We start from the raw sequence: 71,302 nt of genomic DNA, 5'->3' as shown, positions 1-71,302 counted from the left end.
TAAAGAGTGGTTGGTTGGTTGGTTGGTTTCTTTTATTGAGAAATACTGTAACACGCTTTTATGCTGATAGAAAAAACAAATAGATAATTCATGGGACTACTGTTTTTCTCTACTCTCTGTAGGACAGTTGTTAACACCTGCTTTAAAGATTTTCAAGGCTAAAATTACTTCATCATCCTTGAGGTCAAGCACTTTAAGGATACCACCAAGCATGTGCTGAGGCAGATCTAAAATCCCTTTCATTTAAAAATAAAAGTCTGGCCTTTTTTGCCCACAGGTGCCCTTCTGTATAGGTCACTTAATTTTTGTAATATTGCCATTGAATATCAATTCCTAATTTCCATCCTCATCCTTCCCCACTGCTGATGTGGATCCCAAAGCACATGGAGTTGTCCTGTGGATGATATAAAACACCAGCAATTCTGTCTCTTATTTGCAAATTATCTCCCTTCAAGTTCCTAGAAAAAGCTAGGCCAGTAGCAATGATATTCAGAGAAAACTGATCAACAAATTAGTTTTCATCTACTCCTCCAGCAAAAGCAAAACCTGGAGCTGACTCTGGCTCAGATCATCAGCTCCTTACACAAAATTCAGGCTTAAATTGAAGAAAGGAGGGAAAACCACTAAGCCATCCATGTATGACCTAAATCAAACCCTTATGATTATGTACTGGAGGTGACAGATTTAAGAGATTAGATCTGAGATAGAGTGCCTGAAGAAATATGGATGGAGGTTTGTAACATTATACAAGAAGTGGTGACCAAAAACATCCCCAAAAAAAAGAAATGCAAGAAGGCAAAGTGGTTGTCTTAGGAGGTCTCTTGAGAGTCCCTTGGACTGCAAGGAGATCCAACCTGTCCATTCTGAAGGAGATCAGCCCTGGAATTTCTTTGGAAGGAATGATGCTAAAGCTGAAACTCCAGTACTTTGGCCACCTCATGCGAAGAGTTGACTCATTGGAAAAGACTCTGATGCTGGGAGGGATTGGGGGCAGGAGGAGAAGGGGACGACAGAGGATGAGATGGCTGGATGCCATCACTGACTCGATGGACGTGAGTCTGAGTGAACTCCGGGAGTTAGTGATGGACAGGGAGGCCTGGCGTGCTGCAATTCATGGGGTCGCAAAGAGTCGGACATGACTGAGCAACTGAACTGAGCTGAGGAGGTCTTACAAATAGCTGAGGAAAGAAGAAAAACGAAAGGCAAAGGAGAAATGGAAAGATATACCCAACTGAATGCAGAGTTCCAAAGAATAGCAAGGAGAGAAAAGAAGCGTTCTTAAGCAAACAAGGCAAAGAAATAGAGGAGAAAAATAGAATGGGAAAGACAAGCGATCTCTTCAAGACAATTGGAGACACCAAGGGAATACTTCATGCAAAGATGAGCACAATAAATGTAAAAAGTGTCAAGGACCTAATAGAAGCAGAAGAGGTTAAGAAGAGGTGGCAAGAATATCCAGAATAATTGTACAGAAAAGGTCTTAATGACCCAGATAACCACAATGGTGTGGTCACCAAACTAGAGCTAGACATCCTGAAGTGTAAAGTCAGGTGGGCCTCAGGAAGCATTACTGCAAACAAAGCTAGTGAAGGTGATGGAATTCCAGTTGAGCTATTTCAAATCCTAAAGGTTGATGCTGTTCAAGTGCTGCACTCAATATGCCAGCAAATTTGGAAAACTCAGCAGTGGCCACAAGACTGGAAAAGGTCAGTTTTCATTCCAATCCCAAAGGAAGGCAATGACAAAGAATGTTCAAACCACCACACAATTTCAGTCATTTCACATGCTAGCAAGGTAATGCTCAAAATCCTTCAAGCTAGGCTTCAATAGTACATGAACCAAGAACTTCCAGATGTACAAGCTGGACTTAGAGAAGACAGAGGAACCAGAGATTAAATTGCCAACATCCATTGGATCATAGAAAAAGCAAGGGAATTCCAGAAAAGCATCTATTTATTCTTCATTGACTATGCTAAAGCCTTTGACTGTGTGGATCACAACAATCTGTGGAAAATTCTTCAAGAGATGGGAATACCAGACCACCTGACCTGCCTCCTGAGAAATCTGTATGCAGGACAAGAAGAAAGAATTAGAACTGGAGATAGAACAATGGACTGCTTCAAAATTGGGTAAGGAGTGCATTGAGGCTGTATATCGTCACCCTGCTTATTTATCTTTTATGCAGAGTATATCATGGGAAATGCCACACTCTGGAAGACTTAAAAGCTGGAATCAAGATTGCTGGGTGAAATGTCAACAACCTCAGGTGTGCAGGTGATACCACTCTAATGGCAGAAAATGAAGAACCTTTGATGAAGGTAAAAGAGGAGAGTGACAAAGCTGGTTTAAAATTCAACATTCAAAACACTAAGATCAAGGCATCTGGTCCCATCACTTCATGGCAAGTAGATGGGGAAAAAGTGGAAAGAGTGACAGACTTTATTTTCTTGGGCTCCAAAATTGCTGTGATCGGTGACTGTAGCCACAAAATTAAAAGACCCTTGCTCCTTGGGAAAAAAGCTATGACCAACCTAGACAGCACATCGAAAAGCAGAGATATCACTTGGCCAAAAAAGGTCCATCTAGTCAAAACTATGGTTTTTCCAGTAGTCTTGTACAGATGTGGGAGCTGGACCATAAAGAAGGCTGAGTGCTGAAGAACTGATGTTTTCGAACTGTGGAGTTGAAGAAGGCTCTTAAGAATCGCTTGGACAGCAAGGAGATCAACCCTAAATATTCATTGGAAGGACTGATGCTGAAGCTGAAACTCCAATATCCTGCTGACCTCATGCAAAGAGCCGACTCATTGGAAAAGACCTTGATACTGGAAAAGATTGAGGGCAAGAGGAGAAGGGGTGACAGAGGATGAGATGGTTGGAAGGCATCACCTACTCAATGGATATGGGTTTGAGCAAACTCTGGGAGATAGTGAAGGATAGGGAAGCCTGGCATGCTACAATCCTTGGAGTCTCAAAGAGTTGAACACAACTGTTACCAATAACAACAACTCCAAAATCTCTAAATTCACTTTTTACATCAGATTGGATATCTAAGAGAGAAATAGTAAATGTCATCCATTTATGACTTCCTGACTCCTTCTACTGAGTTACATTTCTATGTTATTCTCTCATCTTCTCCTAAGAAACAACCATATTTAGCACTTACATGCATGTCATGAGAGTTTCAAGTGATTTTTATTCTTTTCTGTGAGTAAAAGTCTTTTTTCCTGATAAGAGAATCAGTTTCTCTCTGACATATAATGGGCTTGGAAGTAGTCATTCCTGTCCTCCCAAGAAAAGAAGCTCAACAAATTGAAAATCAACAACCCTTCTTAGATTTGTGGGAAAGTTGAAGTCACAAGGCAAGTAGCCACACTGAAAATCAGAGAAATGGGTGAACACAGAGAAAGTTTCCTGGAAGCAGGAGCCCATGCTAGAGCCAGTGTGGGTACAAACCTTTGCTAGAGGCTATGTGTGCACTAGACATAAGTTAAAAATCCCAGAGGCCCGGTCTTAGTGGACCCTAACTTTCATAAGCTTTACCTTCAGAAGGCCCATCAGGTCCTCAAAGTAAAGACTAGAATAGAGAAAATATCTCTTATGTTTCTGGCAAGGGGAGAGGACAAAGAGGTTTTTTTTAAAAAGTCCATAGCGTTCTGTTTTTGTTTTTATTTATTTATTTATTTTTGCTCATGCTTCCTTTCTGACCTTAATGGTTTTTTAGTATAAATTTATTTATCTTAATTGGATGCTAATTACTTTACAATATTGTATTGGTTTTGCCATACATTGACATGAATCCACCACGGATATACACATGTTCCCCATCCTGACCTTTCCTTCCACCTCCCTCCCCATCCTATCCCTCTGGGTCATCCCAGTGCACGAGCCCCGAGCACCCTGTATCATGCATCAAACCTGGACTGGCGATTCATTTCACATATGATAATATACATGCTTCAATGCCATTCTCCCAAATCATCCCACCATTGCCCTCTCCCACAGAGTCCAAAAGACTGTTCTATACATCTGTGTCTCTTTTGCTGACTCGCATACAGGGTTATTGTTACCATCTTTCTAAATTCCATATATATGCATTAGTATACTGTATTGGTGTTTTCTTTCTGACTTACTTCACTCTGTATAATAGGCTCCAGTTTCATCCACCTCATTAGAACTGATTCAAATGTATTCTTTTTAGTGGCTGAGTAATACTCCATTGTGTATAGGTTACCACAGCTTTCTTATCCATTCGTCTGCTGATGGACATCTAGGTTGCTTTCATGTCCTGGCTATTATAAACAGTGCTGCGATGAACATTGGGGTACATGTGTCTTTCAATTCTGATTTCCTTGATGTGTATGCCAAGCAGTGGGATTGCTGGTTCATATGGCAGTTCCATTTCCAGTTTTTTAAGGAATCTCCACACTGTTCTCCATAGTGGCTGTACTAGTTTGCATTCCAACAAACAGTGTAAGAGGGTTCCTTTTTCTTCACACCCTCTCCAGCATTTATTGCTTGTAGACTTTTGGATAGCAGCCATTCTAACTGGCATGAAATGGTACCTCATTGTGGTTTTGATTTGCATTTTTCTGATAATGAATGATGTTGAGCATCTTTTCATATGTTTGTTAACCATCTGTAAGTCCTCTTTGGAAAAATGTCTGTTTAGTTCTTTGGCCCATTTTTTGATTGGGTCATTTATTTTTCTGGAATTGAGCTGCAGGAGTTGCTTGTATATTTTTGAGATTAATTCTTTGCCAGTTGCTTCATTTGCTATTATTTTCTCCCATTCTGAAGGCTGTCTTTTCTCCTTGCTTATAGTTTCCTTTGTTGTGCAGAAGCTTTTAATTTTAACTAGGTCCCATTTGCTTATTTTTGCTTTTATTTCCAATATCCTGGGAGGTGGGTCATAGAGGATCCTGCTGTGATTTATGTCGGAGAGTGTTTTGCCTATGTTCTCCTCTAGGAGTTTTATAGTTTCTGGTCTTATGTTTAGATCTTTAATCCATTTCGAGTTTTTTTTTTTGTGTGTGTGTATGGTGTTAGAAAGTGTTCTCAGTTCAGTTCGGTCGCTCAGTCGTGTCCACTCAGTCTTTGCAACCCCATGAATCGCAGCCCACCAGGCCTCCCTGTCCATCACCAACTCCCGGAGTTCACTCAGACTCACGTCCATCGAGTCCATGATGCCATCCAGCCATCTCATCCTCTGTCATCCCCTTCTCTTCCTGCCCCCAATGCCTCCCAGCATCAGAGTCTTTTCCAGTGAGTCAACTCTTCGCATGAGGTGGCCAAAGTACCAGAGTTTCAGCTTCAGCATCATTTCCTCCAAAGAAATCCCAAGGTTGATCTCCTTCAGAATGGACTGGTTGGATCTCCTTGCAGTCCACAGTACTCTCAAGAGTCTTCTCCAACACCACAGTTCAAAAGCATCAATTCTTCAGTGCTTAGCTTTCTTTACAGTCCAATTCTCACATCCACACATGACCACTGGAAAAACCATAGCCTTGACTAGACAGACTTTGTTGGAAAAGTAATGTCTCTGCTTTTCAATATGCTATCTAGTTTGGTCATAACTTTTCTTCCAAGGAGTAAGTGTCTTTTAATTTCATGGCTGAAGTCACCATCTGCATTGATTTTAGAGCCCCAAAAAATAAAGTCTGACACTGTTGCCACTGTTTCCCCATCTATTTCCCATGAAGTAATGGGACCAGATGCCATGATCTTAGTTTTCTGAATGTTGAGCTTTAAGCCAACTTTTTCACTCTCCACTTTCACTTCATCAAGAGGCCTTTTAGCTCCTCTTCACATTCTGCCTCTTCACTTTTCTGCATATCTGTTCTAGTTTCATTCTTTTACAAGAGATTGATCAGTTTTCCCAACACCACTTGTTAAAGAGATTGTCTTTTTTCCATTGTATATTCTTGCCTCCTTTGTCAAAGATAAGGTGTCCATAGGTGCGTGGGTTTATCTCTAGGCTTTCTATTTTGTTCCATTGATCTATATTTCTATCTTTGTGCCAGTACCATACTGTCTTGATGACTGTGGCTTTGTAGTAGAGCCTGAAGTCAGGCAGGTTGATTCCTCCAGTTTCCTTCTTCTTTCTCAAGAAGAAAGAAGAGTGGCTTGCTTTGGCTATTCAAGGTTTTTTGTATTTCCATAAAAATTGTGAAATTATTTGTTCTAACTTTGTGGAAAATACTGTTGGTAGCTTGATAGTGATTGAATTGAATCTATAGATTGCTTTCGGTAGTATACTCATTTTCACTATATTGATTCTTCGAACACATGAACATGGTATATTTCTCCATCTATTAGTGTCCTCTTTGATTTCTTTCACCAGTGTTTTATAGTTTTCTATATATAGGTCTTTTGTTTCTTTAGGTAGATATATTCCTAAGTATTTTATTCTTTTCATTGCAATGGTGAGTGAAATTGTTTCCTTAATTTCTCTTTCTATTTTCTCATTATTAGTGTATAGGAATGCAAGGGGTTTCTGTTTGTTGATTTTATATCCTGCAACTTTACTATATTCATTGATTAACTCTAGTAATTTTCTGATGGGGTCTTTAGGGTTTTCTATGTAGAGGATCATGTCATCTGCAAGCAGTGAGTTTTACTTCTTCTTTTCCAATATGGATTCCTTTTATTTCTTTTTCTGCTCCGAGTGCTGTGGCCAAAACTTCCAAAACAATGTTGAATAGTAGTGGTGAGAGTGGGCACCCTTGTCTTGTTCCTGACTTTAGGGGAAATGCTTTCAATTTTTTTACCATTGAGGATAATGTTTGCTGTGGGTTTGTCATATATAGCTTTTATTATGTTGAGGTATGTTCCTTCTATTCCTGCCTTCTGGACGTTTTTTATCATAAATGGATGTTGGATTTTGTCAAAGGCTTTCTCTGCATCTATTGAGATGATCATATGGCTTGTATTTTTCAATTTGTTGATGTGGTGAATTACATTGATTCATTTGTGAATATTGAAGAACCCTTGCATCCCTGGGATAAAGCCCACTTGGTCATGGTGTATGATCTTTTTAATGCATTGTTGGATTCTGATTGCTAGAATTTTGTTAAGGATTTTTGCATCTATGTTCATCAGTGATTTTGGCCTGTAGTTTTCTTTTTTGTGGCATCTTTGTCAGGTTTTGGTATTAGGGTGGTGGTGGCCTCATAGAATGGGTTTGGAAGTTTACCTTCCTCTGCAATTTTCTGGAAGAGTTTGAGTAAGATAGATGTTAGCTCTTCTCTCAATTTTTGGTAGAATTCAGCTGTGAAGCCATCTGGTCCTGGGCTTTTGTTTGCTGGAAGATTTCTGATTACAGGTTCAATTTCTGTGCTTCTGATGGGTCTGTTAAGATTTTCTATTTCTTCATGGTTCAGTTTTGGAAAGTTGTACTTTTCTAAGAATTTGTCCATTTCTTCCAAGTTGTCCATTTTTTTGGCATATAATTGCTGATAGTAGTCTCTTATGATCCTTTTTATTTCTGTGTTGTTAGTTGTGATTTCTCCATTTTCATTTCTAATTTTGTTGGTTTGATTCTTCTCCCTTTGTTTCTTGAAGAGTCTGGCTAATGGTTTGTCTATTTTATTTATCTTCTCAAAGAACCAGCTTTTGGCTTTGTTGATTTTTGCTATGGTCATTTTGTTTCTTTTGCATTTATTTCTGCCCTAATTTTTAAGATTTCTTTCCTTCTACTATCTCTGGGGTTCTTCATTTCTTCCTTTTCTAGTTGCTTTAGGTGTAGAGTTAGGTTATTTATTTGACTTTTTTCTTGTTTCTTGAAGTATGCCTGTATTGCTATGAACATACCCCTTAGCACTGTTTTTGCAGTGTCCCACAGGTTTTAGGTTGTTGTGTTTTCATTTTCATTCATTTCTATGCATATTTTGATTTCTATTTTGATTTCTTCTGTGATTTGTTGGTTATTCAGCAGCGTGTTGTTCAGCCTCCATATGTTGGAATTCTTAATAGTTTTTCTCCTGTAATTGAGATCTAATCTTACTGCATTGTGGTCAGAAAAGATGCTTGGAATGATTTCAATATTTTTGAATTTACCAAGGCTAGATTTATGGCCCAGGATGTGATCTATCCTGGAGAAGGTTCTGTGTGTGCTTGAGAAAAAGGTGAAATTCATTGTTTTCGGGTGAAATGTCCCATAGATATCAATTAGGTCTAGCTGGTCCACTGTGCCATTTAAAGTTTGTGTTTCCTTGTTATTTTTCTATTTAGTTGATCTATCCATAGGTGTGAGTGGGGTATTAAAGTCTCGCACTATTATTGTGTTATTGTTAATTTCCCCTTTCATACTTGTTAGCATTTGTCTTACATATTGTGGTATTCCTATGTTGGGTGCATATACAATTGTTATATCTTCTTTTTGGATTGATCCTTTGATCATTATGTAGTGTCCTTCTTTGTCTCTTTTCACAGCCTTTGTTTTAAACTCTATTTTATCTGATATGAGTATTGCTAATCCTGCTTTCTTTTGGTCTCTATTTGCGTGGAATATCTTTTTCCAGCCCTTCAGTTTCAGTCTGTATGTGTCCCTTGTTTTGAGGTGTGTTTCTTGTAGACAACATATATGGGGGTCTTGTTTTTGTATCTATTCAGCCAGTCTTTGTCTTTTGGTTGGGGCATTCAACCCATTTATGTTTAAGGTAATTACTGATAAGTATGATCCCGTTGCCATTTACTTTATTGTCTTGGGTTTGAGTTTATACACGCTTTTTGTGTTTCCTGTCTAGAGAAGATCCTTTAGCATTCGTTGGAGAGCTGGTTTGGTGGTGCTGAATTTTCTCAGCTTTTGCTTGTCTATAAAGCTTTTGATTTCTCTTTCATATTTGAATGAGATCCTTGCTGGGTACAGTAATCTGGGGTGTAGGTTATTTTCTTTCATCACTTTAAGTATGTCCTGCCATTCCCTCCTGGCCTGAAGAGTTTCTAGTGAAAGATCAGCTGTTATCCTTGTGGGAATCCCCTTGTGAGTTATTTGTTGTTTTTCCCTTGATGCTTTTATATTTGTTCTTTGTGTTTGATCTATGTTAATTTGATTAATATGTGTCTTGGGGTGTTTCACCTCGAATTTATCCTGTTTTGGACTCTCTGGGTTTCTTGTACTTGAGTGGTTATTTCCTTCCCCAATTTAGGGAAGTTTTCAACTATTATCTCCTCAAGTATTTTCTCATGGTCTTTCTTTTTGTCTTCTTCTTCTGGGACTCCTATGATTCGAATGTTGGGGCATTTAACATTGTCCCAGAGGTCTCTGAGATTGTCCTCATTTCTTTTAATCGGTTTTTCTTTTTTCCTCTCTGTTTCTACCATTCTATCTTCTACCTCACTTATCCTATCCTCTGCCTCTGTTATCCTACTGTTGGTTCCCTCCAGAGTGTTTTTGATCTCATTTATTGCATTATTCATTATATATTGACTCTTTTTTTTTCCTCCTAGGTCCTCATTAAACCTTTCTTGCATCTTCTCAATCCTTGTCTCCAGGCTATTTATCTGTAACTCCATTTTGTTTTCAAGATTTGGGGTCATTTTCACTATCATTATTTGGAAATCTTTGTCAGGTAGATTTCCTATCTCTTCTTCTTTTGTTTGGTTTGGTGGGCATTTATCTTATTCCTTTACCTGCTGGGTATTTCTCTGCCTTTTCATCTTGTTTATATTACTGTGTTTGGGGTGACCTTTCCATATTCTGGCAGTTTATGGAGTTCTCATTATTGTGGAGTTTCCTCGCTGTTGGACGGGTGGCTTGCCAAGGTTTCCTGGTTAGGGAAGCTTGTGTCAGTGTTCTGGTGGGTGGTGCTAAATTTCTTCTCTCTGGAGTGCAATGAAGTGTCCAGTAATGATTTGTGAGATGTCAATGGGTTTGGTGTGACTTTGGGCAGCCTGTATACTGAAGCTCAGGGCTTTGTTCCTGTGTTTCTGGAGAAGTTGCATGGTATGCCTTGCTCTGAATCTTGTTGGCCCTTGTGTGGTGCTTGGTTTCAGTGTAGGTATGGACGTGTTTAATGAGCTCCTATCGATTAATGTTCCCTGGAGTCAGGAGTTCTCTGGTGTTCTCAGGATTTGGACTGAAGCCTCCTGCCTCTGGTTTTCAGTCTTATTATTACAGTAGCCTCAAGACTTCTCCATCTATACAGCACCAATGGTAAAACATATAGGTTAAAGATGAAAAGTTTCTCCACAGTGAGGGACACCCAGAGAGGTTCACAGCATTACATGGGGAAAAGAAGAAGGAGGAGGGAGATATAGGTGACCAGGAGGAGAAGAGGGGGAATCAAAAGGGGAGAGAGCAAGCTATCCAGTAATCACTTCCCTATGTGCTTTCCACAGTCTGGATCCCTCAGAGATTTTCATGTAGTTATACAAAGAAGAGAAGAGGGAGAAAGGAGACAGAGGTGAGTAGGAGGAGAAAAGGGGGGAATCAAAAGGAGAGAGACAGATCCAGCCAGTAATCAGTTCCCTAAGTTCTCCACAGTCCAGAACACACAAAGAAATTCACAGAGTTGGGTAGAAAAGAGAAGGGGGAGGGAGGAGATAGAGGCGACCTGGTGGAGAAAAAGGAGAGTCCAAAGGGGGAGACAGCAGTCAAGCCAGTAATCTCATTCCCAAGTAAAAATGGGTACTAAAGATTGGGTTCTTAAAGACAAAATTTATAACAAATACCAAAAAGCAAAGATTAAAAATCTAGAGTAAATGTAGGATTCTCAAAAATACAATATTAAAGAAAAAACAAAGTTACAAAATTATAAAACATATATATATGATGTTTGCTTTAAAAAAAAAATAGGGTTTGGGTGTTTTGTTTTGTTTTGTTTTGTTTTCAAAGTAAAAAAGCCTCTTAATGAAGGTGAAAGAGGAGAGTGAAAAAGTTGACTTAAAGGTCAACATTCAGAATTCGAAGATTATGGCATCTGGTCCCATCACTTCATGAGAAATAGATGGGGGAACAGTGGAAACAGTGTCAGACTTTATTTTGGGGGGCTCCGAAATCACTGCAGATGGTGATTGCAGCCATGAAATTAAAAGACGCTTACTCCTTGGAAGGAAAGTTATGACCAACCTAGATGGCATATTAAAAAGCAGAGACATTACTTTGCCAACAAAGGTCCATCTAGTCAAGGCTATGGTTTTTCCAGTGGTCATGTATGGATGTGAGAGTTGGACTGTGAAGAAAGCTGAGCGCCAAAGAATTGATGCTTTTGAACTGTGGTGTTGGAGAAGGCTCTTGAGAGTCCCTTGGACTGCAAGGAGATCCAACCAGTCCATTCTTAAGGAGATCAGCCCTGGGATTTCTTTGGAAGGAATGATGGTAAAGCTGGAAATCCAGTACTTTAGCCACCTCATGCCAAGAGTTGACTCATTGAAAAAGACTGATGCTGGGAGGGATTGGGGGCAGGAGGAAAAGGGGACGACAGAGGATGAGATGGCTGGATGGCATCACTGACTCAATGGACATGAGTTTGAGTGAACTCTGGGAGTTGGTAATGGACAGGGAAGCCTGGCATGCTGCAATGCATGGGGTCACAAAGAGTCGGTCATGACTGAGCAACTGAACTGAACTGAATGGTTAGGTTATAAAAATGAAAATTAAAGGAGTAATAGAGGAGTTTTAAAATTAATTTTTTTAAGTTTTAAAAATGATAATAGTAAAAATGTGTCTAGAACGTTCTCTGGTGTTGTTGTGGACAGTGTGGAGTCAATTCATTTTCAGATAGTTCCTTGACCCAGCTTATACTTCTCAAGATCTATAGGCCCCTTCCTATGTAGTTGGTGCTAACTACAGGGTTTTAATCTACTGCACCTGTTACTTCCAAGGCGATTCCCTCTGTTTGTTTTAGCTTCTTTTGTTTGCTGGTCTCTTCAGTGTCTAATTTCCACCCTGACACAAGGGGGCGATGGTGGACACTTTTTTAGGCTCACTTGTTCAATCGTGCTGTGGGGAGGGAGGAACACTGCAAACAACACTGGCGTGTGCTCGCAGTGTCTTGGCCACACTGGGTTTACCCCCACTCACTGCATGTGTGCTTTCCCTGTCTACACTGCTTAGGCTCTAGGTTGCTATGCCGGGAACTATCTGAGGCTGGCCCTGGGCTGCATGCACCTCCCAGGTCTAAGCCACTCAGGTTCAGGCACTTGGGTAGTCCTCAGGGGCGCAGACTTGGTTGGACCTGCGTTTGTGCCCTGCCCAGGTCCGAGCAGCTCAGGTGATCAGGTGTTTGGCGAGCACAGTTGCTGCAACTTATCGCCTCCCCTATCCCTGCTGGTCGGTTTTCTGGGTGTACAACGGGCACGCCTTCTCAGGTGTGCCACGTGTCTCTTCTGGGGAGCTGATCTCTGGCTGCGACCCTCCCGGCAGATATCAACTATCAGGAATCCCAAGAAGTCTTGGCTAGCAACAAAGTCTGCTTGCAGTTTGGTAAAGGATGCCTCTCTGGGGCCGCGATTGCCCCTTTCCGGCTCTGGCCATCCTCCCCTGCCTGTCTCCAGTGGGGGATGGGCCGGTCTGCAGCCTGCTAGCTCTGCTCAGTCCTTTGTTCTGTGAGCGGGCCTGGTGGTGTCTTAGGTTAGGGCTTTTCGCTGGATAGCTATCCCACAGTCTGGGTTACTATCTCAAGTTAGTTCCCTCAGATTGCCCTCGGGACATTCAGGCCCCGTCCTTACTCTAAGCACTGCAGCCCACACCTCCCTGCCCAGCCCCCACTTGCTAGTGGCGGATGCGGGCATCTATGCTGCTTCTCCAATGGGAGTTACCCTTGGGCAGGTAATCTGTGGGTCTTAATTACTTATTTTTCCTCCCATTTACGTTTCCCTCTGAGGTTCCAAGGCTCGCCACAGACTCACCAGTGAGAGTGTTTCCTGGTGTAAACTTCTCTCTTTTTTAAGACTACCTTCCCGCGACAGATCTCCATCCCTAACTCTTTTGTCTTTTTTATCTTTTATATCTTTTCCTACCTCCTTTCGAAGACAATGGCCTCTTTTCTGGGTGCCTGATGTCCTCTGCCAGCATTCAGAAGTTGTTTTGTGGAATTTACTCAACGTTCAAATGTTCTTTTGATGAATTTTTGGGGGAGAAAGTGGCCTCCCTGTCCTATTCCTCCGCCATCTTAGGACCAACCCCTGTTTTTGTTTTTAAACAAAATCCCGCTCTCAAGGAAAATAGTTTCCCTTGAGAAGCTATCAGAGCCCAACTGATGTGAGGGAAGGGCAATACTCAGCTCCAGTCCCCGCTTTTTATCTCCCTTAAGGGTGTAGGGGTAGGAAGCGGAGAAACACCTGAGAAGGTCAGACAGAGCCCAAGAATACAGGCTTATTAATGACCGAGACCTAAGCAGAGAATTAGAGGATGCTTCTTCTCACCGTCATATCTTTACACCATATCATTCAGGTTCCTAACAACAAGGAGTCAACAGAAAAGCATATGGAAGGTAGCTGAGTGTGTGTGTTAGTTGCTCACTCATGTCTGACTCTTTGTGACCCCATGGATTGGGGCTGACCAGGCTCCTCCTGTTCATGGGATTCTCCAGACAAGAACACTGGAGTGAGTTGCCATTCCCTTCTCCAGGGGATCTTCCAGACCCAAGGATCAAACCTGGGTCTCCCACATTGCAGGCCTACTGTTGACCATCTGAGCCACTAGGGAAGCCTAACTGTGCTAAATTATTAACAGTTATCAGCCCCAATTGTTCATGCTTCTGTGGTATTTTATGCCCACGCCATTGCTATGGCCTCGAGGTCAGCAGGGTGTACGTTTCTCTGCCCCTTGACTTTGGGCTTGGCCATGTGACTTGCTTTGGCCAACAGGATATTAGTAAATAAGTGAAGACTTGAAATGTGCTCTCCTACAGTTGGTCCTGCCCTCCTGTGTTACCCCCACGAGAAGAGTTTCCTTCTAATAGCTGCTGCTTCTTTAATAGCTGCTGCTTCTTCAATCTGTTTGTTGTTGCTTAGTTGCTAAGTTGTGTCTGACTCTTTGTGACCCCCATGAATTGTAGCCTACCAGGCTCCTCTGGCCATAGGATTTCCCAGGCAAGAATACTAAAGTGGGTTGCCATTTCCTTCTGCAGGGGATTTTTCCAACCCTGGGATCGAACCCATGTCTTCTGCAATGGCAAGTGAATTCTTTACACTGAGCCACCAGGGAAGCCCCTTTGATTTGGAACCCAAAGCAAACACATGTGAGCACACCTGAGCCTAGGCCACAAGCTGGAAACACATGCAGCTAACCTACTGCCAGAAACACATGCAGCCAGCCTCCTGACAGAAACAAACACATGCGGTCAGCCCCCTGCCAGAAACACAAGCGGCCAGCCTCCTGCCAGAAACACATGCGGCCAACCTTTAGCACAGCTAAAGCCCAGCTGAGATCATCTAAACAACAATTGACAGGCAGGCCCATGAGCATAAAAATAAATGCTTGAGCTTTTTTGTGTTTTGCTTTGTGTTTTTGGCTATACTACATGTGGGATCTTAGCTCCCCCACCAGGGATATAACCTGCACTCCCTGAAGCGGAAGTGGGCAATGGCACTCCACTCCAGTACTCTTGCCTGGAAAATCCCATGGACGGAGGAGCCTGGTGGGCTGCAGTCCATGGGGTTGCTAAGAGTCAGACACGACTGAGCGACTTCACTTTCACTTTTCACTTTCAGGCATTGGAGAAGGAAATGGCAACCCTCTCAGGTGTTCTTGCCTGGAGAATCCCAGGGACGGGGGAGCCTGGTGGGCTGCCGTCTATGGGGTCACACAGAGTCGGACACGACTGAAGTGACTTAGCAGCAGTAGCAGCAGCAAACAACCAGGGAAGTTCCAATAAATGCTTATTTTTCTAAGACACTGAGTTTTGGAGTATATATAATACAGCAAAAGTTAATAAAGAAGCTCATAGCTAGGGGTGGGTTACTGCTACAACAGAAATGTAAAAACTTTTGGGACTGGGAAGCAAGTGGACCAGAAACTGTTATAAGCTGGAAGATGATGACATGTGTAGTGGTAACATACTTGATAAAACTTTCACTATTTATTCAATATTGAAAAACTTTCAATATTTGATAAAACTATCTACTTGAAAGGCAAATAATGTAACTAATGAAAGGAGGACAAAGTTTTAAGGTGGACTGTTTAGCTGTGAACTAGCTGCTACTAGCTACGTTTTAAAGCCCTAGAGAAAAGACAGCTCTGAAATGAGCTGAGGAAAAAACCTGGTCAGATTTTGAGCAGAGATTAAAAGGAATATAGAGGTCACAGAAATTGCAGAGTAGGGAAAAGAAATTCAGTTCAGTTCAGTTCAGTCACTCAGTCGTGTCCGACTCTTTGTGACCCCATGAACCGCAGCACGCCTGGCCTCCCTGTCCATCACCATCTCCCGGAGTTCACTCAAACTCATGTCCATTGAGTCAGTGATGCCATCCAGCCATCTCATCCTCTGTCGTCCCCTTCTCCTCCTGCCCCCAGTCCCTCCCAGCATCAGAGTCTTTTCCAATGAGTCAACTCTTTGCATCAGGTGGCCAAAGTACTGGAGTTTTAGCTTCAACATCATTCCTTCCAAAGAACACCCAGGACTGATCTCCTTTAGAATGGACTGGTTGCATCTCCTTGCAGTCCAAGGGACTCTCAAGTCTTCTCCAACACCACAGTTCAAAAGCATCAATTCTTTGGCACTCAGCTTTCTTCACAGTCCAACTCTCACATCCATATATGACCACTGGAAAAACCATAGCCTCAACTAGACACACCTTTGTTGGCAAAGTAATGTCTCTGCTTTTGACTATGCCATCTAGGTTGGTCATAACTTTCCTTCCAAGGAGTAAGCGTCTTTTAATTTCATGGGAATAGAAATTATTTCTCATCAAATCATGAGTGGATATTAAAATAGGACCTCAAGAAAAAAACCCAAATCAAAAGTACAGCTCTTATTAAGACCTTGGAAAGAACAAAAGTATCATAGATCCTTCCAGCTGCACAAAAGGACCACTTGAAATATTTTAAAAACTTGGCCCAGAAGCTGGAAGCACCCTAAATTTCCTTAACTGTGTCTATAGAGAGAGAGCCATCTCCCCAAAAGAATGGAAGATGTGTCTTTGGACACATGATGCAGATTGTAATCAGATACTTAGAAAACTCACAAAGTTTTTAGGAGAGCTGTGTTGGCAAAAGGTTCCTCACAAACCCAGACTATTAAAAAAAAAAAAAAAAAACCCTTGAGGGTGTTCACAATGTATAAGGATCTATAAATAATGATTACTATATAAGAAACAACAGTTAGAATCCTTTATGGAAAAATCAATTGGTTCAAGATTAAGAAAGGAGTACAACAGGGCTGTCTTCTCTCACCCTGTTTGTTTAATTTATATGCTGAGCCCTCGTGAGTAATGCCAGGCTGGATGAGTTACAAGCTGGAATCAAGATAGGTGGGAGAAACATCAACAACCTCAGATATGTGGATGATACTACTCTAATGGCAGAAAGTGAAGAGGATCTAAAGGGCTTCTTGATAAGGGTCAAGGAGGAGAGTGAAAGAGCTGGCTTAAAACTAAATATTAAAAAAAAAAAAAAACTAAACTAAGGTTATGGCATCTGGCCCCATTGCTTAATGGCAAATAGAGGGGGGAAAGGTGGAAGTAGTGACAGAATTCCTCTTCTCGGGCTCTAAAATCACTGCAGATGGTGACTGCAGCCATGATTTCAGAAGACGTTTGCTTCTTGGCAGGAAAGCTATAACAAACCTAGAGAATGTGTTGAAAAGCAGAAACATTACTCTGCCAACAAAGGTCCCTGCAATCAAGACTATGATCTTCCCAGTGGTCATGTACGTTTGTGAGAGCTGGGCCATTAAGAAGGTAGAGCACTAACGAATTGATAGCTTCAAATTATGGTGCTAGAGAAGACTCCTGAGTGTCCCTTGGACAGCAAGCAGATCAAACCAGTCAATCTTAAGGGAAATCAACCAGGAATACTCATTGGAAGGACTGATGCTGAAATTGAAACTCCAGTATTTTGGTCATCTAATGTGAACAACTGACTCATTGGAAAAGTCCCTGATGCTGGGAAAGGAGATGGTGGCAGAGGAGAAGAGGGCATCAAAGGATGAAATGGCTGGATGATATCACCAGTGTGGTGGACATGAACTTGGGCAAACTCGGGAGATGGTGAAGGACAGAGAGGCCTGGCGTGCTGCAGTCCATGGAGTCTCAAAGAATCAGACACAACTGGGCAACTGAACAACAACAATATAAGGATCTATATAAACATCTATAATAGATAAAGACTTTTGTAGTTTAAAGCAGGCTGAGAAGTTTACTCTGCCACCAAGATGGGCATGTTCCCCTCTGGCCTTGGAAGAGGCTAAGGAGAATGATGGAAAGCAAAGTACCTCCTAGAGTTTGAAGCCATAATGGTAAAGAACATAAACTTTGGAGTCACTCCCAGGAGCGGATCCAGGGCCTAACCAAGGGACAACATTCACCTAGTGGGCTTCCAGAGTTATGATTATGACTGCTCAACCTCTCACTCCTTCCTTTCAAATCAAAGTGTTCATTGTGGTTTTCCTGTCCCTGGGCTCTCATTCTACCCAGGTGTGCAGGGCTGGGGAGGAGGATAACTTGCCTTCTTAGTTTATAGAGGTCCTGATTAAGCAGACAAGATGAAAGTCCTGAAAATCTGGACTTTGAGCTGATGCTGTCATTAGATGAGACTTGCGTGGGAAAGGATCTTGGAATGGGTGTGAATATATTTTGCAAGAGGACAGGTCATAGTAATTTTGAAGATTGAATTAATGGTTCCAATTATTCATCCTTTGTGGTAATATTATACAGTGACACCTACTATGGAGTGAATTGCCTCTTAAAAATTCATATGTTGAAGCTTTGCCAAATACACGTCTGTGTTTGGACATGGGGTCTTTGGGAGGTAATTAAGATTGTAGGATTAGGTCCCTAATCCAATAGGACTGGTGGCCTTATAAGAAGAGGAAGAGAGAAAGAATTCTCATTCTCTGTTTCCACATGCAGCACTAAAGAAAGTTCGTGGTAATACACAGTGAGACAATGATCACCTACTAGCTAAGAGAAGAGGCCACAGAATGAAACCTTAGCAGCACTTTCACCTTGGACTGCCCAGATTCCAGAACTGTGAGATTTAAATGTCTGTTCTTTAAGCACTTTGTTAAGGCAGTCTGAGCAGATAAAACAACACTCCTACCATGGCCTCATGGTGGACAGAGTATTTCTCTAGCTCTTGACTTCAGGCCTGGCAATGAGACTTGCTTTGGCCAATAGTATGTTCAGTTCAGTTCAGTCGCTCAGTCGTCTACGACTCTGTGACCCCGTGAACCACAGCATGCCAGGCCTCCCGGTCCATCACCAATTCCCGGAGTCCACCCAAATCCATGTCCATCTAGTCAGTGATGCCATCCAACCATCTCATCCTCTGTTGTCCCCTTCTCCTCCTGCCCTGAATCTTTCCCAGCATCAGGGTTTTTTCAAATGAATCAGCTCTTCACATCAGATGGCCAAAGTATTGGAATTTCAGCTTCAGCATCAGTCCTTCCAATGAACACCCATGACTAATCTCCTTTAGGATGGACTGGTTGGATCTCCTTGCAGTTCAAGGGACTTTCAAGAGTCTTCTCCATCACCTCAGTTCAAAAGCATCAATTCTTCAGCACTCAGATTTCTTTATGGTCCAACTCTCACATCCATACATGACCACTGGAAAAACCATAGCCTTGACTAGATGAACTTTTGCTGGCAAAGTAATGTCTCTGCTTTTGAATATGCTGTTTAGTTTAGTCATAACTTTCCTTCCAGAGAGTAAGTGTCTTTTAATTTCATGGCTGAAATCACCATCTGCAGTGATTTTGGAGCCCCCAAAAATAAAGGCAGCTACTGTATCCACTGTTTCCCCATCTATTTCCCATGAAGTGATGGGACCAGATGCCATGATCTTAGTTTTCTGAATGTTGAGCTTTAAGTCAACTTTTGACTCTCCTCTTTCACTTTCATCAAGAGAATCTTTAGTTCTTCTTCACTTTCTGCCATAAGGGTGGTGTCATCTGCATATCTGAGGTTATTTATGGACTGGAAGAAACACAAGCTGGAATCAAGATTGCTGGGAGAAATATCAATAACTTCAGATATGCAGATGACACCACCCTTATGGCAGAAAGTGAAGAGGAACTAAAAAGCCTCTTGATGAAAGTGAAAGAGGAGAGTGAAAAAGTTGGCTTAAAGCTCAACATTCAGAAAATGAAGATCATGGCATCTGGTCCCATCACTTCATGGGACATAGATGGGGTAACAGTGGAAACAGTGTCAGACTTTATTTTTGGGAGTCTCCAAAATCACTGCAGATGGTGACTGCAGCCATGAAATTAAAAGATGCTTACTCCTTGGAAGAAAAGTTATGACCAACCTAGATAGCATATTGAAAAGCAGAGATATTATTTTGCCGACTAAGGTCTGTCTAGTCAAGGCTATGATTTTTCCAGTAGTCATGTATGGATGTGAGAGTTGGACTGTGAAGAAGGCTGAGCGCCGAAGAATTGATGCGTTTGAACTGTGGTGTTGGAGAAGACTCTTGAGAGTCCCTTGGACTGCAAGGAGATCCAACCAGTCCATTCTGAAGGAAATCAGCCCTGGGATTTCTTTGGAAGGAATGATGCTAAAGCTGAAACTCCAGTACTTTGGCCACCTGATGCGAAGAGTTGACTCATTGGAAAAGACTCTGCTGCTGGGAAGGATTGGGGGCAGGAAGAGAAGGGGACGACCCAGGATGAGATGGCTGGATGGCATCACGGACTCGAAGGACGTGAGTCTGAGTGAACTCTGGGAGTTGGTGATGGTCAGGGAGGCCTGGTGTGCTGCGATTCATGGGGTCGCAAAGAGTCGGACATGACTGAAGGACTGAACTGAACTGAACTGAACTGATATCAACTTTATTTATATAAATAACCTTGATTCCATCTTGTGCTTCCTCCAGCCCAGCATTTCTCAGTACTCTGCATATAAGTTAAATAAGCAAGGTGACAGTATACAGTCTTGATGTACTCCTTCTCCTATTTGGAATCAGTCCATTGTTCTACAGCCAGTTCTAACTGTTTCTTCCTGACCTGCATATGGGTTTCTCAAGAGGCAGGTCAGGTGGTCTGATATTCCCACCTCTTTCAGAATTTTCCACAGTTTATTGTGATCCACACAGTCAAAGGCTTTGGCATAGTCAATAAGGCAGAAATAGATGTTTTTCTGGAACTCTCTTGCTTTTTCGATGATCCAGTGGATGTTGGCAATTTGGTCTCTGATTCCTCTGCCTATTCTAAAACCAGCTTGAACATCAGGAAGTTCACGGTTCACGTATTGCTTAAGCCTGGCTTGGAGAATTTTAAGTATTACTTTACTAGCGTGTGAGATGATGCAATTGTGTGGTAGTTTGAGCATTCTTTGGCATTGCCTTTCTTTGGGATTGGAATGAAAACTGACCTTTTTAGTCCTGTGGCCAGTGCTGAGTTTTCCAAATTGGCTGGCATATTGAGTGCAGCACTTTCAGAGTCATCTTTCAGGATTTGAAATAGCTTCTCTGGAATGCCATCACCTCCACTAGCTTTGTTCATAGTGATGCTTCCTATGTCCCACTTGACTTTACGTTCCAGGATGTCTGGTTTTAGGTGAGTGATCACACCATTGTCATTATCCAGGTTGTGAAGATCTTCTTGGTACTTTCTTTTGTGTATTCTTGCCACCTCTTCTTAATATCTTCTACTTCTGTTAGGTCCCTAACATTTCTGTCCTTTTTTGTGCCCATCTTTGCATGAAGTGTTCCCTTGGTATCTCTAATTTTCTTGAAGAGATCTCTAGTCTTTCCCATTCTATTGTTTTCCTCTATTTCTTTGCCTTGATCACTGAGGAAGGCTTTTTTATCTCTTCTTGCTATTCTTTGGAACTCTGCATTCAAATGGGTATACCTTTCCTTTTCTCCTTTGCTTTTTGCTTCCCTTCTTTTCACAGCAATTTGTAAGGCCTCCTCAGACAGGCATTTTAGTTTTTTACATTTCTTTTTCCTGGGGATGGCCTTGATTCCTGTCTCCTGTACAATGTCATGAACCTCCATCCATAGTTCATCAGGCACTCTGTCTATCAGATCTACTCCCTTAAATCTATTTTATTTATTAAAATATTAAATGGTCAACTGACAAGCCTGGTCCCATCTCCTAAAACTCACTGATTTACATAAAAAGTGTTTTCATGTGTACTGGTCCTTAAGTCAACTATGTATCCGATGATCTGGACTGGGCTTCCATGGCAGCTTTGTCTGCTTCAGGCAATGAATTGGTTGGGCTTGGTTCCAGGCTGTGGGTTGAGTTAAGGTCAGCTCCACATGTAAGGTCCAGAGACCAAGCTCAAGGAACAGCCACCCAGGGGAAACTCTTCATAGCCAATCACTGGTGCATCAGAGGCAAAACCCACTGTGCCAGCACAGGTCAATTCTCTGCTCACATACATCCACTAACATCCCATTGTGCAGCAAAAGCTGGCAATTACATTATTTGAATTTCGAGACTACATTTTCTCAAACAATTTTGTTGAGGATGGTACTATATCATTCAATATCCCTTATACAAGACACATGAGAAACTGAGCTAGCATTCACTGCTATGGAAGATTTTGTTTCCTGCTGAAGAACTAGTCTGCATTTTCCTTTCCAGTAAAAAGACTTTTCTGTCTGTAGAAAGAAGAAAAAATAAATGTACATAGAAATATATGTGGGAAAATTACTATGAAGATCATGTACCACTAAGACTCACAATCTCAGGAAAAATCTTGAACTACAATAAATCATAAATAATCTCAAAGGACAAGAAACTTGAAATCATGCCCTATGAAGGACTACTGAAGAAAAAAGGAACTTCTAGGAGATTTTTGAAGGAACAGAAGTTTTTAAATCTTAGATTTGGTTTGAACCACTTAAGAAACTAAGACTAGGAGCAATAAGCAAATATTACAGAAGAGAATGGGAGAAGGTTGTAGACATAACATATAAACTGGGAGTTAAGAACAGTGGTTAAGACTCCACACTCCCAAAGCAGGGGGCACAAGTTCAATCCCTGGTTAGGAACTAAGGTCCCACATGCTGCACAGTGCAGTCAAATAAGAAGAAGCAGCAGCATGAATGAGCTGTACTGAGCTCAACTCTGATGGAGAAATGACAATTAGCTCTTATACTGTGTCATCTCTGAGGATAAAGTAAAGTAGGAGATTCTTGCCATAGCCCTATCTCCAACTTAAAGATAAATAGCTTCCCTATTTAAAGAACCCCTGGCCAGTCTGACATGTGAAGAGCTTGGAAGTCATCACTCTTATTCTTACAGAAAGAAAATATCTTGAACAAACTGAAAATCAACAAGTGTTAGCTATATCAGGGAACTGAGTTTACAGGAAAAACTGCAACCCCCCAAAACACAAGAACTACAACCCTGGAGAGATAGGAAAATACAGAGAATTGTAGTTTACTAGGAGCAGAAGCTGCAGCTTGAGCCTTGTAGAAGGGCAACTGACTAATTACTGGAGACTTGGCCTGGGTTAGTTTAGGAGATAAATGTGCCTGGGGGGCTCCCCACGTTTTTGAGTTTTATGTCTAGAAGCCTCATCAGGTTCTCAGGGTGAATATGGGAGAAAAATCCCTTCATACATCCAGAAGGAGAAGGGGTAAAGTAACCATTTTCAAAGAGTGCTTTGTTTTCCTTAACAAAAGCCTGCTTTTCAGGAAAGCTATTTTACCAGAGCTTAACCAACTCTGTTTTACCGGAGCCTAACCGACCTGGGAGAAGCGCAAGACCCAAGGCCAACTCCTCTTCCTGTCTCAGTTAGGGAGGAAGGAGAAGACGGAGAAGTACTTGTGAAGGTCACAGCTCAGGGACGCACGCTAAAACAATGAAGACCTGATTATAGATTATGAAATGCTTATCCTCCCCCAATAGTTTTCCCCATATCAAAGAGGCTCCTGTATGGTACAATAACATAGATTTATGTTATTGTTACATGTACCCCACTGTTCATCGCAGCACTGTTTATAATAGCCAGGACATGGAAGCAACCTAGATGTCCATCAGCAGATGAATGGATAAGAAAGCTGTGGTACATATACACAATGGAGTATTACTCAGCCATCAAAAAGAATACATGTGAATCAGTTCTAATGAGATGGATGAAACTGGAGCCTATTATACAGAGTGAAGTAAGCCAGAAAGAAAAACACCAATACAGTATACTAACGCATATATATGGAATTTAGAAAGATGGTAATGATAACCCTGTATGCGAGACAGCAAAAGAGACACAGATGTATAAAACAGACTTTTGGACTCTGAGGGAGAGGGAGAGGGTGGGATGATTAGGGAGAATGGCATTGAAACATGTATACTATCATGTAAGAAACGAATCGCCAGTCTATGTTCGATACAGGATACGGGATGCTTGGGGCTGGTGCACAGGGATGATCCAGAGAGATGATATGGGGTGGGAGGTGGGAGGGGGGTTCAGGATTGGGAACACTTTAGAAAAAAGAAAGAATTAAAAATAAATAAATAAATAAATAACATATATTTACAGCTAAAAGAACTTCAGGGCTCAGAGACTAAAGAGTCTCTAGGGAAATCCAAAGACAACAAAAGAGACAAAAACAAAGACATTCAGGAAATTTTAGGCTCTAGCATCTCAGCTATAGGAAACTGCAAGTATAGGCTAATCCTAGCCCAATAAACATTAAACCTCACAGTAAAGGTCCATTTACCTCAGTTCTTTTACCCAATGATTCATGTCTGGGTTTTAAGATAAACACCAAGGTATGCTAAAAAGCAAAAAAAAACACAGCTTGAAGAGACAGAATAAGCATCAGAACTAGACTCAGATATGTCAGAGATTTGAGAACTATCAAATTGGGAATTTAAAATAAATATGATTAATATGCTAAGGGATTTAATGGGAAAAGTATACCATATGTAAGAAAAGACAGATGATTTCAGCAGAGAGATGGAAACTCTGAGAAAGTATCAAAAGGAAATTCTAAAACTAAAAAACAGTGCAATATAAGTCAAGAAAGCTTTTGACGGGTTCATCAGTAGTTTGTGCACAGTCAAGGAAAGAATCATTGAACATGAAGATATGTCAGTAGAAATTTCCCAAACTGAAAAGCAAAGAAAAAAAAAAAAAAACAGGCGAAAAATAACTATAAAAGATTACAACAGGTATAACATACACATAACAAAAATGCCAGAAGGAGAATAGAGAAAGGAATGAAAGAAATATTTTAAGTAATAATAATGAATTTCCCAAATCAATGACTGACAGCAAAGCATAGATCCAAGAAACTCAGAGAATACCAAGCAGTTAAATAAGCCATTTTTATTATAAATTGATTGTATCAGTATATCAGTGCTTGTGTTCAAGTGATACTTATCTTACTTGATAACAGCTCCAAAGTACAAGAGTAGTGATGCTGGCATTTGGTATTGCCAAAGAAAAACCATAAAGTGCTTCCTTTAAGTGAAAAGATGAAAGTTCTAAACCCAATAAGTAAAAAAAGTCATATGCTGAGGTTTCTAACATATGGTAAGAATGAATCTTCTATCCATGAAATGGGGAAAAAGGAAAAATAAACTCATGCTAGTTTTGCTGTTGCACCTCAAACTGTAAAAATTACAGTCACAGTGTTTGATAGTGTTTAGTTAAGATGGAAAACGTATTAAATTTGTGGGTGGAAGACATGAAGAGAAAATGGTTCAGTACTATCTGTGGCTTCAAGCAACCACCAAGTGCCTTGGATCATGTCCCCTACTAACAAGGGGAGACTATTCCACCACAGTCAATATCACAAGTCTCTTTCCTTTTTCTCTAGAAAATCCTTTACCTGTTCCTTCACCCTCTGAGTTGCTCTAACAACAAACTGCCTCTCCAGGAACCTAAGCCTTCTAAAAAATGTCCCAAGAAGGTTTTCCCTTAGCACTTTATAAAGATCTCCCAGGAACAGTTTGAGGCTTTACTGGGAATGTGAATGTAGAGGTCCTATCTTGGTCTTCTCTGAAGTGCCAGAATCCCAGGGAAGAAAAAGATGGAGCCAGCAGTGACACTCCGTCTCCCACTTGGTTCTCTCTTCCTCTGCTTCCAATCTTGGATCTGAAAGAGGAGACAGGGACGACAGAGGATGGTGTCACCGACTCGATGGACATCAGTTTGAAGAAGCTCCGGGAGTTGGTGATGGACAGGGAGACCTGGCGTGCTGCAGTCCATGGGGTCACAAAGAGTTGGACATGACTGAGTGACTGAACTGAACTGGACTAAGTCATGTTAGCAGTTGTGGACTTCTACAAAGGTAGGCCCCATGACGGTAATTGAGATCATGGGGCTGGGAGTTCAAAGTCAAGAATTCAGGTGGGTCACTGTTGGTTGGCATCTTCCCAGGAAAAAGCTAGTCAAAACTGCATGAGAACAGTCAGGCTCTTAGAGACTCAAATCCTAGCATAACATTTCTCTTTGGTTATCTCATACTCTGTCTTAATACTTTTTTTGTAAGAAGGCGAGATACCAACAGTGTCCCTAGTATTCTCCTTCTTGACTGCCTCTTCACCATTTCATTTGAACCAGCTATTTTCTCAGAAAACTTAAGAGTGGAATGTGAGTCAGTGTGAGCTAAAATGTCACTCTTACCCTTAAAAATGTTAAGTTTATATAGAAAAAGAATATTTTGTAAAAACAAAAAATCTTAACATCTGTCCCAATATGTGAATCAAATGTTCTCCATTGACTAGACTTCTTTGGTCTTGGGCTGCCTGCCACAGTTACTCTTCAAAGACACGATTGTCATACTATATTTCATATACTGAGTGATACACGGTCCCACTGTAGCCTCTCCATGGCAGAGAGAAGTCAAAGTCACATGTAAATACAGGAATGGTGACAAAAACTTGGAGAAATCTTTCCCTGCCAGCAACTCACGTCTAAAGGACAGTCTGGAAAGTGACAAAACTCTCTCCACCAAATTTGAGTCAAGCTCCTCTGAACCCTCTTCTCTACCTTGGACACATACACACACTCACTCTGGTCCCAGGATCGCCAAGTCCAGTTGTAGCAAGAATTCTGCTAAGTCAGGTTAGAGAGAATCTCCCATCTTGGATATCAATCAACCCAGCTTGCCATCAGCAAGAATCCTTCCACCCTTCATGTCTCCTCTTAGTATTCCATCCACTGACCCCCGACTCAGTGCGAGCGATGATCCCCCAACTTGTTTTTCCTGTATTGAGCCAGAGAGCTTATCTCAATTGCAATAGTATTGCCAACTATATCAGTAATCCCGAATAAAATCCTACTATTTCACTTTAAGCAGTGTCAGAATAAGTTCCTCTTTGAGATACCAACAAAAACTCAAACCTGAGATCTTTTTTCTGGAATGAGATGGGCTTCAGGGCTTCACTGCTCACTTTTGTTGTATCATCCACAGTTCAGTTCCGTTCACTTCAGTCTCTCAGTCATGTCCAACTCTTTGCGACCTCATGAATCGCAGCACACCAGGCCTCCCTGTTCATCGCCAAAACGGGAGTTCACTCAAACTCATGTCCATCGAGTCGGTGATGCCATCCAGCCATCTCATCCTCTATCGTCCCCTTCTCCTCCTGCCCCCAATCCCTCCCAGCATCAGAGTCTTTTCCAATGAGTCAACTCTTCGCATGAGGTGGCCAAAGTATTGGAGTTTCAGCTTTAGCATCAGTCCTTCCAATGAGCACCCAGGACTGATCTCCTTCAGAATGGACTGGTTGGATCTCCTTGCAGTCCAAGGGACTCTCAAGAGTCTTCTCCAACACCACAGTTCAAAAGCATCAATTCTTCGGTGCTCAGCTTTCTTCACGGTCTAACTCTCACGTCCATACATGACCACTGGAAAAACCATAGCCTTGACTAGATGGACCTTTGTTGGCAAAGTAATGTCTCTGCTTTTGAATATGCTATCTAAGTTGGTCATAACTTTCTTACTAAGGAGTAAGCATCTTTTAACTTCATGGCTGCAATCACCATCTGCAGTGATTTTGGAGCCCAAAAAAATAAAGTCTGACACTGTTTCCACTGTTTTCCCATCTATTTGCCATGACATGATGGGACTAGATGCCATGATCTTAGTTTGCTGAATGTTGAGCTTTAAGCCAACATTTTCACTTTCCTCTTTCACTCTCATCAAGAGGCTTTTTAGTTCTTCACTTTCTGCCATAAGGGTGGTGTCATCTGCATATCTGAGGTTATTGATATTTCTCCCAGCAATCTTGATTCTAGCTTGTGCTTCCAGCCCAGCGTTTCTCATGATGTACTCTGCATATACGTGAAATAAGCAGGTTGACAATATACAGCCTTGACATACTCCTTTTCCTATTTGGAACCAACCAGTCTATTGATCTATGTCCAGTTCTAACTGTTGCTTCATCCACAGAGCTACATGCAAATTCTTTGGACATTTTGGAGAAGATTCTTCTAAAAAGTTACTTCCTCAATGGCATTACATACTTGGGATTTAACCAGCAACAACTACAAAAATCAGAAAGTTCTTTCAACATGTATTAATATATTACATACTAAGCTCTAAACACCACTAGGCCATTCAGTCAGTTCAATATGTTGCTCAGTCATGTCCGATAGTTTGTGACCCCATGGACTGCAGCACACCAGGCTTCCTTGTCCATCACCAATTCCCAGAGCTTCTTCAGACTCATGTTCATCGAGTCGGTGATGCCATTTAACTATCTCAACCTCTGTCGTCCCCTTCTCCTCCTGGCCTCAATCTTTTCCCGCATCAGTCTTTTCCAATGAGTCAGCTCTTCACATCAGGCGGTCAAAGTATTGGAGTTTCAGCTTCAACATCAGTCCTTCCAATGAACACCAGGACTGATCTCCTTTAGGATGGACTGGTTGGATCTGCTTGCAGTACAAGGGACTCTCAAGAGTCTTCTCCAACACCACAGTTCAAAAGCATCAATTCTTCTGCATTCAGCTTTCTTTATAGTCCAACTCTCACATCCATACATGACCACTGGAAAAACCATAGCTTTGACTAGACAGACCTTTGTTGGCAAAGTAATGTCTCTGCCTTTTAATATGCTGTTTAGGTTGGTCATAGCATTTCTTCCAAGGAGCAAGCATTTTTTAATTTCATGGCTGCAGTCATGATCTGCAGTGATTTTGGAGCCTGAGAAAATAAAGTCTGTCACTGTTACCATTGTTTCCCTATTTATTTGCTATGAAATAATGGGACCAGATCCCATGATCTTAGTTTTTTGAATGTTGAGTTTTAAGCCAGACTTTTCACTCTCCTCTTTCACTTTCATCAAGAAGCTGCTTAGTTCTTTGCTTTCTGCCATAAGGGTGGTATCATCTGCATATCTGAGGTTATTGATATTTCTCCCAGCAATCCTGATTGCAGCTTGTGTTTCATCCAGCCTGGCATTTTGCATGATGTACTCTGCATAGAAGTTAAATAAGCAGGATGACAATACACAGCCTTGATGTACCCCTTTCCCAATTTGGAACCAGTCCATTGTTCCATGTCTAGTTCTAACTGCTGCTTCTTGATCTGCATACATGTTTCTCATGAGGCAGGTCAGGTGGTCTGGTATTCCCATCTCTTCAACAATTTTTCACAGTTTGTTGTGATCCACACAGTCAAAGGCTTTGGCGTACTCAATAAAGCAGAAGTATATGTTTTTCTGGAACTCTCTTGCTTTTTCTATGATCCAATGGATGTTGGAAATTTGCTCTCTGTTTCCTCTGCCTTTTCTAAAACCAGCCTGTACATCTTCTCAGTTCACATGCTGTTGAAGCCTGGCTTGGAGAATTTTGAGCATTACTTTGCTAGCATTTGAGATGATTGCAATTGTGTGGTAGTTTGAATAATTGTTGGCATTGTCTTTCTTTGGGATTGGAATCAAAACTGACTTCTTCCAGTCCTGTGACCACTACTGAGTTTTCCAAATTTGCTGGTACATTGAGTGCAGTACTTTCACAGCATCATCTTTTAAGATATGAAATAGTTCAACTGGAATTTCATCACCTCCACTAGCTTTGTTTGTAGTGACACTTCCTATGTCCCACTTGACTTCACATTCCAGGATGTCTGGCTCTAGGTGAGTGATCACATCATCATGGTTATCTGGGTCATTAAGATCTTTTTGGTATAGTTCTTCTGTGTATTCTTGCCACTTCTTCTTAGAATCTTCTGCTTCTGTTAGGTCCATACCATTTCTGTCCTTTATTGTGCCCATCTTTACATAAAATATTCCCTTGGTCTCTCTAATTTTTTTGAGGTGATCTCTACTCTTTCCCATTCTATTGTTTTTCTCTATTTCTTTGCATTGATCACTGAAGGCTTTCTTATCTCTCCTTGCTATTCTTTGGAACTCTGCATTCAAATGGGTATACCTTTCCTTTTTTCCTTTGCCTTTAGCTTCTCTTCTTTCCTCAGCTATTTGTAGGGCCTCCTCAGACAACCATTTTGTCTTTTTGCATTTCTTTTTCTTGGGGATGGTCTTGATTACTTCCTCCTGTATAATGTCACAAACCTCCATTCATAGTTCTTCAGGCACTCTGTCTATCAGATCTAATTCCTTGAATCTATTTCTCACTTCCATTGTATAATTGTAAGGGATTTGATGTAGGTCATATGTGAATTGTCTAATAGTTTTCCCTACTTTCTTCAATTTAAGTCTGAATTTGGCAATAAGGAGTTCATGATGTGAGCCACAGTCAGCTCCTGGTCTTGTTTTTGCTGACTGTATAGAGCTTCTCCATCTTTGACTGCAAAAAATATAATCAGTCTGGTTTTGGTATTGACCATCTGGTGATGTCCATGTGTAGAATCTTCTCTTGGGTTATTGGAAGAGGTTATTTGCTATGACCAGTGAGTTCTCTTGGTCTTTTCTCTGCTTCATTCTGTATTCCAAGGCCAAATTTGCCTGTTACTCCAGGTATCTCTTGACTTCCTACTTTTGCATTCCAGCCCCCTATGATGAAAAGGACATCTTTTTGGCATGTTAGTCCTAGGAGGTCTTGTAGGTCTTCATAAAACCGTTTGGCTTTAGCTTCTTTAGTGTTAGTGGTTGGGGAATGGACTTGGCTTACTGTGATATTGAATGGTTTGCCTTGGAAATGAACAGAGATCATTCTGTCATTTTTGAAACTACACCCAAATACTGTATTTCATACTCTTTTGTTGACTATGAGGGTTCTCTATTTCTCCTAAGGGATTCTTGCCCACAGTAGTAGATATAATGGTCATCTGAATTAAATTCACATATTCCCTCCATTTTAGTTCACTGGTTCCTAAAATGTTCACTCTTGCCATCTCCTCTTTGACCACTTCCAATTTACCTTAATTCATGTACCTAACATTCCATGTTCCTATGCAATATTGTTCTTTACAGCATCAGACTATTTCCATCACCACTCACATCCACAACTGGGCGTTGTTTTCACTTTGGCTCTGTCTCCTCCTGCTTTCTGGAGTTATTTTTCTACTCTTCTCCAGTACCATATTGGGCACCTACCGACCTGTGGAGTTCATCTTTCAATGTCATATCTTTTGGCCTTTTCATACTGTTTATGGCATTCTCAAGGCAAGAATACTGAAGTGGTTTGCCATTCCCTTCTCCGGTGGACCACATTTTGTCAGAACTCCATCATGACCTGTCTGTCTTGGGTGGCCCTACATGGCATGGCTCATGGTTTTGTTGAGTTAGATAAGGCTGTGGTCCATGTGATCAGTTTGATTCATTTTCTATGACTGTCATTTTCATTCTGTCTGTCCTCTGAGGGATAAGGATAAGATAAGGAAGCTTATGGAAGCTTCCTGATGGGAGAGACCGACTGGGGGGAAATCTGGGTCTTGTTCTGATGGGGGGTGGGGGCATGATCGGTAAATCCTTAATCCAGTTTTCTGTTGATGGACTGGGCTGTGTTTCCTCCCTGTTGTTTGACCTAAGACAAAACTATAGTGGAGGGAATGAAGATCATGGTGACCTCCTTCAAAAGGTCTTGCGCATGCACTGTTGTATTGAGTGCCCCTGACCCTGCAACAGGCCACTATCCACCCACGCCTCCACCAGAATCTTGGACCCTCATGGGCAAGTCTGGGTCAGTCTCTTGCGGGGTAGGGTCTCTTCTTCTGGGTCCTGGTGTGCACAAGGTTTTGTTTATGCCCTCCAAGAGTCTGTTTCCCCATCCGGTGTAAGTTCTGTAATCAAATCCCACTGGCCTCCAAAGTCAAATTGCTTCGGGGTTCTCAGTCCCTTTGTCAGATCCCCAGGTTGGGAAATCTGTTCTGGGTCCTAGAATTTTCTTAACAGTGCAAGAATTTATTTGGTATAATTGTTCTGCACTTTGTGGGTAATCTGCTCAGCAACTCTATGGCAGGGTTACTGGCGACCTCCTCCAAGAGGGCTTATGCCACATGCTGTGTGACCCAGGTATGCTGCACCCAGAGCCCCTGCCCCTGCGGCAGGCTACTGCTGACCCGTACCTCTGCACGAGACACTCAAACACTCAAAGGCAGGTCTGGGTCAGTCTCTGTGGGCTCTCTGGGTCCTGGGCACACAAGATTTTGTTTGAGCCCTCCAAGCATCTCTGGCGAGTATGGGATTTGATTCTAAATGTAATTATGCCCCTCCTACCATCTTGCTGGGGCTTCTTCTTTGCCCATGGACATGGAGTGTCTTTTTTTGGTGGGATCCAACATTCTCCTGTGGATGGTTGTTCAGCAGTGAGTTATAATTTTGGAGTTTTTGCAGGAGAAGATGAGTACATGCCCTTCTACTCTGCCATCTTGTGGGTCACAGTGGTCCCATCAAAGGCTCAGATTAAGCCCTTGGAGTTGGAACAGCTATCTTTAGTTCCAGCACACAGCTGACTAGGTAGGGGCAGAAGCCTTTTAAGGCCATTCATGTATGACTTAAATCAAATCCCTTATGATTATACAGTAGAAGTGACAAATAGAGTCAAGGGATTAGATCTGATAGAGTGCCTGAAGAACTGTGGAGGAAGGTTAGTAACACTGTACAAGATGTCATGACCAAAAACATCCCCCAAGAAAAAGAAATGCAAAAAAGCAAAATGGCTGTCTGAGGAGGCCTTACAAATAGCTGAGAAAGGAGGAGAAATGAAAGGCAAAGGAGAAAGGGAAAGATACACCCACCTGAATGCAGAGTCCCAAAGAATAGCAAGGAGAGATAAGAAAGCCTTCCTCAGTGATATACTCAAAGAAATAGAAGAAAGCAATAGAATGGGAAAAACTAGAGCTCTCTTCAAGAAAATTAGAGATACCCAGGGAGCATTTCATGCAAAGATGGGTACAATAAAGGACAGAAAGCAGAACCTAACAGAAGCAGAAGAGATTAAGAATAGGTGGCAAGAATACACAGAAGAATTACACACAAAAAAAGCTCTTAATGACTGAGATAACCACAATGGTGTGATTACTCACCTTGAGCCAGACATCCTGGAGTGTGAAGTCAAGTGGGCCTTATGAAGCATTACTATGAACAGAGCTAGTGGAGGTGATGGAACTCCAGCTGAGCCATTTCAAATCCTAAAAGATGATGCTGTGAAAGTACGGCACTCAATATACCAGCAAAATTGGAAAACTCAGCAGTGTCCACAGGACTGGAAAAGGTCAGTTTTCATTCCAATCCCAAAGAAGGGCAATGTTAAAGAATGTTTAAACTACCACACAATTATATCCATTTCACATGCTCAAAATCCTTCAAGCTAGGGTTCAACAGTACATTAACTGAGAACTTACAGATGTACAAGCTGGATTTAGAAAAGGCAGAGAACCAGAGATCAAATTGCCAACATCCGCTGGATCATAGAAAAAGCAAGGGAATTTCAGAAAAACATCTATTTATTCTTCATTGACTATGCTAAAGCCTTTGAATGTGTGGATTACAACAATCTGTGGAAAATTCTTAAAGAGTTGGGAATGCCAGACCACCTGACCTGCCTCCTGAGAAATCTGTATGCAGATCAAGAAGTAACAGAACTGGACACGGAACAACGAACTGGTTCCAAATCAGGAAAGGAGTACATCAAAACTGTATATTGTCACCCTGCTTATTTAACTTATTTGCAGAGTACATCTTGTGAAATGCTGGGCTGGATGATGCTCAAGCTGTAATCAAGATTGCTGGGAGAAATATCAATAACCTCAGATATGAAGATGACACCACTCTAATGGCAGAAAGCAAAGAAGAACTAAAGAGCCTCTTGATTAACATGAAAGAGGAGAGTGAAAAGTCTGGCTTTAAAACTCAGCATTCAAAAAACTAAGATCAGGGTATCCAGTCCCATCACTTCATGGCAAATAGGCGGGGTAAAAATTTAAACAGTGACAGATTTTATTTCTTGGGCTCCAAAATTGCTGCAGATGGTGACTGCAGTTGTGAAATTAAGACACTTGCTCCTTGGAAGAAAAGCTTTGACCAACCAAGACACCATATTGAAAAGCAGACACATCACTTTACTGACAAAGATCCGTCTAGTCAAAGCTATGGTTTTTCCAGTAGTCATGTATGGATGTGAGAGTAGGACCATAAAGAAGGTAGAGCACCAAAGAATTTATGCTTTCAAACTGTGGTGTTGTAGAAGACTCTTGAGGGTCCCCTAGACAGCAGGGTGATCAAACCAGTCAGTCCTAAAGGAAATCAACCCTTTATAGTCAATTGGAAGTACTGATGCTGAAGCTCCAGTGCCTTGGCCACCTGATGAAAATCGACCACTCCTTGGAAAGGACCCTAATGCTGGGAAAGATTGAAGGCAGAAGAGGAAGACAGAGGATGAGATGCTTGGATAGCATCAGCGATTCAATGGACGTGAGTTTGAGCATACTCTAGGAGATGGTGAAGGACAAGGAAGCCTGGCATGCTGCAGTCCATTGTGTCCTAGAGTAGGTCACTACTGAGCGACTGAACCGTAACAACAAAGTTCTGACATGCCTGCCAGAACGTGCATATGCAGGCTTCCCCCCAAATCCAACACCCCTCCCTCTCTCTCATGCCCTTGCTGGTCATTCTTCATAACACAGTCCTTGAAGCACGGCTCCGAGTACCCGGAGTACTTACTCATCTAACTAAGCGCAAAGCACTGATTCATGCAAATAAGCGCAGGAACGCGTGCACCCAGGCTACGTTCACTTCAAATGTAAATACGGGCTCTTCCTGCCTCATCTATGCCGAGGTCACAGGCGGTGCATTGGAAACTGCACCAGGGGAGCAGAGAGGGCAGAGTGTAAGACTGTTCAGGCAGGCGAGGTATAGCCTGCCAGTGGGTCAGGAGCTCAGCCTCGAGGAGGGCAGGGCGCTCACCAGCCGGAAGCCACGCCAGGAGGAGGGTCGGGAGCTGGCGCGGACGCCGTCCCCCGGCGCCGCCGAGCCCGCTGACATCAGCCGCGCTCCTCCCCTCGCCTCCCAACACTCTCAGCTCCCGGCCGGACCCTCCCTCCTCCCACCACGTGTCCTCTCCCCTCCCTCCCGAGGGGCCGCGCGCACGGGAAGCCAGAGAGACGGGAAGGATGGCGCTGTGACAGCCGGGACGCAGCCCTCGGCGTCTGCACCGCGGCCCCGGCCCGCGCCCTGGCGCTCGGCCCGGCGGTGAGTGCGCGCGGGCGGACGGGGCGGGGGCAGCGCGGCCCCTCCCTCGGGCCCCAGGCCGCTGGGCCGCGGCGGGGGCGGGGGCGCCGACGCTGCAGCTGCTATCACCGCCGCCGCCGCCTTTGTTGCGGGCCCGCCGGGGGAGGCAGGCGGCGCCGGCCCCGGCCGCTCGGCAGGTGCGCTGGGGCCGGGAGCGGGCCAGGTGGGGAGGCGGGCCGGGCCGGGCGCGGGCAGGCAGGCGGCGGGAGCGCTCCCGGCGCGGGGCCGCGGAGAAAGGGAAATGGGACAAGATGGCTGGAGAAACCCGAGCGCGCCCCGGGGGCGCGGCAGCGGCGGCGGGCGGGGCGCCGTGCGGGTAGGCGGCGGCGGCGGCGGGGACTTCTTAAACCGCACCTTTGCTGTGGGGCGGCGCCCCCACCTCCCGGGAGCTGGCCGGGGAGGCCGTAGCTAAGTTCTGGCCGCAGCTTCAGGGATCTGAAGCCTGTTCACCCGCCCGAGACGTATCTTGCTGCATTTGCCCGTCCTTTTTGAAAATACCGAAGAAGCGGACTTTGAACTCCGGAAGGATCTTTTCTTTGGAAGCCTGGGAGGATGCGGCCCACCAGATGCACACTCACTTCACACCTAGGAATTGCCCGCGCCCCTAGAGGGCAGGAGCGCGGCCTTTGTACTGGCGTAGGAGCTGGGCGAAAGAGAATTTGCAGAAGAGAGAGTTTGCTGTCCAGATGCAATGAGTTTTGCCGGTGGGGGTGGGCCCCAGACCCTGGTGATTTCTGCCTCTTCTTGGGTATCCAAGCATTACTCTTCACTATGGGTCCTGGGGTTGGAAAGTCACTTAAAGGCAGAATGACTCTATCTTCTGACCTGGCTCATGGACAAAACCTTTGACTCTGGAAAATCCAGGTCTTCTGGGCCAACCAACCTCCTGACACTGAACTGGCCCTGTAGGAACAACCCAGTCGAGCGAGTGCACTATGAGTTCAAATTCCTTCATTGACAGGAAGCCAACACACCTGCTGCTGATTCCATGTTTGGGTGGCACTGGCTATGACAAAGTTCTGCCTTTTGATGCATTAATAAAACTTCCTGGAATGTTTACCCACCAACCTGTTATGCCCTTGGGTCTCTACAGAACCAGTCTGGTCTCTCTTCCAGTTTTTTAAATATTTGAAGACAGCCAGGTATGCTGACTGCCTGCAACCCTCTTCTTTTCATAACTAAATGTCACCTTCCAGCTTCCTGATGCTTTCCTTGAAGCCCTTCCTCCCCAGACCTGGCTCTTCCCTTTCTCTTGTACCCCTGAACTATCCTGGGGCTAAAAAGGTTTGTGTAACCTGAGCTATCCCCTTCACAGGCTTTGAAGAGTTCACACTAGCACCTGATTTTTCTGAACTGAATCTTGCTTGCAGAGATGGCATCCACAGCCTGCCCTTTCAATTTGACCCTGAAAGAAGAGGAAGAAGAAGAAGAGATTCAGAGCCGGGAACTGGAGGATGGCCCCACAGATATGCAAAAAGTCCGAATCTGCTCAGAGGGTGGATGGGTAAGTAAGTAGGTGTGGGGTCCTCACACAGCTGTGAGGGGCAGGCCTGGGAGCCAGGTTTGTAATAAGTCTCTTCCTCAGACAGCCACAGGAAGTAAAAATAGCCTAGCTTAGCCCAGTCCGGTGTGTTTGCATTCCTGAGAAAACAGTTCTGTGGCTTTAAAAGGCACAGTGAAGAATGGAGAAGCTAGTTATGAGAACTATCTCTTTAGCCATGTAATGTATCACCATCAAGATTGGAAGTCCAAGAGGCCACAGCTGTGTCTCTCTCCTGTACCCATGGATTCCCTATATCCTGCTTAATGCCAGGCACCTTGTAGATGTCAACTAAATGTCTGCTGACCCATGTGTAAAAGAAAAATTATTCTGGCACTTGCTTAGATAATAAGGAATATACTAAGGAATATATTAATATTCAGAACTACTGAGATGGGCTTCAAGACTGTCATAATAGGAGAGAGAAGAGAACAGGAGAGAGCTCAACAGTAAAGACAAGTGGGGATTTATTACCAGGAAAGAAAGCATAGGGCTCAGTGAATGGAAAATTGCTAAGAGGAGCCATCAACAGTGGGTGATTCTTTCTAAACTGACTTAGTGGAATTCTTGCTAAAACCGGGCTGTGCAGACTGTGGACCGTAGCAGGTGTGTGTGTCCAGGGTAGAGGCCGAGTGGAGAAGAGGGCTCAGAGGCTGACCAAATTTGGGGTGAGGAGAAAATCTTTGGCACCTACTACTGATTGAAGGGAACCACTTAAACCATTTAAGTCTTGGGGCTGATATGAGGAGAGCTTTATGGGATGAGGCCGGTTGGTTCTGTGTGAACATCTCTTACAGTAGTTGACCCAGGAGAGAACTGCATTTCCAGCTGGCCCTGGGTGGAGGGATTGGGATAGTAGGCAGCAGTGAGTAGGGAGCATACGCAAACCTTGTCATGTGATAGAATTCAAATTTAAAGCATAAATGCAACAGATTTTATAGTTCCAGTTGTGTACATTATTTACAGTACTTACTGGACTTTATGATAACTAAACATGCATGGTAAACATTTTAAATAAGCACCAAATGACATTCCTTTTCTCTGCTTAGTTTTACACTGTGTGTGAATGTCATTGGTATACATAGTATGCTTTGTTCCCAATGAGAGATCTGTATCCATAGAATCATGGTCTTTGCAAACTATCTCGTCCTACTCCCCTCCCACTGCATGAGGTGCAGCAGGGTTATCTGCTTTGCCCCTGGGATACACATGTATGCTGACTTCTGTTCTTAAAAACACCTCTTGAGCTGGAACCTTAAAAGTCGTGCATTTTGTTGTATGTATGTTATACTCAATTAGGAAGGAAAAAAAAAAAAATACGACTCCAGGCTGTGGGTTTGCCAGTCTAGCTGTTGAAGCTGGACTGCTTCTGTCTCTTCAGACCGTGCTGCTGTCCTCCTCAGTTCTAACCCCTACAGCTGGGGAGATTTTAGAGAGCAAGAGTCATCCCATCTAGCCCTGAGCAAGAACTCAATGCTTTGAGGCTATACTGGCCAACCGAGAACATTTAGACAGAATGGAGAAGCATGCAAAACAGGTGCAGTAGAAGCAAGCATTAGAGTCTGTTGGGACAACTCAGAAAAGAGCAAGGTGAAGCCCATGCTTGGCTGGGAAAGGAAGTAACCAGCGGAGCTGGAGGAGGAGGACTGGCATGTGTGGCATCCAGGCAACCTGCCATCCATCGGCAGTTACTCAGCACAGTGCTGGGTGTTACTAAGACAAAGTTCTTAGTCTCGTGGAATTATTAATACTTGTTTTATGTGGAAGACAGGAAAGTAAATCTGATTAATTACACAGTATTTGGAATTCTGTGGTAGATATCAGGTCTGGACAGTCTCTCCTACAGGCCGGAGAACTCCTGGAAAAAGCAAGCAAGGACCTGGTCTTGAGTAGTAGGTAGTTTTGCCCCCTCCCAGGTACATCTGAGTGGAGACATTTCTGGTTGTCATGACTTGTGGTGGAACTTGGGAAGTGGGAGAGCCTACTGACATCTCCTGGGTAGAGGCCCGGGATGCTGCCATATGTCTGTGATGCCCAGGACAGCCCCTGCAACAGAGAATGATCTGGCCAGAAGTGTCAGCAGTGCTGAGCGAAAAAAATCCTGTTCCAGGGCAACTAGAAGAAAACTATCAAATCTGTCTCTTACGTATGTGTTTTGGCTGTAGGTTGTGTTACGGTGATCAATAAAAGCTTTCAATCTTAAGAACCATGCTATAAGGGTAATATTGCATGGGAGAATTGGAGTAGAAATACCATTTCAGGTAGAGAAAAGGGAACATATACTTTTAACCAAGTCTTAGAGGTGGAACCAGCCAAGGGAAGGGAAGATCTTGCTATCTAGGAAGCCAGGAGCACAGGCACTGGAAAAAAAATTTATGTGTAGAGCCAGCTGTAGCTCTTGCAGCTGGAGCCTGCAGTGCGTGTCAGGGAGTGGAGGAAACAGTTGAGGGAAGCAAGGCGGGCCCCAGGCTCAAGCCAGCCACTCGGGGGTGTATGTTGCGCCCTGGAGTCTGAGCTCTCTCCTTAGAAGCTCTAAGGAAGAAGTCCTCGGTTCATCTTTCTTAAGGGACCCTGGGGTTTGCTACTGCCACGAGGAAGGGGCCTAAGTGACCTGCTGAGAAGGTGTGGGCATGGGAGTCAGACTTGCTAACTGTGACCTTGGGCAAGACACTTATCAGCCATTCACTCACCCATAAAACTGGGGTAGTGATCCCCGTATCCTTGTATTATCTAAAGGATTCAATAAGAGTGCAAGAAGGAGTGCCCTACGCAGTGCCTGGCATACAGCAGGCACTCTATCAGTGCACTGGTCCCAGGCCTCTGCCCTAAGAGCCCCACTGTCTTTGCTGAGTGGTTGTACAGCTTCGTTAGCATGCCTGGGCAGCATGTAAGTACTCCAGGATGGTTAGATAAGCATTGGAATGACAGTTCCTGGGGCCGAGCGAGGCAGCGCACACAAGCAGAAGGAAGAACACCTATCTGATGAGTCCTTGACCTAGGAAGGGAGGAGGGCAGGGATCAAGAGCCCCTACCTGTGAGGCCCAGCAAGGGTGGGTGTCTGGGGGTTGGACGCTGGCTGCCTGATTTCTGAGTTTGACCCAGGGCTGGCCCTGTTTACCTTCTGCTGTGCTTGGCCAGATAAAAGGCCTCTGTAGAGAGCAGGGAGGCCCGCATGGCCGGGCCTGGCTGAAGGCTTGCTCAGTTCTCACAAAAGGTTGCTGTGAGCAGAATTACTAAGCCACACTACACCATGTGCCCCTGAGGCATCATATGGGCTTGTCTGAGGACCCTCCATGGTACAGTCATAAATGGGAGGAGATGAATCCAACCCCGGCCTCCAGGTGCCTTCTCACCACTCCAGGGCTGCTATATTTTTACCACACTGGGTACGTGTTACCTTCTATGAGTGCTGATAGGGATCGCCCTTCTGAAATGACAGGCACAGCCAGTCCTGTGTCCTGTTTTATCAGCAAAGGGAAAGGGACTATAAATAGGTATAGCCTAGATCTGAAATTTCCTAGGGAGAGAAAAGGCCAAAGGGAGAGTTGTTCAAAAGCCTGGAAAGTGGGATGGAAAATCCCTAGATGCCTGGCTTTCCAGATTGATGAAATCTGAGCAGAGCCTGGAGACCCATCCACTATACTTCCTGGTATTTTACACTAGGCATTTTTGTCCATTCTTACTCCAAAGAGTAGGCTCAGTTTTGTGACAGTCAAATTTTAATGATTATTTGAAACTATTCCAGGTAGAACAAGAGAAGCGAAGAGAGTGTATACTTAAATCTTTGACTCAAAAACACCATTTCAAGGGATTACTTTCTACAGGAAGTGTCCTAGGCTTAGGAGAACAAAACAAAATAAGCCCAGGTTCTGCCCTCAGTGAGCTGATACTCTAGTGAAAGAAGCAGACAGGTAAACCAAGAGGATCCTGCAGTGTGATAAGTGCCTTGAGCCCAGGGCATTACAAGGTACACAGCCCAGGTTGAGGCCAGCTTGCCCAGGGAACAGGATATCTGGGCTGAATCTTGAAAGGTGGGTGGGTGTCAGCCAGGCCAAGAATGGGGAAGACTTCTGAAGCAGCATGTATGGAGACCTCCTGGTCTTTGGAGGGGTGGGAATGGTTTGTTAAGGAACTGCTGGAGTGAAGTTCTACTGAGCGTGCAGGGTAGAAGTGAGAGCATGCAAGCTGGGTACCAGGGAGGCCATTCTGCCCTCTGTAAGGGCCGGAGCCTTGAAGTCAGACATCCTAGGTCCCAGCCTCAACCCTATTGTTTATTAGCTGTGGGATTTTAGACCAGAAACAGGGCTGCTCTGAGCCAGTTTCCTCCTGGTTTAAATGGGGTTGTGCGGGGAAATAAATGAAGCAGTTACAGGGCCTTTCGCAGGAAGTTCTCCCTATGTAGAAGGGGCTGTGAGGGTGGGGAGGGATGGGGTGGACTTTGTGAATAAGGCAGAAAGGCCAGGAGGTCTAAATGACTGATGGCCAGACACCTGAAGAAGCTGCAGGCCGTGCAGACACTGAACTTTTCTAAGCTGATGGAAAACATCATCATGATCCCCCCAGGCCCTGGACTGCGCCACGGGAAATAGCTCTGAACACAGCAGCCCAGTGATGCTTTACCACTGAATATGAGCTTTGGAATAGGATTTTTAATGACTGCAAGATGACACATAGTAAAAAGAAAGAAAAGAGTTGAACAAGAGGAGGTTGGTCTGGGTGGCTTGGCCCACAGTGTCAGGGAGGTACGGGAGTGGGGAGTGGAGCTCTGTCTTTAGGGCTTTCTGCTGTGGGTCTAGGCATCAAAGCAAACCAGTTTGCTCTAGTATCTCATTACATAAATTGAAGCTCTAATTAGCCCTTCTCTCCTCCTCCTCATCCTCTTATGGATTGGAAAAGGCCAGATGAGGTCCCTTCTCTCACCGGCTCCTCCCCAGGCAGCTTTGGGTTCTGAGTCATACAATGGGGCTAGTGCTCTGCAACCAGCACCCCGGTGGTCTGAGGGTCTGTGACTGAGGGAGACAGCAGGGCTGTGTTGACAGGGGAACCGCCTCAGGATGTTCCTTCCTGTAGTCGACTGGCTCTGGGTGGGGGCTTAGCTGTGATCAGCTCTCCCTGCTTCGGGTGAGGGTCCAGTCTCTCAACCTGGTGATCCATGGTGGGGAGTTTTCATCTCAAGGTTTTGCTCTCCTTATCTGTGAATGAGAGTGTGGCAAGCACTCAGCAGGGCACAGAGGACCTTGCTGACATCCAGATTTTGCATCTTGGAGCCGTGTGAGGACTGATGTGTCTCCAGGCGCAGGCCTGCCCTTGTGAGATACTGGTGTGTGGTCTGCATCTGCATGTGCCGACGAGTCACTGAGAAAAGCCTGTTCACTGTTGCAGGTACCAGCCCTATTCGATGAGGTGGCCATATATTTTTCCGATGAGGAGTGGGAAGTTTTGACGGAGCAACAAAAGGCTCTCTACCGCGAGGTCATGAGGATGAATTATGAAACTGTCCTGTCTCTGGGTAAAACTTTGTTTTCCTTTGTCTCTTAGAAGCTCTGAGCCCAGAGAATTGATTCTATGTCTCTCTTCTCAGGTGTATCCAACATACCTCTCTCCTGAACCTGGACTCTGTTCCCTCAATGCCTGTGCCCATTTAATTTCCTGTTTTTGACTTAGGCAGGATATAAATATTGTGTCCTCTTACTCAGCAGCTCATGCCAGCTCTCAGAACCATCCTCATTGAACCCAGGTGTACTTATCAAAAAAAAAAAAAAAAGACATCTAAGAAATGTCTGTGGATCTGGGCCTGTACTTTATACGTTCCTAGGAGAGAAGGCAGGCCTCGCTGCTCTCCTGTCAGCCTCAGAAGCTTGGGGACATACCCCAGAGAATCCTTGTTGCTTCCCTCCCAGCACTGATATTATTAGAGTCTAACCATTTGGAGGGATTTCCCCACTTGGCTCATGCAGGTACTGGAATGCTCATTAGATCAATGGCTGCATAGACCCACTTCCCTGCTAAATGCAGTTCCTTTTTGTTGTTGCTAGTCCGGGCCCTCATTATCAGAGATCCATAAATTCCCTTGGACAGACCTATTTCCCATCATATTTTTTCTTTAAGTATCCCTGAATCCTTCTCTACTGTCTTTCATAAATCTCCATACTGAGAAGACTGTAGGGGTGAGAGTGGAGGGGAGGTTTGCTTAAGTACTACAAAGTACTTATTTTGGCAATTCTCCAAGACAGTAACACAGCTGTTAACCTGTTTTATTTCCTGTAAACAGAATTTCCATTCCCTAAGCCTGACATGATCACTCGGTTGGAAAGGGAGGAGGAGTCTCAGAATTCTGACGAATGGCAGCTCCAAGGAGGAACCTTTGCAGGTACTATGATTAACCCAATCCAGAAGGCATCCAGTGGGAAAATTATGAAGATGGATTTTAAGTTTACATTAAGGTACATTCTGGGGGGTATTTAAGCATAAGGCAAGGTTCTGAGGCAGGAAGACTGGGCTCTGGAGTTTCAAAATCTCCTTGTTTACCATGCTGTGTGACCTTCGGCAACTTCATCCACGTCTCTGATTGGCCATTTCTTCATCTGTCAACTGCGGGTTATAAATCTCAAGGTGCAACCTCGTATGCAGGTGAATGAAATTGAAGTTTGTGTGGCTTTGGCCCAGTGCACATCTTGAGTGCCTTGGGAGCATACCACACACATCTGAAAGCTAAGGAAAACAGCGTGGCAAAGCATGCATCCAGGGTAATTTACTTGACTTCCTGTCTGCTTCATCTTGGATGGAAAAAGCAGTGGCAGCTGTAGCACACATTTGAGCAAATGCGTCTAAAGAAGCATATAGTGTTGTACTGAGAAACAGCTAGAGAGCAGGAGTTGGATAAATACAGCTTCCCAACAGCCAGAATGATTTTATTTGCCTTCTCTTTATAAGTAATAGTTTAAAATGCTGTATTTCATTGATTCTAAAAGATGTATTTCTCTCATCACTTTAACATCTCTGCAGTTGAGAATGCTTCTTAAAACTGGTGGGTCTTCCCTGGTGGCTCAGATAGTTAAGAATCTGCATGTAATACCAAAGACCCAGGTTCAATCCTTGGATCGGGAAGATCCCCTGGAAAAGGGAATGGCAACCCTCTCCAGTATTCTTGCCTGGAGAATTCCATGGACAGAGGAACCTGGGCTACAGTCCATGGCATCACAAAGAGTCAGACATGACTGAGTGACTAACACTTAAAACTGATGGCATGTTAGTTTCACTAGTGGCATTTTTTTTTTTTTTCCTTAATGGCATGTAATGGTACATCTTGCAATTGATGGGTTCTTAGTTTGGGTGAGATATGGTAATATCCCTGAGTAATAGTCAATTTCTGTGACCACTCTCTAAATAGAAACATACAGTGAAACCCAGTTCTGACATGGGTATGCAGAAACCATCCTTCTGCCTTATAAGCTTAACTTTGCTAAGTGTGGTGTTGCTATCGATTTTCTTGGTTTAAGGGATATGATTCAGTTCATGATGCTACAAATTCTGTAACACTATGTGTAGAATGGGTTGTATTTGGCTTCTCACCCAGGTAAAGGTTATTGTGGCCCAGGCGTGGCCCTCAGAGTTAGTACATTCCTCAAGCTTGGTGCCCATGTTCAGTTGCCAGCCCTTGTCACTTTCTGGCTTTGCCACTTTGATGCGTTACTTAATTTTTCTACACTCATCCGCAAAGACAGAGTAAAGAAACGGTTATTGTGAGAATTAGATGTGGTCATCTATGGGAACTGGCATAGGGGTGAGGACTTTGGAAGTATCTGTTATTAAACTGACTGCTTTTAGTGAACTTCAGATTCAGGTAGTCTCGGTATTTTGACCAAAAAGAAATCAAGACATGACCCCAAAATCATTTGACTGATGGGCCCTATCTTCACCCCTCCCTGTATGTCTTCCAGAAAAGGAAGAATCCGACATGAAGCCCCCAGATGGGGCGGGCCCGATGAATGCAGCCTTGCAGTTTCCCCAGCCTCAGCACCTGGATGGCTTTGGCCTCCGTCTGCCTCGGGACATCACAGAGCTGCCCGAGTGGGGCGAGGGGTACCCCTTCTACATGGCCATGGGCTTCCCCGGGTACGACCTCTCGGCCGACGACCTGGCTGGAAAGTTCCAGTTCAGCCGGGGCATGCGCCGCAGTTATGACGCAGGGTTCAAGTTAATGGTGGTGGAGTACGCCGAGAGCACCAACAACTGCCAGGCGGCCAAGCAGTTTGGGGTGCTGGAGAAAAACGTCCGCGACTGGCGCAAAGTGAAACCGCAGCTGCAGAACGCCCACGCCATGCGGCGTGCCTTCCGCGGCCCCAAGAACGGGCGCTTCGCCCTGGTGGACCAGCGGGTGGCCGAGTATGTGCGATACATGCAGGCCAAAGGGGACCCTATCACCAGGGAGGCCATGCAGCTGAAAGCGCTGGAGATTGCCCAGGAGATGAACATCCCAGAGAAAGGGTTCAAGGCTAGCTTGGGCTGGTGTCGAAGAATGATGCGGAGGTATGACTTGTCTCTGCGGCACAAGGTACCCGTGCCTCAGCAGCTGCCCGAAGACCTGACCGAGAAGCTTGTCACCTACCAGCGGAGCGTCCTGGCTCTGCGCAGGGCGCACGACTACCAGGTGGCTCAGATGGGAAACGCCGACGAGACGCCCATTTGCTTAGAGGTGCCCTCGAGGGTGACTGTGGACAACCAGGGGGAAAAGCCTGTCTTGGTCAAGACGCCAGGGAGGGAGAAACTGAAAATCACAGCCATGCTTGGTGTGCTGGCTGATGGGAGGAAGTTACCTCCATACATCATTCTGAGGGGCACGTACATCCCCCCTGGGAAGTTCCCGAGTGGCATGGAAATCCGCTGCCACCGCTATGGGTGGATGACGGAGGACCTGATGCAGGACTGGCTGGAGGTGGTGTGGAGGCGGAGGGCGGGCGCCGTGCCCAGGCAGCGAGGGCTGCTGATCCTGAATGGCTTCCGGGGCCACGCCACCGACTCAGTGAAGAGCTCCATGGAGAGCATGAACACGGACATGGTCATCATCCCGGGGGGCTTGACCTCGCAGCTGCAAGTGTTGGATGTGGTGGTCTACAAACCACTGAATGACAGTGTCCGGGCCCAGTATTCCAACTGGCTCCTGGCGGGGAACCTGGCGCTGAGCCCCACCGGGAACGCCAAGAAGCCGCCGCTGGGCCTTTTTCTGGAGTGGGTCATGGTGGCGTGGAATAGCATCTCGAGCGAGTCCATCGTCCAAGGGTTCAAGAAGTGCCACATCTCCAGCAACCTGGAGGATGAGGATGACGTGCTGTGGGAAATCGAGAGTGAGCTGCCAGGCGGAGGGGAGCCGCCCAAGGAGTGTGACACTGAGAGCCTGGCAGAGAGCCGCTGAGGGAAAGCCGAGGTGAGCAGCCGGGAGGGGCCGCTGGGCGCCGTCCCCGCGGGACACGTCGGGTCTCACAAACACCCCTTTGTCTCTTGCCATTCTTTCTGAGAACTCTTCGACCCCACAGTGCAGTGCTGCAGGAAGCAGGCTGTCAGCATTTTCTTCATAGGAAATTTTGGTTGCCTGGCTTATTTCACGGGTATTTTGCATAATGCATGAAGTGAACGAGTGAGCTGCCTGAACATTTAATCTGAGAGCCATAATGCTGAAATTATTTAATCCTGAAGGAGCATAGTTTGACATGACTCCGTTAAAATGTTTTGTCTGCAAAACCAAAATTTTTCTTCCCCATATAAATCATGCTGAATATATAGGGCCAACATGTGTACCTGATTCACATGAAGCAACTGTGCTCACCTTGGCTAGCCTGGAGGGCTGGGATATAAGGACGTGTGCACCTTCAAACTGCGTCTCCTGGGTCTCAAGTTTCCATCTGGGGTAGTCTGCAGTAGCCCAGTGGGGAATGAAAGAAATAGCTTATGTTCACTTTTCCCTGGGACATCAAATGTCTGTTTTAAAGCATCATCTTATCCTCATGACGACATTCACATGAAATAAACAATTACAATAATTTCACAGACATGTGAAGGGTGATATTTTTAAACTGAAATTCTGTACCAAAAAACAAACCAGAGTGCTTATCTAGGACTCCAGTAAGTGAAGTCTGAAGACAATAAGGCCTGGCATTTTCAAAGTATAGAAGGGCCACGTCTTTAATAGGAAGTTGGGAGTGGAGGACTACCAAACACGAGTAGAATGATTCTTCCTCACACACCCCTGAGAGAGGAAAGTGACCACCTACAGTGGGCAGCATACAAAGAACACACACATCTCATTCTACTTTTTTATTTCCCTAATTTGTTCAGTTCACTTGTTCCTCCAGACAGTTTAATATGAAGAGAGCACTCCTTTTACAAAGGACCTAAATGTATCTTGATGTTTTTTTTCTTTCCTGTAAAGTATACTTAGGTATTTCCATCCTACTTGCTGCTTTCTCTAAATGAAATCTCCTGTCAGACACCCCCACTTCATGCTGCATAAGCTGAAGAGTGATTTAAGTCTCCTCTGCCCCCAAATCAAGTGAAAGTCACTCATGTCCCAACTCTTTGCAATGACCCCATGGACTATACAGTCCATGGAATTCTCCAGGCCAGAATACCAGAGTGGGTAGCCTTTCCTTTCTCAGAGGATCTTTCCAACCCAGGGATTGAACCCAGGTCTCCTGCATTGCAGGCAGATTCTTTACCAGCTGAGCCACAAGGGAAGCCCAAATCAAATTGTACTCCTAACATTGATGCCCAGTGTTACTCTGAGAACCCCAGAATTACAGAGCCAATTAGAAGTTCTTACAGTCAAAATCACTAAAATTGCTTTTTTCCCTTCATGTCCTCTAATCTATGAATTCAGCCTGCTAACCATTATACTGCATCCACTGAATATCAAATAGGAGTTATAGTGAGTTTTTACCATATTTACCTTCCTCCCCGACCCTGTTGTTGTTCAGTTGCTAAGTAGTGTCTGACTTTTTGTGACCCCATGGACTGCAGCACTCCAGGTTCCTCTGTTCCTCCTCTCCCAGAGTTTGCTCTAATTCATGTCCGTTGAGTCGTTAATGCTATCTAACCATCTCATCCTCTGCTACCTTCTTCTTTTGCTTTCAGTCTTTACCAGCCTCAGTCTTTTCCAATGAATCTGTTTTGCCTCAGGTGGCCAAAGTATTGGAGCTTCAGCTTCAGCATCAGTCCTTCCAAGTCAATCTTCAGTGTTGATCTCCTTGCTTTCCAAGGGACTCTCAAGAGTCTTCTCCAGCACCACAATTTGAAAGCATCAATTCTTTGCCGCTCAGCCACCTTCGAATTGTGGTGCTGGAGAAGACTCTTGAGAGTCCCTTGGACTGTAGCTTCCCGGGTGGGGTAGTGGTAAAGAATCTGCCTGCCAGTGCAGGAGACACAAGAGATGTGGATTCGATCCCTGGGTCAGGAAGATCCCCTGGAGGAGGAAAATGGCAACCTATTCCAGTACTCTTGCCTGGAAAATTCCATGGACAGAGGAGCCTGGTGGGCTGCAGTCCATGGGATCACAAAAAGTCAGGACACAACTGAGCACAATCATCACCACCTCGCATCCATGCCTGACTCCTGGAAAAATCATAGTTCTGACTATACAGTCCTTTGTTGGCAAAGTGATGTCTCTGCTTTTCAATATGCTAAGTTTGTCACAGCTTTCCTTCCAAGGAACAAGCGTCTTTTAATTTCATGGCTGCAGTCACTGTCTGCAGTGATTCTGGAGCCCAAGAAAATTGGTCACTGTTTTCACTTTTTCCGTATCTGCCATGAAGTGATGAGACCAAATGCCATGATCCTAGTTCTTTTTGATGTTGAGTTTCAAGCCAGCTTTCTCACCCTCCTCTTTCACTCAACAAGAGCCTTTTTAGTTCCTCTTCACTTTCTGCTATTAGAGTGGTATTATCTGCATATATGAGATTGTTGATATTTCTCCTGGCAATCTTGATTCCAACTTGTGATTCATCCAGCCTGGCATTTCACATGATACACTCTGCATATAAGTTAAATAAGTTAAATATACAGCCTTGCTGTACTCCTTTCCCAATCTGAAACCAGTCAGGTATTCCATGACCAGTTCTAACTGTTGCTTCTTAACTTGCATGCAGGTTTCTCAGGAGACAGGTAAGGTAGTCTGGTATTCCTGTCTCTAAGAATTTTCCAGTTTGTTGTGATCTACACAGTCAAAAACTTTAGCATGGTCAATAGAGCAGTAGATGTTTTTCTGAAACTCCCTTGCTTTCTCCATGATCCATCAGATGTTAGCAATTTGATCACTGGTCCTCTGCCTCTTTGAAACCCAGCTTTTATATCTGAAAGTTCTGGGTTCATGTACTGCTGAAGCCTAGCTTGAAGGATTTTAAGCAGATGACATTTTTGTGTATTAATTTTCTAAGGTGTATGCTACCCATAGGACTGGATCAAGAACTGTCAAAAGGAAGAAAACAAGGCTGGGGCACAGCTGTGGACATGGGCCGCGTATTTACATCCAATCAGAACCATGAGTTTCAGCTCATCTTGACAGCCACAGGTCTCTGTATAGTTGCCCTGGTTTTGAGCTGAGGAAGTTATAGAAGTAGACAGGATTATCAGTGAACAAGACATCTGAGAGGAGACATGGGCATAAAATGGCCTCTTCTCATCTGTTTGGAAATGTGACTAACGGAATGTTCATGAAGTTACACAGTGTCTAAAATCCAAAGGTTAACTCATACTTATGTTCTGTTTTCTAGCAAATAGAACTGTGTTTGGAACATTTGGGGAGGAAAAGCTTCAAGAAGATTCCTCGCAGCCTGAATGCACAGGGAGAAGCAGGAAAAGGCCGTGGGGCTTGAAATAACCCAGGTCTGGACAGCAGCCTGAGCATCTGGCCCTGGGATAGAGCCCAACGCCATCCTACACCATGAGGAGTCCGAGAAGTTGAGGACCCTTCATTTCATCAGAGACGTGATTAGAAAAGAAACTGCTTCTGCCTCATTTCTTGTTTTAGAAATTACATTTATGGAACCTGTAAATAGGTGTGAACGAACGTATTTCCTAGAGAAGAGACCATTTGTTCAACACCAACAAGAAACTCATCATATGGGCCCAACTCCACTGGTATTCTTTCTTTGGAGAAAACCTCAAGTTAATGTTTTTCCTTCTGCCTCTAAAAATGCTTCCATCAGTAGAACCTGTCCCCACACAGGTCAAGACTGCAGAGAAGGCTTTGTAGAAATGGTCATTTATGTACACGTGCTACTTACACATTTCCTTTTTTGGAAAAATGAGATGCTAATAATGACAAAATTCAGACATACTGGCCTAGTGCCAGCAGATGGCTTTTCTACAGACAAACTAGGTTAGTATGGAAGATACAGATTAAAATAAACTATGCTATTTTATTTATCTTCCCAATCTGGTCGGCAGCTAGACTTTTCTAGGGTCTCATTTAATGGCCCTATTTTTCGTTATGATTATATTTAATGATAGGGTAGCATTTAGTACACAAGCTCTTTTGTTTCTCAGGCTGCCTGCAGAAGTCTCCATAAATTATCTGCTGTCTACATGGTACAAAGCCCATTGACTCACCTGATACTGTTTGGTTAATTCCTCTAATATTTTTATCACAAGGGTGGTAAGAGGGCTTGGGCCTTTAGCCACAGCTGTTTCAGGACTTCTAAACTTCTATCCCGCAGAAATAGGTGGGAGATCCTTGAAATTTTACACTATACTAATTTGCATTCCCACATAAGTTGGGTGTTATTAAAACATTCCATCAAAGCTACCTGTGCTACAAAAAAATATGCCAGAACCTCATAGACAAAGCCATTGCTAGAAACATCATTCCAATGTCAGATCTGGATAACAGGTTACCATAACCACTTTTCCTTCCTATAGACCCAGCTCATTTGTATAATATTCTTGGCATCCTGAAACACCTATTTCTACTCAGGTACTCATTCCTATTATTAGTGACCCACGTTCCTCATTTTTTAAAACCAGTTTTCCTCCAAGAGGGGAACTGTAACTTCGGTGTCTAATTACTTTTCAAAGTTTGAATTGTTTCCTCATTTGCTTTTAGCTGCACTGTATTCTTTGTCATCTCAAATGGCATCTAAATCCAGCTACTTTTCATTCCAGAAGTTTTCATTCCCTCCAATTCCACTTAATTTATCCTCCACTATCCTGGTTCCTGGCCCTTTCCTCTTTATGTCCTGTTTTACTTGTTTTGGGAGCTTAAAGGATTTTCTAAGACCTAGTTTTTGGTTCCTACACTGGAGCCATAGTTGTCTTGCAGAGAAGAGTAGAAAATGGGTTCAACTCCTGTTTCAGTCCACCAACACCTCCTTGAGTCTCATCATCAGCTGACAGATGATGCCTTACGGTTGCATAGCACTGGAACTTCCTAGAGTAATGGCTCTACTGTCAGGGTTTTCTGGGCTCACTCTTCCACTGACTTATGATCTATGCCTAACAGAGCCCCAGTACAACTATTTTGCAGAATGGCTATTACCCTAGAGATACTATAGCACATACTGAGGCATAGTTGTACTCCCCAGTAGATAGGAACTGACGCTAACAATAAACTTTGATAATAAAGACAATAGGCTCTGGTGGTTTATTATCTGCTAGCATTTTTAAATAGTCACATTTCAAACTCTCATTTACACTTCATTCTCCACTCAGTTTGGTACCAATATATTATACCCTTGAATAAAAAAGTCTGTTCATGGGATGACAATGTAATTACTGTTGGTATCTTTAAAGGTAAATATGTGTGGTTTCCAACTGGCTTTTAAAGGTGGGGGAAAGGGCCCTAGCAAAAATAGCTTTTTCCCTGTCATGTTTAGTGACTGTTTTCAGGAATGGAATGTTACCAATCAATGAAGGAAATCCATAAAGGGATATTAAAAGAATGGAAACATGCTAGCAGGTTGATGAATAGAAAACTTGGTCCTGTTTTGATAAATATTTTTTAAAATGAAAGTATGATGAATCTATATGCCTTTTAATATTGTGCTTTTAGTAATTGCCATGCTGGTTGGTTGAATTAAATATTAGGCTACACTCCAAGAATAGATTTTTCTTTATTAAGCTATGAGAACTGAATGCTGAACCAATCTGTTGGCCATAGCATCTAAGTCTGACTCCCAAACCATTATTCAAACTGGAAGAATTTCTCGTTTAAGTCAAAGACACAATGAAACATAGGCATTTTTATATGGTCAAAGTGAGCAATCATTTAGAAGTCACTTCATGAAATCTGATCAGCAACACGCTAATCACTTCAGGCAATGGGAGAAATGTTAGAGGAACTGTGTGCCTGACTGATCCCAGGAAGGATGAAGAAGGTGATAAGAATATGTGCTAAACCAGCACTTGGTGCCTGGTAGACAAGCAGGCCTTACCAAATCTGGTTTTGAACAATGATAACACCTATAGCTGAAAGAATTACTGAAATCTCTAAAGGAAAAATAAGCTTTATTTTAAGCCTGAAATTATCTCACTTCTAATTGCCTTCTTCCTCTGTTTTTCTAAATGATGCCTAATAATAAGCACTCAGGATTTCTGAAGAAACTAATTATAAAAGATGCACTGCACTCAGGATCCCAAAATGGAGCTAGAGCTGGAGGCAGTGTTTCGTGGAACCGGGGTATTTGAATCTCAGAGTCTATCTTGAAAGATCCTAAGTATCAATCACTCTTTCTGCCTGCCTGCCGTGCCCTTAACCTCCTCTCTCCACTGTACAAATGATACTTGAGGAAAACTGGCATGGGAAGCGGGCCTTGAGAGTGAGGCCCCAAGCTTGGGAGTCCTCTGGTGCCCTATGGTCCCACGAGAACAGATCAGTAGGGACTCAGGCCAGGTCCCATAGAGGAGTGAGGAATTCTCTGTGGAGGTCCACTGCTACCAGATTTCAATGGGAACCTGCCCTTGGAATGAGCAGCAGGGCATGTTCAAGACGTCTAGGTGTCTCTCCATCTATGGAACACATGAAATGTAATACATACTTAGCATTGAGGCTCAAGATATAATATGGATCCACTACACACAGTTAGATATCAGTTCAAATTCTTAGAAATCCTAAAAATTCTTAAGTTATCCAAAACTCTAAATGACTTTTCAGAGTTGTGCCAAGAACTGAAACTAAACTATTTTGTCTTAATCTATATATCACAAAAGGAAGCGATGACACATCTTAATTGGAACCTGTTTTTTATCTTTCTCATCTGATACATTCTTTTGAAAAGTTTCTGCTAAGATCTCATAAAGCAAGGTTCTTCATATTCTGAAGGCAGTATTCCTTATGTTTACTTTAATAAAAGTTTTCTCCCAAAAGATTTATTTGTTGCATTTAAAGTACAAAAACAAATTCACAGATCCAGATACTGAACCACACATACTTATCTATACATATATTATTTATATGGGGTCACAAAGAGTCAGACACAACTGAGTGACTGAACTGAAACCCATCTGTACATTCTAGTGTATCTACCTATAACATCTCTTGAATAAAAAAGTCACGTATCTTTTAAGAAACAAAGTTGGTAGTAACACTGCCATTTGGAAGGATAGTTCACAGGAACAGGAGAATTAACCAAGTAAAAATCTAGTATATTTACTTGAACTTCTTAGAACAGTTTGCAGGAATAATGAACAGATGAACCTACCAATCAAAGTCTTTGGGCCTAACAACTCTAAAAGAAAGGAATTATGAGAAGATATTTTATAAGGTTAATTACATCCTAAGAGATTATTCTAATTTGGTTTTTAAAGAAAAGATTTTATCTCATCAAACAGCACAGCATTTCTAAGTCTTATTTTCTATGAAACTGTAATAGGCAACTATATCTGTTAAAACTGGTCACACACACAAAAAGTATATTAAACTGATACTAACAAAGATAACCAATTTTTAACATTTTGTCAAAATCCATTAAAAAAAAAAAGTTCAGGAGAAAAGCAGAAATTTTAGACTTGCCAGATACAGAATACGTGCTGTCTCTGAACAAACATCCTCCTGATTGTGGAGACAAAGTTATAACAGCTTCTTTGTTCTAGAATGTCACCCACCTCACATGAAGACCACAGGGTACTAGGGCTCAGATGCCCAAACATCGCTATTCCAGGCACCGAACTTTCTCAGTGCCTAGTCCCCTAACTGGAACACACACACATACACAAGAGAGATATGGGTCATTATCAAAATCAGATTTATATTAATGGCGTCACAGTAGCAACACAAAATGTACTGTCTCATTTCCATAGGAAAGATTATATTTACACTATACACTTAAGTCTTGAAACGTGAAATCACCAAAACATTCAATCCAATCATCAATGAGGTTGCTGAGGGTCCCACACCATCAGGTCCTGATTCAGCAGAACAAAAGCCCCTCCTTGGCTGCCAAGCGCTGGCGATGGACTTTGTCTTGCTGCAGCTCTTCATGATTTGGATGCCAGAGTTTCATAATGATCCTTTCAATGTTGAGAGCGTATACGGTATGGGTAGGAATGACTTCCCTGTGTACCTGGGACAAAAACATCAGCATGTCTCCAATTATACTTCAGTATACTTATTTTTCCAACACAGAGAATGAAAGTAAGGTTTATATCAACAAAACACTCACACAAAAGACACAAACCTGTTACGTTTTGAGCCAGAACTTAATAAAACCCAAAACAGATAACAAAAAAAAAAGGAAATAACAAGGCGCTGAAGGAAAAATAAGGGAACAAAGAGTTTTTTTTTGTTTCCTTTCACTGGAAAGGTGAGGAATGGGGAGGTAAGTTAGGAAGGATTCCTGACGGCAGGATTTGAAAATAAGGCTAGTATTAATGGCTTTAATAACAAACAATAAAAACTGAAAAACAAAAGTCAGGAAATGGAAAAGCTAGTGAATATCTTTGTAGACTTAAAGAAACTTTGAACCTATCCATAAATCTAGATAAACCTTATGGTGCCAAGAGTTACCTGCAAAGCTTCAAAAAGGTCGTACATGTTCACTGGAGGCAAAGATGCGGGCAGTGTATCCCCCGAGCACGCCAGCAGGAGTGCAGCCTGCTGCTCAGCATCGTCAGGGGGCGGGTGGGACGCTGGGTTCTGACCAGCACAAGGAGCGGAGAGGGCTGGAGGGCTGAAAACAAAACGTTCCAGAAACGTTCCAGTAAGAAAGAGGGAACAACCAGAACCACTGAACAACCAGAATAGGGATGGTCTGCTAGAAAACTTCTTATAAAATGTATCTCAAAAGGAATCAGAAATCCAATTATTTTTCAGCCAGTGTATACATGAATAACCTACAATTTTCATTTTTAAAGGCAGCCCATCCCTTAGGCTGGAAATAAAGTGCAGTGCAACTGCATTTACCCTCCTCCCTCCACAAGTGTCAAAATATTTGTTAAGTCAGGATACAGAGCCAAAATTGTTTCCTGCCCTTAAAGAGCTTCTAGGTGGAAGAAAATAATAGAGCCTAATTAAAGGAAAATGAAATTGCAAACTGACTTGGAGAGGAAACTAAAGACAAGAGGATCAAAAAATAACAAGCAAGGAAAGATAAAGCACAAAAGAAGCAACAGGCAAAACTGGAGGGTAGAGAAAATACACCCAAATTTTGCCAAGTTCGCCAAATAGAACCCAGATATAACTGGGAAGACAAGCATGATTTTTGTATCATAATACAGTAGAAGATAAGCTATGCCATTCTGGAGAACACAGAGGAGGTGAAACAGCGAGGAGGGAACTCGGAGGAAAGCACACGTGGAGTGAGCGTGGGTTTCGGCACCAGACAAAGGCAGCCCTGATGGAGAAACAGGTGGCCAAGAATGAGGCAGGAGCCTTCCAGGGACAGGCTGGCAGGGAGCGAGGGCGGCTGGAGGCCTGGCAGGCTCAGACACTGCTCCAGCACTCACCCAACACAAGGGCTGTTTTTCTCTAAAGACGAATGACTCACAAAGGAGAACAAATAATCGACAACAGATATGCTTGAACGAGGTTGAGAAAGTAAATCTTCACCTATGGCAGTCTGAAATAGTGAACCCAATTTAAGCCAGTGCTCTTCAAAATGAGCCTTGTGAGTTGTGTCGAGGTCTGCAGAGCCATGAAACAAGCACCAGTACCAGGCCCTCCCTACGATGTCATCACCGTCTGCTCTGACTCCCTGCTCAGCTCTCCCACCACACACCCCACCACGATCATGCCACCGGCCTTCCCTGCCAGTTACTCCTTCCCCATCACCACTCCAGCCAGCCTTCCCAATCATACTTTTTTCTCCCTCTCTTCTCCCTGAAGAAAGACATCAAAGGGAAGATAATCCAGGTCATCTCAGAGGATGTTTCAGGACAGCACAGAGGTCCTGGGAGCCCACACTGCAGAGAGGTTCCAGAGATCGGAGCTCAAAGACCAGATCTGCACAAGAGGGTGCCAAGAGCAACCGATGACACCCAGCCCAGGCCACCATCTTGAGCTCCAGCTACAAATGCCAGGTAAGGACCTGGAGACACACCCACCACTGCTCCTCCCACCATCAAGAAACCCAACCCTGACCCAACAATCACAGGCCACATCTCTGAGCGACAGCTGGCCCACTCCCACCAACAGGAGGTGCTGGCCCAGGAGCCTTCAAGATGCACTGCCCTCAGAGAGTGGGGCCACTCGCATTAAACCACACGCCGCGGCCAAACTCTACAACTTTACTTTTGATCTACAGAGTACCAAAAGAAGTCACTAGTTATACAAGAAAGCAACTTGAAAATAAAACTGTACTGCTCTCAGAGATACCCTAGACTCACAGAAACTCAATAACCAATTTTTTAACAGTGGTCTATTATGTAAGAGTAGCGTAACCAATTAGAAAGGATAGATGCAAAAATTGCAAGAAACTTCATATACCTTTCTATTAAGCTGTTATAAGCTACTACACTATTCTTCAGGTATGGCTGTGGGGTCACATTACTACCAAAGGCATATTTAAAATGACCATCACGTAATCGGTAAGCTTTCCTTCTTGACACAACTGATGCCAGTATATCTTTAAGGTGATTCTGTAAAAACAAGAAAAAAAGAATGAAAAATAGCATGAACTCATCTTAAAAGCAAACCATAAAACTTCCATTAACCAAATAATTGTTTATTGGCACTTACTGAAAGGAGACGTGAGAACGGCAAGCAAGTGCTGAAGCCAAATGAATGCTCAATAAAAAGCCACAGACCATACCAGAGTGGCAGGGTCTAGCAAAGAGTAAGGGGAGAGGCACTGTTTTTATTTAGTTCCTCTTAAGATGAGCTTGCTCTACAGAAATTTGTTAAAGTCTTTACACCTCTAAATTGGCTCCTCTCTCTCAAAAATAATTTTCAGATAGCTTTAAAGAGAAGTACAAAAACAAGTAATTTTTTAAAGTAGCAAACTACCTTGAAGCTTGTTTGAAAATGGTACAAAATGTTTTAAGATCAGAAATATATTATAGTGCCCAATCTACTAAAATCCTTGCATAAACAGAATCCTGGCTCTCTCAAAAGCCACATAAAAGACAGATATACGCAGGAAATAAATAGATATTAGGTATTTGACATCTCTTTACCTTTGTGACAGCCTCTAAAAGAGGGTTAGAGACTGTCTGTGAAAACAGAGACAGACGAGTCCCAGACTACCATTATCAACAGCGGAGCCAGGGGGCATGGTATTTCAATTATACCAATAAGATCATCTCACGTCAGGACATCGCGGTACCATCTGTAGCTTAAAACTTCATGAGATAGCTATTATAATCTCTGAGGTACAGGCGAGGAAACAGAGGCCCAGAGAACCGAAAGGAAAGCCCCAACGTCACCTGTCAGTACCCGTGTAGACCCCAGTGTACATTTTGTCTAGTGACTGAATGAGTGAAATTAATGAATGAAAGGGTGTGCTGAGACAGAATCCCGCAGTGTGGACACCACGCCTAATAATGCTCTTCAAATGCTGTGCCACAGCAAAGTCAAGTGATTTTAATCTTTAGGATTCTCAATCTCAATTTTTTGCTTAAAAACTGTCCCCTTGTTAACAAGTTAAACATCAAAAGTGTTATGCCACTAGTAACCTTTTGAAAAGCTTAGTCTGTTAACTGAAGGCAACTGTTTGGATTGTGATGTTTCTCCCCTCAAGAGAAAACAATTTCAGCAAGGCAATTCTGAGATCAGAGTTACATTTTAGTTCTTTTCTTGCAGTACTAACTCTGACTAACACACACAAGCCTGTCATATTCAATCTATAGGAGTGTTTCTGACACCAGCAAACCAACCTCCACCGCGTAGACCACAGCTGAGACAGCCTCCTCGGTGACGTTGTCCAGCCCGTGTTCGTAGGCAGTCACTATCATTCTCCCTTCCAGCTGACCCCGAGTAGGAAGCAGCATTGTGTGGGAACAAAGTTTTAAGTCGTCATCATCCTGGGGATCCTTTGCCACAAATTGCTGGGCTCCTGAGAGGGGATTCTGAGGCTGGAATCTATGCTACAGGTAAGAAAACTTTTCAAAATTATTCATTACATGGCAAGTAATAAGACACAAACAAGAGTAACCAACGAATTGGACCTGCGATCCTACAAATTAATGTCATCAAAACTAAACCAGAAGAGTTAAAAAAAAAAAAAAAAGGAACTCATGCACAAATAATCACAGATTCACAACCATTACATATCTATAATGAAGATATGAGTTAAGGGGAATAGTAGTAGTATGCACAGTAGTTTATTCTATTTAATTAATTCCTTAGAAATCACAGAATATGTGGCTCTGTGCTAAAAATAACAAATGGGGAGAAGGAGAAGATATAAAACTATTTTCAAACAAGTCAAAACATTTTAAGTACACTTGTAAGTAAGCAGATTCTGAATACAGAAATATAGAGTGAATGTTTCAGAAAACTGGTAATTTCTGTTACCAACATAACAGATCTAATAACAAATACTCCAAGATAATGTAGGCAAGTATAACTCTTCAGTTACATTATATTCTACTAGCAATTCTCAACACAGAATCTTTTTAAGACAGTCATTAGTTTTTTAAAAAATAGCCTTTCCCAATCTTTTCCACTTATAAAACCCCAGCCTTGCTCTGGGAGATGCTGAGAGCACATTTATATTCTCTATCATCAGTAGGAGATATGCCTCTGTAGCTTTTGGTTAAGTCCAGCTCCCAAGATTTTGTAGCAAATATGGCTTGTCCTGTTTTAAGTCTGTATTATAAAAGCAAGCTGCTTTTCCATTTTCCAAGTACAAAACTATTTCATATCAAACATGCTCTTTTAAAGCAAGTATGCCTCTCTGGAGATGCTGATGCCCTCCAGATCGAATATTATTGATATAAAACATGGAGCAAAAAGTAGAAGTAAATAAATGTTTGTTGATGTTAATCAATAAAGTACCCAATCAAATCTATAAAAGGGATAGGGAAACTTTGTTCCCTGGATATAAACCTGAAAAAGCAAGTTATTCTAAAATGTTTACTAATTTCATAGTCCAATGCCTTCAAGATTTCTCTCAGGATCCCCAGAAAGCTCAAGGTCTACTGGGGCATCACCAGGATCTTGCTTGAGGCCACTAGGCCTCCTGGACCCTTGGAACAGAAGTCTTCAATCTGAGTAACATTATTCATTCCCAAAGATGTTTTAGAGAAAAAAAAACACAGGTATAGTTCTTGAATCACTGAAAAATTACTAATGACAACATATTAATAATTATGCAGTAACAAACCAGAAGTATAAAAATTCAGACACTTTGGTAAAGAGGGTTTCAAAGATTGAGTCCCAATTTCAAATTCAATAACATCTTTTCCTCCCCAAATAACGTTTTTCTCTTCACCTTTTTTCAACTTTCCTAACCAGAATTGTAATATTCATTAAAAAACTAAAGCCAGTTCCATCACAACAGTTCTTAAATCAGTCATTACCAAGATTTACTGAAGAACAACCTACATCAAATTTCTGACGAACAGAAGAAAGCTTTTTCTTTCCCTTTGGTTTTCCAGGTTTGGCTGCAGAACCCCCTGTCCAGGGTAAAGATCCAGCACCCTCTGTGAGACAGAAAAATAACAATCATAAGAGAAAAGAATGACAACTGATAACTGCTGAGTTTGTTTTCCCTTTGGGTTAAAGAAGTATGAGATGCTCAAGTGATGAAAATAAACAATAAATGCTTAAATTCAGATCTCTTTCTGCTTCTCTAAAAAAAAACTTCAAATTCTCTCAAATCACTTTTTTTTTCCCTAGCTGTAACCAAAATTGTTCTTTTAGGAAGACAAATTTGTTTTTCATGTTTTTAATTGTCTATGGGGTGCTTGTTTGCTTAATAGTAGCAGTAATATTATGAAAGCAGGACAGAATTTTCTAGTTCAAGACAGCAAACTGACCACATGTATTTGTCTCCTCTCTCTTCCAAGACCCTACGAAAAATAACAGTAGGAAAAAGTAAATGGCACGTCCACAACAGAGACTAAGAGGAAAATGAGTGGCAGACCAAGATGAGATCTCACCAAATTCCAAGGATAGGCTAAAAAGGAGCCAACTTACAAAGTGGACATATGGAAGCTACGGCCTAAGCTAGGCAAGCTTGGTAAATAGGTGGAACTAAGTTAACCTGGAGTAGACATCCATAGAGAATCTGAATTTGTAGGTGAGTCCAGTGGAAAGCAGGAGGGAGAGTACAGCTAAAAACAAGATTAACGGAGTACCTATGTTGAAAAGTCATCCATACACATGCCTTCCCTCACATCCAGGACTGAACTCAGTACAACACGAAAAAGATGGGTCCCCTGATCAAAACTTAAGAATTTCAAGACAACCCGCGTACAGCACCAGATCAAGTGCAGGCCCTTCCGAGTTCCCTGGACAGCTGCTCCTGGCCCACGCAAGCAGTCCCGCTCACCCTGTGCACAGGGGGGGCGTACGCAACAGGAGGACGGAGAACTCTTCTCTAGTTAAAGCGAAACAAAACTTCTTGGCTTTACTGAGGTGGCTGGCATGGGTGCTGGCACCCTCGAACACAGCCCCACTGTAACGCTGGCCTCCTGGCACTGTAAAGGGCATCTCCAGGCAGTTTTATGCTTCATTCTTAAACACAAATCATCAGACATTTGATAGAAGTCTGTAACATGGTAAGAAAGACCAAGCTAAACAAACAAAAAAATCAAAGTTATACATACACTTGAGAAAAATATCCCAAAGGATTTTTAGAAGAAAGACGATGCACATGAAGCGTCTAGGACACAGTGTTAGTCGTCAACAGGTCATGTCGTGAAACCACCTTTCCTGCCTGGCTCCCAGAGACAGTAAGCGATTTGACCACAATTATCAACACACACACAAATTATATTTCTATATTATACTTTTAGTAGAAATCATCTCTTTGTTGCCAACAAATATTTTAAGGAAAGATATTTTGGGTGTTTGATGGAGAAATAATCTCTTAAATTCCAATGTATCTTCATTTATTTTTAAACAACCAACAACAAACATTCAAGAGTATCAAAGGCTTTAATTAAAATCAGCCATCTACATTAATATCACTTCATATTCTTTTGGCATTTTTTATTTCTAAGAGAAAATTTACATGTTCTTTCACCTGCTTTTTTATAACCATGTGGGGTAGATATTACGGTCTCATGGACACTCACAACATTCAATAATTAAATATATCACCTAAGCTAGTGGCAAAACTTAAACCTGAACCCAAGTCTCCTGACTCCTATCAACCAAAGTTTTTAATTGCAATCGTCCCACTGAATCTTTTGGGTGTGTGGCACTTCAGAATATATCTACCTAAAATGTAAGATCCGTCCTCACAAAATGTTGGCTTTTCTGATCAAATTAAATTTTAAACAATAAAGTGGATTATCTTTATGATTTAACAAGCAAAAGTCCACTTCTATTTAAATTAAACATCAGGCACAGTGTAGAATGTGCAGCAAGCGGTATGGTGAGGGGTGGAGAGCAGCCTCCCTGCTCTAACACCAGTCTCCATAAACAAATGCTCTTTACCACTCTTCCCAGCAAGGGAACTTCTCTTGAGTGTGAAGAACAGGCCTGTAGGATATCTTATCTGAATTCTCCATCTTACAACAGAGCTTAGCAGAGGGAGATGATACAAAATACTAGCCATGTCTAGATACAAGAGGCTTCCCTGGTGGCTCAGATGGTAAAGTGCCTGTCTGCAACGTAGGAGACCTGGGTTCGAGCCCTGGGTTGGGGGAACCCCTGGAGAAGGAAATGGCAGCCACTCTGGTAGTCTTGCCTGGAAAATCCAATGGACGGAGGAGCCTGGTAGGCCACTACAGTCCATGGGGTTGCAAGGAGTCAGACACGACCAAGTGACTCCACTTTCTCTAGATAAACATGGGCTTTTAATAAATGACCATCAGAATTACCACAGGCCCTTTAAAAGCAACAACAAAAACCAACAGTACCTGTAAATACAAGAGCCCAGGATAAGCTTTACCATGAGGCAAATTTTTAATGTATTTAATTGGTTTTGACTAACTGATTAAAATAAGATTGAAAGAGGTGACTTGTACCACTTAAACTTCCAAAAACCTAGGGGCAAAAAATCATTGTCTGTACCCATTTTCTTAGGCTGAAGTGACAGATTTGACTTCCATGCACCTACCTACCATGCTGCTATTCACTACCTTCGTTCTTCACCAATAGTTTGCCAAACACAGGCTGACGCACTTAACCTTCCAGGTGCTAATATCTCACTGAATTAAGATCAGGAAAACCCAAGTTCTCAACACACGCTGTGGTTTCTCCTCACCTGGTTTACCCCCCATACATCTCTGGTGAACCTCTTCTAACCACCAAATGCCCTCTCTTCACTCTCCTCAGCTTCTTCCTCCTGACTGGCTACTCGCCTCCTCACCTCTGGTTTACTTAAGTAACTGAAACCCAGTAAAGCCCAAGAGTCAATGTAAGGACAGTGGAATTACCTGCTTTAAAAAGGTCCTATAAAAGAATCAGCACTTTATAATAAAATCTGTCTTCTAAGCAGTTCAAAGAACATTTCATTTGCAAACACGTCTGTTAGAGGCAGCGAGAGCCTGGTAATACACCCGAGTTTCTGGCTCTGCTGACTGACATCCCTAGAGGTTACCTGCACTCCCTTACCTGGTGTAGACACCAAAATCTGACACCGCGTGAGAATGGCCAGGAGGAAATCGTTGTGAGAGTGGACTGGAAGAGGGAAGATGGCCACAAGTCAAGCACACGACATTCACAACATATGGATACCACTGTTTTAGTCTAGTTTCTAAAGACTTTGGATATCCCCTACTCTGCCATTCTTTACATTTACTTTTAAATATCCACATTATTTAAATGACCTTACATACTACTAAAACAAAAAAAAAATTTAACTTAATTTATTGCAGATCTGGGAAAACTTCAGAACAGTAAAATAAGTCCCCAGATTATTTTACCATTATCCTGTGTGAGAAGTCTATGAGCTTCAAGGTCAAACTCTTCTTTGCTGATCTTCTGCTTGAACCACAACTTTAAGTTAGCCCAGTATCTGCAGAGGCAGAAGCAATATTAAGAACCTCAGGTTTTGCTTCTTCCCCAAGTTCCCTTTATCTCCCTCAACTCCCAGAAAAGGAAATTTTGCATTCCCTAATGTTATGGACTGAGTTGTGTTTCCCGCCAAATTCATATGTTGAATCCCTAACCCCTAGTACGACAGAACATGACAGGGCCTTCAAAGAGGTAATTAAGTAACCTGCTTATTTAATTTAAACGCACAGTACATCATGAGAAATGCTGGACTGGATGAAGCACAAGCTGGAATCAAGACTGCCAGGAGAAATATCAATAACCTCAGACATGTAGATGACACCACCCTTATGGCAGAAAGTGAAGAACTAAAGAACCTCTTGATGAAACTGAAAGAGGAGAGTGAAAAAGTTGGCTTAAAGCTCAACAATCAGAAAACGGAATCATGGCATCTGGTCCCATCACTTCATGGCAAATAGAAGGGGAAACAATGCAAACAGTGACAGACTTTATTTTGGGGGGCTTCAAAGTCACTGCAGATGGTGACTGCAGCCATGAAATTAAAGGACGCTTGCTCCTTGGTAGAAAAGCTATGACCAACCTAAACAGCATATTAAAAAGCAGAAACATTACTTTGCCAACAAAGGTCCGTCTAGTCAAGGCTATGGTTTTTCCAGTGTTCATGTATGGATGTGAGAGTTGGACTATTAAAGAAAGCTGAGTGCCGAAGAACTGATGCTTTTGAACTGTGGTGTTGAAGAAGACTCTTGAGAGTCCCTTGGACTGCAAGGAGATCCAACCAGTCCATCCTAAAGGAAATCAGTCCTAAATATTCATTAGAAGGACTGATGCTGAAACTGAAATTCCAATAATTTAGTCACCTGATGCAAAGAATCGACTTATTGGAAAAGACCCTGATGCTGGGAAAGATTGAAGTCAGGAGAAGAAGGGGACAACAGAGGATGAAATGGTTGGACGGCATCACCGACTCAATGGACATAAATCTGAGTAAGCTTCGGGAGTTGGTGATGGACAGGGAAGCCTGGTGTGCTGTAGTCCATGGGGTCGCAAAGAGTCAGACGTGACCGAGCAACTGAACTGAACTGGAGGAATCAGGGTAGGCCCTAACCCAATGAAACTGGTGTCCTTATAAGAAGGGATTAGGATACAGACAAGAGACAGAAGGCAACAGCCAATGGGAGAGGCCTCAGAAAATAACAACCGTGCTCTCACCCTGATGTCAGACTTCTAGACTCTGGAATGGTGAGAAAATAAATCAGTTGTTTAAGCTACTAAGGAGCCAGAATACCATCAAAAGAGGAAAGTCCTCCCTAAAAGGGACTGAGCAGTAATCACAGAATCTGACCTGTAAGTCAACCAGCTAAAAACCACAGTGGTACCTTTCCTTCCTCGCTGTTGCCTTTCTAAAGGACCTACTCTCCAGAAAAATACACTTAAAATTATTTTACAATATTATTAAAGTTGTCAAATATTGCTTATTTGAAAGCTGCTGAGAGTAGATCTTAACAACTTACTGCTTAAAGACGTACTAATAAGTCTTTTGTTAATCTGAATATTATTGATCGGAGTGTTTCAACATTCACTTACATAACAAATAGATGGTCATAGGTGTTAGTTTCTACAAAAACCCCCTACTCAATTCTGTATTAAAAGTTCTCATCACAAGAGAAAAATAACTTTTTAACTATGTATGATGAGAGACATGAACTAGACCTATTGTGGTGCCACACTGCAATATATATACAAATACTGAATCATTAATGTGGTATCCCTGAAACTAATGAAAAGCTGTATGTCATTTATACCTCAATTTTAAGAAAGATTTATATTTTAAAGTTTTCTGTGTTTTATAGATTGAGGAGTGTGGTTTTTTAAAGTGAAAACCAACCACTAATCATAAAAATTACTAGTTAACTGGTAGGAAAAAAGGATCCAATCTTTTATACCTTAACATTATTAAAAATAGGAGTAAAGAACTTGATTTTTCACATCCACACCCCTTGTTTTGATGCTTAAGAAAGCTATTCCTCACTCATGAAACAGGACTAATAATTACTTAGTACGTTTTTACAGTACCTTTCAATTCGCAATTAGCTACTTTCTAATGCTCTTTTGAGTTTCTAACAACAGAGTCCTAAACAAGACAGTTTAATGCTCTCACTGCCATCATTATACCCATGGCAGTTTCTCCTGCTGTCCTATACACCGATCAGTTTAAGTCTGGCTAACTATATATATGTAATTTTTTGAGTTCCTGTACTCCCCACCCCAACCCCGCTGGAGAAAATTCATAACTTTAATGGAGCCCTAAAGTTTCCCAAGACCCATCTCATTCAACAGCAGAACAAGTTTAGTTCTAGAACCTGGCACAACATTTCACCTGAGTCAAATTCATTAGTCAATAATACCTTCCCAATAGCAAACACTTACACGATTCCTCCGCCTTTTTAAAGACAAGAACAATTTAAAAGTGAAATAAAGTGCCACAGAAAGGCAAAAGTCTTTTCCTATCCCATTCTATACAACAAAAGAGGACAGTAACATGAGAAAAACTTCATTATTTAAAAACTCTGTGTTCCTATTTTACAAGAAAGGATACTTTCAAATACTTCATATTTGAAGTGAACTAAGGCAAGACTCTGCCAACCTGATGCTATCTTTTCAAACTTTATAGCCCAAATAGCCAGCACTGGCTATCATGTTGAAGACTGACTTCCAATCCTGGTCCCTGTATTAACTCGTTGTATAGCCATGGACAACTGATTGTTTTCCTTAAAAATAAGGAAAACAAAGTAAGCCAGCCTCTAGGATAATGGGTGATGAGTATAAATGGATAGGACTAGGAAGCACTGCAGAAACCTGGGGAAAATTAAATAACATATGGCTAAATCATCCAAAACACAAAGCACTCATTTGAACCCAACACTCTACTGAGTACTATACAAAGTGAGTAAGCTAGCAAAGCTCGTGTCTTTCTAGAAGCTGACATGGGCAGACAACCTGACATAAAGGACACTAGGACAACAGCATAAAATAGGAAACAACTCACGCCTGAGATCCTTATACACCTGATATATTTTATCTACAAACAAGAACCGCATTTAAATGGTCAGGCTGTACAAACCAAGACAAACTACTCAAGTAGGATATGTGAGAAAAGATTGTAGGACAGATTGCTCAACCAAGAAGCACTTTTTAAGGAGCAGAAGGGAAAAAAGACAATGGAAAACATCAATATAGAAAAACACTGCACCACTAACTCTTCCTAGCACAAAGGTATATTTTGATTGCATTCTTAATGGAGATTCAGCTACAGGTGCACCAAATTGAGCTTCAGGCATCTGTATTTGACCAACATCTGATAGCCAGCATTGATCTTTAAAGACCAAATAGGAAACACTAATTTCAACATTTCTGGTGACCTGTGTGAGAAGTGTGGCTTCACAGAGGGCATCATCGCATCTAATCAGTCAGTTATACACACGAGCCAAGTTTAATGCTGCATGAAAACATTCACTTTCAAATATTTGTAAGCATCATAAATATAAGAGTGACAAGTCTATTGTGCTTAAAAAGTGTAAATTTCAGCGGCATTACAAAAATAAGCTACAGTAATTAATGACAGTAAAGGCTATTTTACTCATTAAAATAATTAAGCATTTTTAATTAAGCAAGCAAGGAAAAAGAAAGTCAACATGCATATTAAACTATAAGTTCAGGTAAAAATATTTTATCTTTGGGAGTCAATTAATGTTTATAAAAAATTAAATATGCCCAAAATAACATTAAAATTTAATTCCAGTGTTTCTAGTTTGATTTATTATTGTTCCTAATACTAATCTTTAAAAACTATATTTTGTTTTTAGTTATTCCATTTAGTCCATCGGTGTTCCAAGAAGTCGTACATGGGAATTCTGTGTATCTTGGTAAGACAAAAAGTAGACTGCCACATCAAAATTTCACAAGAAGGAAAAACCGAAATTCATGTATGACGTCCAAGTTAAGTAACTTCAATTCAGTTATAATAAAAAAAATAAAAAGATGAAAAGGAGAAAGAGTGGAGAAAAAGAAAGTATCCCCCAAACACCTTGCACCTCTAGAAACATTTCGGAGTGAGTGCCTACTGAGTACGGCAAAATGTACAGAATATCACAAAAATCCTCCGGCAGCAACAACACAGGCATTATAGTCTTAAACGTTTAAAACTGGCTTCCAATATTTTAGAAAAATAAAAATGTAATCATACTGTTTTGAAAATTTCCAAATTTGTCCTGGTACTTCGGAAGGTTCCTCCTATGACTTTGGCTCTGTCTGAGTTACTGATTTTACACTCAGCCATTTCGGCGATTCTGACCCAACTATGTACTCGGTCCCCTGCTATAACCTGGGTGCAAGTCCCTGGGAGCTTCTGGGATCCTTTGCAACCCCCCGGCAAGGTTTCAGAGCGAGAAATTAGACACGAGGGCCCCAATACTGCCATGACTTTTGAAGAGTTAAGATCTCTGTCCTCTCATCTATCAAACGGGAGTGATAACTGTACCTACCTCAGATCTCTGTTGCGAGGATTAGATGAGATAGTTCATCTAGAGCGCTTAAAAGGTGTTCAATAAATGTTCGCTACTGCTATCGTCACTGTAACTGCAGCAGTGTTGAGTGACTATTTCACGGAGGGTCTGTCTGCCTTCCGAAATGGCTTTCTCTGTCTTCCCCCCAGTTCCCGCACAACACCTGAGCTCAACAGGCCTCCGCCTCCACGGAGCCCTCCGGGAGCCGGGCGCCTAGAGCCGTGCCGGCTCCGACTAGGCCGCTGCCCAGCCACACGCGTCCCGCACCCCCGCGCCCCGCACCCCCGCGCCCTCGCCGCAGCCGCCCGACAGGCCCTTGGGCGTGAAGGCGTGGAGGACGCCTTGCTCGCCCCACCCAGGACAGAGCCTCGGGGGAAGGCGCCCGCCCGGGTCCCGAGCAAACCGGGGAGGGCGGCCCCTCCAGCCGGGTGCGTCGGGGCTGCCCGCCGGCCCCCGCCGGGAAAACCCGCAGGCCCCGCAGCCCCCGACGCGAGGGGCGCGCAGGCCCAGCGGCCGCGTGGTCACTGCACGAGGGGGGCGCAGCCAGAGGCCGGGGCAGCGCCCGCGCAGAGACGCGGAGGCTGCTTCTGGGGAGTTCTTACTGTTTCACGTTGTCCCCCAGGGCCTCGCTCAAGTTCTTCTTCGCCGCCTCCAGCTCGCTCACAAAGGTCGCCATTGCTCCCCACGTACCAGCCCGACCTCACACCTCTCGGCCGCAGCGACCAGCAACCGAAAAAACAACTCCGCGAAGGCTTGGGCTCCGGCGACGCCGCCCGCTCGCGTCCGCCCCGCCCCCAGGAGCTCGGAAGACTTGTGTTGGGTTTTCAGCTCCGCCCGCCTTTCCGAAGGGACAGCGCAGAGCCGAACTCGGCGTTTCCGCGGTCCTCCAGCCCCCGCCCCTCGCGTCGCGTGCCCCGCCTCCCCGCGCTCCGCCGTCCCGCCGCCGCCGGGCTGCAGCGCCGCCTGCAGGGCTGGCGCCTCCTGGGCCCTGAGTCTTACTGCTGCTCGAGTCTCTAATTCGCTCTTTTTACCTGCATGAGTATCTCCTCCCTCCAAGTGAAAAGGTAAATGATGTTGATTTTATTCTCTTTCGTTGCCTTATTTTTTTGCCGACCACTCATTTAATTGACATGTTAATTTTCTGGCTTCTCCAACTAAAGTGTAAGTTCGTGAGGACAGGATTTGTATTTTATTCACTGCTGTTTTCCCTAATTCCTAGAGCAGTACCTAACACATAGTGGGCCGTCAATAAATATTTGATAAGTGAAATAATGAGGACAAGTAGGGAAAATACACAGAAGGATAAAAGAAAAAAATGGTAGCACCCCCAGACAAGCTCTTTCCCCCTTCCCATAATTTATAATCATACCCTATCTTCAATTGTGCGTCTTGGTGGGGTTTTTGTTATATTTACTTAATATAATAATCTATATGTTTTCCTCTTATATCACATCTTTATTATCATAATTTTATTGACAGCATATTAAATACCTTACAGGAGAAAGGCACACAATAACTTGTTTCCCAATTCTTAGACTATTTCCATTTCTTCTTTTAAAAACAATGTTGTAATAAACTTTATGCATAAAGCTTTCCCTCATTTAGGATTATTACTTTAAAACAGAGTCCCATAAATAGAATTACTGGGTTAAATGACAGGAGTATTTAAAAGAGTATTGATGCATATTGTCAAATTGCCTCCCCCAAGTTTGAAATAATCCTAAGTGGCTTTTAAATCTTGTGTAATTTCTCCATGGAAGTTCCTTAAAGCTTCTTTCCTTCAGCAAGTAGACTGAGTTTCAGTTATGCATCTGGCTCTCTTTTGGGTGCTGAGGATACAAAGATGAACTGGACAGGTAAAGTCTTCCTACCTGTGTCATAAAACTCTAGAGAAATCTTGACTTTTAAAAAACTAGTTATCCATGTATGCTTTTCAAGGCTCCCCACTGACTACTGACCAAATTCCAGTCCCCCTAACCTGGCATTAAAGTTTTCTTATGACCTGGATTCAGCCTACCTGTCCACCTCACACACCCACAGGCCTGATTTCATCACCCGTAGTAGCTACTTCACATTCTGGTTATTTGACTTTCTATAACAAACCCTATGTCTCAGTCCTTTTATGTCTCCCCTCTGCTAGTTTTGAGACCTATGATTGACTACCTACATTTTTTACAGTCAGGTTCAAATATTAAAGGGCTCCTTCAGCAGAACTAGGAGGGGGCACAGATGTTTGGGTATATCTGTCAAGAACAGCCCCTGGCTGTGTGGTTATCCCATCCACCTGTCCACTAACAAAATGGCTCATCTCTTGGAATCGATACTTGAAAACATGCATACCTCTACACATCTAGCTCAATTAAATAGTCCATCCTCTCTCATCATTTTGTGCACCTATTAGCATTCATTTCAGTGTAGTTATTCAGGTAAATGTCCATTCAAACTGTAGTGTTAGACAATATAACAAATCAAAGACGTCTGACCAAAAAACGTACTTAATAGAAATGAATACTAAAACCATTTGTAATTTGATAGTTTACCTTAAACTAATTTTCAGTCTTTTAGTTAAAAGAAAAACACATGTATCAGTGCATATATATGGAATCTAGGAAAATGGTACAGATGAACCTATCTAGAGGGCAGGATAAAGTCATAGATGTAGAGAGTGGACATGTGGACACAGTGCAGGACGGGGAGAGCGGGTTGAGTTGGGAGAGTACCAATAACATGTACACTACCATGTGTAAAATGGATAGCTCCTGGGAGGCTGCTGTATAGCACAAGGAGCTCAGCTCAGTGATGACCTAGAGGAGTGGGACTGGGGTGGGGGATGGGAGGGAAGCCCAAGAGGGAGGGTCTATATGTACACAGAAAGCCGATCCATGTTGTACAGCAGAAACTAACCAGTCATACTCCAATAAAATTTTTTTTTTTAGTTATAGCAGTACTCGTAAAAAATGCATACCCTATACAGACAACTATTAAATGGCGGAGCTTCCTTGATTGCTCAGTTGGTAAAGAATCCACCTGCAAGGCAGGAGACCCTGGTTCCATTCCTGGGTCAGAAGATCTGCTGGAGAAGGGATAGGCTACCCACTCCAGTGTTCTTGGGCTTTCCTTGTGGCTCAGCTGATAAAGAATCCACCTGCAATGCAGGAGACCTGGGTTCAATCCTTGGGTTGGGAAGATCCCCTGGATAAGGGAAAGGCTACCCACTCCAGTATTCTGGCCTGGAGAATTCCATGGACACAGTCCAAGAGTCACTACTGAGCGACTTTCACTTTTCTTTCATTAAATGGCAGAAAGTGAAGAACTAAAGGACCACTTGATGAAAGTGAAAGGGGAGAGAAAAAGTTGGTTTAAAACTCAACATTCAGAAAACTAAGATCATGGCATCTGGTCCCATCACTTCATGGCAAATAGATGGGGAAACAATGGAAACAATGACAGACTTTATTTTAGGGGGCTCCAAAATCAATGCAGATAGTGACTACAGCCACGAAATTAAAAGACACTTGCTCCTTGGTATAAAAGTTATGACCAACCTAGACAGCATATTTAAAAACAGAGACGTTACTTTGCCAACAAAGGTCCATCTAGTCAAAGCTACGGTTTTTCCAGTAGTCATGTATGGATTTGAGAGTTAGACTATAAAGAAAGCTGAGTGCCAAAGAACTGATGCTTTTGAACTGTGGTTTTGGAAGAGACTCTTGAGAGTCCAACCAGTCCATCCTTAAGGAAATCAGTCCTGAATATTCACTGGAAGGACTGATGCTGAAGCTGAAGCTCCAATACTTTGGCCACCTGATGCGAAGAGCCAGCTCATTGGAAAATACCCTGATGCTGGAAAAGACTGAAAGCAGGAGGAGAAGGGGACGACAGAGGATGAGATGGCTGGATGGCATCACTGACTCAATGGACATCAGTTTGAGCAAACT

The 71,302-nt window shown here is 43.0% G+C and overlaps 2 protein-coding genes across 4 annotated transcripts; one reads left to right on the top strand and one right to left on the bottom strand.

Moving 5' to 3' along the window:
- The first annotated feature begins 34,520 nt into the window (after nucleotides 1–34,520).
- POGK (pogo transposable element derived with KRAB domain) lies at nucleotides 34,521–50,863 on the top strand. 3 transcript variants are annotated; one of them, XM_040229962.1, is made up of 6 exons: nucleotides 34,521–34,669; nucleotides 36,079–36,212; nucleotides 41,631–41,757; nucleotides 42,520–42,618; nucleotides 44,189–45,672; nucleotides 49,010–50,863. In XM_040229962.1, the coding sequence occupies exons 2-5, from the start codon at nucleotides 36,081–36,083 to the stop codon at nucleotides 45,658–45,660; spliced, it is 1,830 nt and encodes a 609-aa protein (XP_040085896.1). In that variant the 5' UTR covers nucleotides 34,521–34,669; nucleotides 36,079–36,080; the 3' UTR covers nucleotides 45,661–45,672; nucleotides 49,010–50,863. The 3 variants fall into 3 exon arrangements, with proteins under 3 accessions (XP_040085896.1, XP_040085898.1, XP_040085897.1); XM_040229964.1 differs by lacking the exon at nucleotides 34,521–34,669 and adding an exon at nucleotides 34,796–34,845 and having other exon boundaries at nucleotides 49,010–49,673; XM_040229963.1 differs by lacking the exon at nucleotides 34,521–34,669 and adding an exon at nucleotides 35,088–35,850 and having other exon boundaries at nucleotides 49,010–49,673.
- A 1,595-nt stretch (nucleotides 50,864–52,458) lies between these two features.
- TADA1 (transcriptional adaptor 1) lies at nucleotides 52,459–68,227 on the bottom strand. Its single transcript, XM_040229966.1, has 8 exons — nucleotides 67,967–68,227; nucleotides 62,709–62,800; nucleotides 62,398–62,463; nucleotides 59,215–59,312; nucleotides 57,543–57,752; nucleotides 56,155–56,306; nucleotides 54,238–54,400; nucleotides 52,459–53,794 (listed from the first exon to the last, which is right to left on the bottom strand). The coding sequence occupies exons 1-8, from the start codon at nucleotides 68,038–68,040 to the stop codon at nucleotides 53,642–53,644; spliced, it is 1,008 nt and encodes a 335-aa protein (XP_040085900.1). The 5' UTR covers nucleotides 68,041–68,227; the 3' UTR covers nucleotides 52,459–53,641.
- Between the last annotated feature and the right edge of the window lie 3,075 nt (nucleotides 68,228–71,302).

Source organism: Oryx dammah, unplaced genomic scaffold (assembly GCF_014754425.2).
Source record: "Oryx dammah isolate SB20612 unplaced genomic scaffold, SCBI_Odam_1.1 HiC_scaffold_28, whole genome shotgun sequence".
In the NCBI taxonomy this organism is placed as follows: Eukaryota; Metazoa; Chordata; class Mammalia; order Artiodactyla; family Bovidae; genus Oryx; species Oryx dammah.
Note: the sequence above shows the minus strand (reverse complement) of the source record. Positions and strands in the feature narration are given on the sequence as shown.

Excerpts from the sequence above, each read along its gene's own strand:
- POGK (XM_040229962.1), top strand. The coding sequence starts at position 36,081 with ATGGCATCCACAGCCTGCCCTTTCAATTTGACCCTGAAAGAAGAGGAA. Across the intron at positions 36,213-41,630 it reads TCTGCTCAGAGGGTGGATGG|GTACCAGCCCTATTCGATGA; the intron begins GTAAGTAAGTAG and ends TCACTGTTGCAG. Across the intron at positions 41,758-42,519 it reads TGAAACTGTCCTGTCTCTGG|AATTTCCATTCCCTAAGCCT; the intron begins GTAAAACTTTGT and ends TCCTGTAAACAG.
- TADA1 (XM_040229966.1), bottom strand. The coding sequence starts at position 68,040 with ATGGCGACCTTTGTGAGCGAGCTGGAGGCGGCGAAGAAGAACTTGAGC. Across the intron at positions 62,801-67,966 it reads CTGGGGGACAACGTGAAACA|ATACTGGGCTAACTTAAAGT; the intron begins GTAAGAACTCCC and ends CTGCCTCTGCAG. Across the intron at positions 53,795-54,237 it reads ACCTTTTTGAAGCTTTGCAG|GTACACAGGGAAGTCATTCC; the intron begins GTAACTCTTGGC and ends TTTTTGTCCCAG.